Raw genomic sequence first — 72,089 nt, forward strand, 5'->3', positions numbered from 1 at the left:
AGAAGAGAAACATATATATATATATGTAAGTGCTAAAATCGACAAATTAAACAAGATCAAAGCTGAATGTAATTACCTGAGCAAGACGGATCAAGCACTTAGAAAATGCTCTAATCAAACCCATTGCTAATGATCTCTACTAGTATACTTTAGTCATTAATTAATTATATCTTCAGAAGAAAGAAGAAGAATTAGAAGGGAAATGATAGTTAGGAAAGAAGAAATTGAGGCTGCAAGTATGGTACGACCACACGTCTCTCTAAATTCTTAGCACTTAGGCTGAGATAGTGAGACTGGAGCCTTTTCTTGTAATAAGTATATAATGACTGCTACATGGCTCATTTCTATTGAAGGTTAGTCATTGTACTTGAATAAAGATCAACCAAAACAAAATATATTAAAGTAAAAGAATCGATCCATCTGCTGCCTCCTACTGTTACAAGCTCACATTTTAGAAACTTCATTAAGACATTATTTAACAAATAAATAATGCTTACATGAAATTCATAGTGGTGACACCAAATAAGTATCACAAATTCTACATGTACAAATTGTATTATCTACTACAATCAAGAAAAATAAACAAGTGACTTGGAATTTCTGATGTAGAAGTGTTGAATTTAATAAGTGTTGATAATAAGTGTTGGATTGGAGAAGTCTAAAAAATTATAGGTGACATTTGATTGTGTTTAAATAAGTGTTATTATTAGTTTTAAATATAATTTAAATTAGAATTATTAAGATTTTTAGTTAACAGTTTCAATAATAATTATTTTTAATTAATATTTAAATATTTTCTACTAAATAAAATAATATAAGATTTTTCTTTTTAATTAAAAATAATCTTGTTATTAGTTTATATTTATAACGAATGACTGTTATATTAATTTATGATAAAAATAATATTTTTAATCAAATTAAAAAATTTAATTTATTCTATGTAAAAATTTAAATTAATAAATAATTCTTCGATCCAAAATTTTAATTTATTATTATTATAATAAAAAAATAAAAAAGGAAAACACAAAAAATTGTAACAGTTCATGTTACAAATTGTCGTTAAAAAGATTTTTAAAAACGAAATATTTAAAATTAATAATAATAATAATAATAATAATAAATACACAGTAAATCTCGCTAGACCTAATACCTAACAGTGAAATTTAAATGATAATCTAATTAAGTGTTGACACGTGACAAGTAAATTTTGTTACTTGATCTAACAAAATTTGTTTAGAAAAAAAGTTAATCTTGGCATGTGACAAATCTCATTGAGTAATCCGTGAGTTTTATTTTGAGAATAATTGTCTCAGGGATATTATTTAGTATATTATTTTAAAATAATAACAAACTGGGAAAAAAGCACTGGGACGAGGGGCGAGACTGACCAGGCAGGGCCCAGCTCTAGCGCACCAATCGGGCCGGGTACCCAAAGACAGCAGCCCGAACCACTAGGTGACACTAGCTTTTCCCAGTATGACGACCCCCGCTCTTCCGAATTCCAGCCTCTCCACCACCACCGCGTCACGCTGCAGCGACGCCACCACGGAACCCAGCAGCGCGTTGACCCTGCCGTCATGTTCAGCCTCCCCTCGGTGGCTGTCGATGCTGTCCTTCAGGAGCACCAGAACGCCGTAGAGTCCCCCGGACGGTCCACATGTGCCGCCGTTACTCCGCTTCTCCCGGTCGGCCTCGTCCGCCTGGTCCCGCGCGTTGGGGTTCACCTCCAGCACCCCTCGGAGTGTAGGGAATTAATTTAGGGTTTCGATCCGCTGGGTGTCGCTGGCGATAGCTTCTTTGATGGCGAACTGCAGGCCGATGATTGTGTTGAGGAACGGAGAGAATAGAAGCAGTATCAGGGAGAGAATCGACGATGTTAATGATAGGAGTGTTTGGACAGGGAGAGAATCAACTTGATTCAAAAGTTCAACTATTAAATTTTGAGTCCGATCATGTGGATAATCACCAATTTCATTTTGTTTTTCAATACGTAACAAATTCACAACGGAATAAAAAAATAAAGAAAGATTCCTTCTATTTTCTCAATGCGGGACAAATTGACAAGTGAAATAAGAAAATGAAGTAAGTCGCCGTTGCAGATAATCTCCATTCAATCAATCTCGAGGTCATTCAGATATTTCCTAATTGAGTCTGCCAGTAGAAAATAAGGAATGCAAGAGAAAAAATCAACACGGAGCATTGCAGTTCATAATCATTTGCTTTGAATAAAAACATTTTCAATATCACACACCCTGACGTTGGAATGCAAGTAGCTAATCTTTCCCAAGTCTTAAGTAAGAAGGCCATCTACAAAATACATCCTCCACCTAAAAGAACCGTATCAAAATGCATCTGCAGCTCTTTCTATTGATCCACCAACAACATCAGTGATCATTCATCAATTTGAACGACTCCAGGAAAGGAGGCCTCCTAGTCATGGTAGCTTGTTCGAAGGCGTAAGCAATTTCGATCAGCCTCGGCTCGGTGCCCTTTAAGCCCCCGAAACAGATTCCGAATGGCATTCCGGTGCTGTCATACCCAGCTGGGACAGTAATTGCAGGGTAGCCTCCAAGGGCAAGCACAGGGGAGGCGCCCACACCCAAAGTCACCATTGCATCTAACTCATTCTGCACCATCATCTTCTCGAACCCATCTCGCGAGAGATTTTTCATCCTCTCCACTGCCTCCCTCACTTCTTCCTCGGATACACTAGTCGTCTCCATTTCAATGAAAGTTCCCTGGCCAAATTCTCTAATCTTCTCCTGCAGTGAACAAGAATAAATTTGTTTAGTTCACGAGTTTCCCAGCCTTTTTGAGAGGACAAGTTATTAAACGTTTTTAAGTTAATGTGGAGCTCAGCAATAGTTCACTAAAACTTAGATTATTTTCATCAAAGAAGATAGCTGCAAATGTTATTATAGAATTTATCAACAATCAAACCTTCTCACAAGCCAACAAAATCCAATCTTTGAATGGTTTGTTCATGATATATGCTTAGACACACTGAAACTGTTCGAAAATCAGATGCTTACCAGATCAGTATTTTTCAAGTTGAAAGCTATAATGTCTGCCAACGATCTCACTGGGGAGTTTATCAGCCCCTTCAGGTACTCAGCTATACCCAATTTGAAGTCAGCCAGGAGAGCAATTGCCTCACCACTTTGATAGGGATCAAGAATGACCTCAATATTTGTAATTTCCAGATTATTCACCAAGGTTGCACCTTCCTTGCTTGAATTTTCAGGAGAATCATCATGGTGTGAGTATCAAGTCGATCAAAGATAACTGACAATCAGTTTAAGGTGGTTGATCATTATGTCTGTTCAGCGATTTTTCTTTTTGGAAATTTTTGAAGTTGTCCTTCTCCATTATCACATTCACAATGGGCTATAATTGGTATTATTCAATATAAAATTAGCAAGTATCATTAATTATGGAGGTAGTTCCTTTTAATCTTCATTTTTAGATTGGACAAAAGACTCTGACCTCTCCTGAGATTTGAAGAAAAGATGCGGACCTCCGCAAAATTTTAAAAATTTCATGAATCTTTCATGTTTGGCAGAAAGACGAGAACTTCCTACACACCTCTCTAAAGATTTGATTTCTAAGACACTTGCACTCTCTTTGTTATTTACCATCAAATCTTAGGAGGAAGCATAATAAATGGCCCGGAATCAAAAGTCTCAAGGAGATCCACAAGATTTTGAATACCTTAACTTTGCGACTTTTCAACAAACTTCAAGGGAGGTCTGCATAATTTTTGGAACCTTGGAAATGCCCTGCATCTTTTTTGTGGAACCTCAGTCAAGGTCTTTGTCCTTCTAGGCTTTACTTTTTATTTTTTTTTCCTGCTTTTATACCATGCAACAACAAAAGGAAGATCCTGAAAGAAAGCATATTAAGGTCTTACCTTAATGTCTTGAGATGGTGCTCGAAGGTGGAAACAGCACTGGATCCATTGAAGGAGTCAAAAAATGGATCCCTCACAACACCCAGTCTTTTTCCTTTGAGCCCATCTTCATTGAGAAACTGCTTATAACCACCTGCAGGTATGAACTTAGCTGCTTCTCCGGTTGCATCAGAGTCTCTTGGATCAAAACCCACAATTGCATCAAGCACATAGACTGCATCAGAAACTGTCCTGCATATTGGCCTTCAGTTTGATCACACAAGAAAATTCATCAGTTTTAACAGATGATATTGGTATAATTGCATCTACAAATGTTTGTGCTTTGTAACAAAGAACAAATGAGAAATGAAACACAAACTAAATGGTTCAGATTATGAACTAACCCAATGGTGTCTTGGCTGGGTGAGACTTGAAGGACACCAGCTCTACTGGTGAGTCCTACAGTGGGTTTGAGCCCTACAACTGAGTTGTGATCTGCTGGACAGATGATGGAGCCATCAGTCTCGGTCCCAAGGGACACTGCTGCCATATTTGCTGCCACTGATATGGCGGATCCACTGCTCGACCCGCAAGGATCTGCAGATTGGACATAAGGATTCTGCAGGTTTCCACACAATTAGTAATGTGATATGAGTTACGAGGTTACTCGTGGCCATGGCAGTCTCACATGCATATAAAGAAAGTGGGTAGAGTTTTTTAGAGCCCTTCTTGTTCACAAACAGCGTGTAGAATTCATCATCTCAAAATGGGCAATGAACCACAATCAAGTTTGAAACTATATACCAGGCTTCACTGCACATTTCAAAAGTGCTAATTCTTCTTCTTTGAGCAGATTTCAAGTACGATTTTACCATACTCAAACAACAACAAATCACATCCTCGAGCCAAGACCTAAAAAAAAAATTTGCATATAAAGAAACAGAAAAAACTAATGGAAGAATTCTCATTCTACCCCAAGTTGCATCTCTAGCTCTTCCATTAGCCTTGTGATCCATTTCTTTCTTCTCAGTTCCCAAATAACTTACCTTAATTCATATTTTTAATATTTTTAATTTTCATTAAAAATATAAATGTTTGCATTTTATTTTAAAAAGTGACTGCATAAGAATGATTTCATTTGATCCATTAATGCTAGTTGAAATTAATAGACAACGTTTGTAAGCATAATAAATGTGAGAACTGCTAATCGAAATTATTCAGAATTTAATTAGCTAAGAACAAATAAATAAAATAAAATTTCAATTGACTTCATAAAAAATTACAGGCGCTCACCAAACCCTGCCCAACTCTTGCAGACCAACCGCTGGGCATGGAACCCCAACACCGAAGTCCGTACCACTCGGTGAGACTAGCTTTCCCCAGTATGACAGCCCCCGCTCTCCTCAGCCTCTCCACCACCCCAGCGTCACGCGCCACCTCCGCGCCCAGCAGCGCGTACGACCCCGCCGTGTTGTTCAGCCTGTCCTTGGTGGCTATGCTGTCCTTCAGGAGCACCGGAACGCCGTGGAGCCCGCCCAGCGGTCCACGGCAGTCGTCGTTGCTCCCCCTTTCTCGGTCGGCCTCGTCCGCCTGGTCCAGTGCGTCAGGGTTCACCTCCACGACTCCGCGGAGCAGGGGATTTAGTGTTTCTATTCGCTGGAGGTAGAACTCCACCAGCTGCCTGGAGGTGAGTTCATTCTCGGCGAAGGCGCGCTGGATGTCGCTGACGGTGGCCTCTTCGATCGCGAACTGCTGGGCGACGATTGGGTTGAGGAGCGGAGAGAATAATAGCAGAAGCAGCGAAAGAATCGACGCCACTGCTGAGCATCTCCTTTCAATCAATCTCATTCGATTGCAGATCGACAAAGTCGAAAACCATAAATAAAACATAGCGGAAGTGGACGATTGATTTCTTCCTTCCACAGTTCAATATTTTCCCAGTCAAAACCACGATATAATGGTTGGAAAAGAGTGTTTGGTGTATTGATTTTTTATTTATCAAGTGCACTAGTTATTTAATTGGTATAGGGGAGATGGTTCTTTCAATACAAATATTAACTTCACTTCGATCATACTTCCTTTTGCCTTTATATATTAATTTAGGAGTGCTTGATCAAAGTGTTCTCTATTTTCTTTTTCCTTTTTCCTTTTTCCTTTTTTTGTTATTTTGCACTGCTATGTTTGGAAGATATTTGATCAAATTTTAATTGCTGCCTGTGATATTAGATTTTCAACCTTATATCTATTCCTCATCATCTAAGTTTTGACGTGAAAGTATAAAATTACTTTTTTTAATTTTATGCAATATCATGTCATTTAAGGAAATGATTAGCATGTAACCTTAATTAAGGCAAGCATGGTACGCTCCATTTATGACTTCGTTCCATACTTTGTGATAATTATATGGGCATTGTTAGCGTATCTTTGCTTAGCTAGTGACTATGACCGAATTCAACATTGTAGTTTATGTCCATTCAATTGGTGTTGCCCATATAAGGTAATTAAAAGCACTTTTTAGGAATTTTTCTTTTATTTGTAAATGTAAATTTTATATTGATCAAAAGTGGTATGTATATAATACACTGGACATATCCAGGAAAGACATCCATATCAACTCATAACGTTACCTTCAAAAACTCAAAAAAAAAAAACATCAAACATGAAGTGTATTATACAATGAAACCTGGGCATACCCAAGGGCCACAAGCCAATCAAACAAACCAAGGAGCTCACATAAAGAAACTTCCCTCTCAAAATCCAAACTCCAAGTGGCGTGGGAACTTCTCATACAAGGTTTTGACTATGTGTGATTGAATAAACCTCACCATAACTTAAGTCGGTGTGCTTTTGTTTTCAAACCTTTTCTTGTTTCTAAAGTGCCACAAGCAGTGGTGGCCAGACAAGCCCTCTTAGCAGCTGTTTGCATTCCAGTCCCTTTCACCTCTTTTTTCAGCCATTTCAGTGCAACTTTTATAGTAGTCATTGCTCTGGTCCATCCAAGCCAACTTCTTAAATAATTTCAAACTTCAACACTCACTCTGCATTTGAAAAACAAGTGCTCCATTGTCTCCAACCCTAAATTACAGAAAACACATTGTAACTCCCCCCCCCCCTTTCACCCTTGAATTTGTCATTTGTCAGTAGTTTGTCTTTAACACAAAGCCACAAAATGAAGGAGTGTTTTGGTATACAACTATTCTTCCATACCAGAGCATGTCATGGCTTCTTAGTTCCTTTTTCTCTCCAAAATTGGTAGACTTTAGCACATATCATTTGGTCTCCATTAGTCCATTTTCTAAGTTGTTGGTCTGCATCATCACTAGTTGTGCATTGCTGCAACATCAAATTCTTTATTTCGACAATTTTCTTAAACATGGGGGAGTCTTCATGCTTAGATGTAGCTTCCCACACACTCTTTCCTTTGAGGTATATCTGGTTTACCCACTTAGACCACAATGAATCTTTCTTCATATGAATATTCCACAAAGTTTTAGTGAGAAGTGCCATGTTCCAAATTTTTAAATCAAACATCCCCATTCCACCTTCCTTCTTTGGGAGACATAGCTCTCTCCAAGCAACAAAAGGCTTCTTCCTACCCCCCCCCCCCAACAAAAATACTCTACATAATTTTACCACATGTTTCAGAACCGACACTAGGATGGGGAAAATTGATAGCCAAAAGCATTCAATTCCCTGCACAACTGAGTTTATCAGCTCCAGTCTACCTGTATAAGTTAGTGTCTTCCTAGGCCATGAACCAATTAGGTTTTCAGTTCTGGCAATCAAGGGCGAGTAATGAGCAGCATTTAGTCTTGTCGAGGCCAAAGGTATTGTAACGCCCCAACCCGCCACGTGGGCTCGGGGTGCTATTTTAGTGACGTCTGTATACCTGATACCATCTCATACATACAAGATATGCAGCGGAAAAAAAATGAAACAATCTCAACATACTATTACCAGAGTCTAAATCAATATATACATCAAGGTTCTTTCCATACTCATATTACATCCCGAAAATGATGTCCACCTACTCGGTCCATATGACTAGTGATACAAGCTCGAAGGCATACTACATAAACTACTCATATCTGAGTTCTTGAAGACACTAAAAAAAAGTAGCTAAACTAGTCTCCACCCCTCTAGATCCCGCTAAACTCGATCTTTAGGATTCCCTGAAAAGATATGTTGTATAATGGGGTGAGACACCTCTCAATTAGGAAGATTAAGTTAATAACAATGTGTGGCAGCATGTTTTTCAATGTATACTAGAATCATATGTTGACTTTATGAGTCCAATCCTATTTTGATAATGACAAATCACTTGGTATTTGATATGTGCATTGAGATTGTGAACAAGAACTATATTAAGCATGCATGGAATAACAAGTCATGGAAGCCATAAAGAATAAAGTATACACAACTTGACATATCCATGGAACTCAAAGAATACAAGAATGAAGATGCAAGCACCAAGTTCAAGAACGTCATGGGAATGGGTACTTAAAACTCATGTATTTATATTTTCATATGATTTAATTTGAGGCTCAACATATACCCTAGAATGACTTTAGGACTCATGCATTTCATGAACATCATTAGGGGACATTTATGGACTTAGAAATATTTTCAAAATCCTGAAAAATATTTTTATAAAGGAGCTAAGAAAGAGAGCAAAGCAAATTTTTAAACTAGAAAGAGAAAATTCAAAAAATGGGAACTTCAATAGTCTGACGTTAACCTCAGTCGCCTGAAGAATTTCTTCAGGAGACCGAAGATTAAGTTTAGTTGCCTGAAGAATTAATGGTGAAACACAGAATCTGGATGAGGCACTTTAGTTGCCTAAACCTGAGACTTCGGTCGCTTGAAGTTGTCACTTCAAAAGCCTGAACTCAACTTCAGTCGCCTGACCTTGTATCTAGGTTGATTTTTCGAAGCACTAAGGAACTTCAGTCGCCTGGGCACTCGACCTTAGATCGCTTGAACTTAAGGGAAAACTTAAAAATTAAATTTTTATTAAGAGAACTCGTAAGATATTTTTTAATCCAATGGTCAAAATTGATTCTAAGGGTAAGACACCTATATATTGAACTTCTAAACCCTAGTGTGGAAGCTAAGACAAACGAGAAGAGAAAAGAACATCTTGTTGAAAAGAGAATTGAGAAACTTGAACGTCTTGATATACGAGATGATAAGTCACTTGGGCCTGATGGGTTCACTTCATGTTTCTTTAAATCGATTTGGAGCACTATTGGAGTGGATTTCCTAGATGTTGTTAAGGAGTTCTTTTCAAAAGGTAAATTACTTAGACAATTGAATCACACGACAATTGTGGTTATAGCCAAAACTCAACATGCCAACTCTGTTCATGACTTCAGGCCCATTTCTTATTGTAATGTGATCTAAAAAGTTATTGCTAAGATAATTGCTAACTGGATAAGGCCAGTGTTGGAGGAGATTGTGAACCCAACTCAGACAGCCTTTGTGAGATAGAGTTGTTGATGTTTTTAATTTCTATACAAGTTTTGTCATACTTTCACTCTTATTTTTATGCTAGCATGTGTTTAATTTTATTATTTATTAGAGTTTTGATTTATTTTGTTTATTTTTTGTTTAGAAATAAATAAATTAAAGGAGTCATGGGAATTAAGTAGGAAACATTCCTTTTCAAATTCAAATTCCTTTCATCAAGAGTCTTTTTCAAACTCAAATTCCTCACTCGAATTTCATGAAATACTCTTTAGTATTTGGAACATAACTTTTGCGAGAGAGCTCCAAAAAAGAAGATCTGAGTATCTACGGAAAGTTAAGAAAAAATCCCACAACTTTCAAGTTGAATATTTTCGAAGATGGGAAGATCTAGATAGACAAAATTGCACATCAATGCAATGGCAGAAAAGGAGGGGATTTGGAGAATCTTGTTTTGGGGAGATAAGAAAGGAGGATGACCAGAGCTTTATAAAAGAAGAGGATTCGAAATTGGAAAAAAAAATAGGAGGAGAATTTTCTTCACCATTAGAGAGGAATTCGAAGCTTGGAAAAAGTAGAAGAAGAGAAAGGTTGAATTGAAGTTGTTGACAATTGAGATTCTTGATCTACATACAGTTTCCTTTTTAATTCTTTCATCTTCTCTTTGTACAATTTTCATTTTGAATTCTAGAATTATTATGGTTTGTTTTGATTCTATTATGATCTAATTGCTATTGCTAAAGCTACAATGTAACCTCTCCATGAAAATTCCGAATCTTATTTCTATGTGATCATAATTTTATCATTCCTTTTGAGTATACATCATTGACTTTAATACTTTTAATTATCTGACCAATAGTTGAATGATTTGTTGTGCATGTTAAGTCGAGAGACGATGCATGTAGTTTAGTTTCATATGATGTATGCCATGAATTGAACGAAAGACAACAATGCGCCAATATGATTTGTTCGACTTTTATGTGAAATATTATTAATCTTAATGTACTCAAATGCTTTTAAATTCGCATAGACATATCGCGGGTTATCGTCTTTTGGGTAATTCTAATTATACTCAAGAGAGGGTCTTTGATAAGTTAGAATATTTTGTCATTAAATAGGATGATAATTGATTGATTGCATGATTAGGATTTGGGATTGGATTGGTTAGATGAGTCGAATGTCTTAATGTTTTCTTTTTGAGTGAAATCTTCTTCTTTTAAGTATTTAGTTGATTTAATTTTTTTTTTTTCAGATTCAAAATCTACCACTTTTCTTGATTTTCAAATAATTTAGAATTAGAACAATTTCAATAGTTAATAGGTAAATAGTCCTCGTGGGTTCGACATCCTTCTTTATCACTATATTACTTGTTACGATTTAGGGCACTTGCGAATTTTCGTAACAATTGTCTTGTTAGTTAAGTTAGTTTCAAGCTCATCATTTCAGTTGATCTTCCATTTCAAATTAGTATGTTAGTTTTTCTCTCTCTTTAGCTTTTGTATTCCTACATTCTCATTTTAGTCTCTCTTGATCTGTTCTTAGAATCTTCTTCCTCTTCTACTAAGTCTAGAGTAGTTTTCAATGCGATGCCTCCACTATACTTCTTTTGCAATGCATAAAGAGGTTTTATTCAAGATATACCCATTCTCTTGATTTCATAAACATAAGCAAATTAGTCTCTTATGATGTTATCTTGTCACTAGTTAATTTGGAGGGTAGGAAAACTAAGCTCGCCAACATTGTCTAAATTGATCCTTCTAATGTTGAGATTGATCTCTTGGCCATAGAGGTAGGAGATTTTTCTTATGCTAGAAGTCTTGACAATATGCTTCATGCCCTTTATAATTGGTAGTTGTACCTTATCCCTGAGTACTTCACCCTCTACCTCCTTTGAAAAAAAAAAAAAAAATGCTTGTACCACTTTTCCTCACAAGGCTTGTTTTACCATTGAAACCTTTAAGGTCAAGCTAAAACTCCTTATGTTTAAGGTCAAGCTAAAACTCCTTATATATTGCTTCACCAAGAAGGTCTTCATCATTACGTCCTTGTGCCAACCCAGTAGCTTCTAATTGCATAGTAACTTGCTACACTTTGCTTACTTTTATATTGAGATTAATTTTTAAAAAGCGATGTTAACTTTCAAGGTCTTATCCCTCTCAACGTTCTCAAGTAGTATTACTTTTGTGCAAGGGGTGGCAAAGGCATTTTCCTCGAACTCCAATTCCATTGAAAATCAAAAGGACACGTTTCTATTTTTCAGTTGTAAGAAGGACTAGGGCGTAGATGTACAAACGGGGGATCCTATTCAACACTTTGTCACCCTATTCTTTTCTAGATGAGAAAGGGGTCAAGAAGATTTGAATTTGACTTGATTTCCTCTAGTATTTTGACCCCCCTTCGTGGATGATTTGTTTCTCGCCTTTGCATTTTCTTGGTTGCTCAGCTTTTATATATGCTAAATGAGCTCTGCTTTGAAATTTCTTTGTTATTTGAATATTAGTTTCAATGGTTAGAGCTTAAGTTTCATGTTCAAACCATGGGAGGGATATGTGATAGGTGATGGACTACTTGTAGTGTAGCCCAGGCTCTGTATGAGGCTTACGAACAAGAAAAGATAATAGTTTCAATAAGAAACTCTCTATGAAGGCATAAAATGACTAAAATTTGTTTACTTTTTGGCTACTTCCGCTCAAAAATAGAATGACCAAGTTTAATTTTGAATCAAGTGATTACAATTTGGGAATTTTTGGCTACTCTAACTTCAAAAATAAATTAACCAAAACTAATTTAGAATGTGCAAGGACCTATTGAACCTTCATAGGTGAGACTGGTACAAGTTTAATGAAATTCAGTAATTAGTTTGAGGTGACATGTCAAACCTAGAGGGTGAGAGTCATTAGAATGGAGGAACATTCTATTGATAAATGTGTAGGGTTTTGCTAGCCCAAGAGGAGTGAGAATGGTTTGGATGGAAAGATTTTTCCTAATGAATGAACGAAAACTTACCAGATAAGATTGGTTTGGTTAGATTTATGACCATTTGAGTAGAGTAGATAATGTGATAATATCAAATGTTGAATAACAAGACTAATATTAATGTGATTCTTTCTTTGCTTTTGTAGATTGATAAATGTGTAGGGATTTGCTAGCCCAAGACGAGTGAGAATGGTTTGGTTGGAAATATTTTTCCTTAATGAATCAGCGAAAACTTACCAGGTAAGATTGGTTTGGTTAGATTTATGACCATTTGAGTAGAGTAGATAATGTGCTAATATTAAATTTGAATAACAAGACTAATATTAATATGGTTCTTTCTTTGCTTTTGTAGATTGATTTGTTCTTTTTGGCATTGAAATTCCTGACATGCATGCAACATTTTCAAACAATCAAGCAAGTATGGAGTTTCTTCAGAAAAAAAAATTGGACTTGTGCAGTCTACTCTCCTATAGTTTTACAAGAATACCAATATGTAGGCAGGGAGGAGACTTCAGCTAATGGTTATGTGTTGTGAAGATAATTTCGATGTTTTATGTTTATTTTAGCTGTGTAAACTGAATATTTAAAACAATTATGAGTTTATGGTAACACTTCCATAAAGTGAACATGTAACGACCCAAAAATGACACCTTTTTTTTCCATTTAAAATATAATTTACTTTGATACCCCTGTAATACTTACTATAACATCTCAGGGCCCAGATGACACTAAGGTATTGTAACGCCCCAGACCCGCCACGTGGAGCCCGGAGTGTTAAGGGAACGACACACGTCCCTGATACCAATAACGTAGCAAAAAATAATAATAAAATAACCCCGAACAAAATATACCAGAGTTCTAAATTTAAACATCAACAGACTTACAACATATGGTTATGTACTTTAGGTTACAAACATGGTTAAAATATAAAGAAACATAAAACTAAATAGGTCTGTTCCAATTCCACTCACAAAACTACCCCGCCCTAGAGCCACCTAAGCTCGATTACCTGGATAACCTGAAATGATTTAACATATGTCAGGGTGAGATATCTCTCAGTAAGGAAGAAAATAATTTATAATAGTGTGTGGCTGAAATGTTTATAATACAATTAAAATATCCATCTAAAGTGTATACACAGTTCACAAGAAACCATATAGCATGCCCATAATCGCACAGGATCAACATCCTTATCATCCAATAACATACTCATAACCCATCAGTATTTTAATGTTAGTTTCTGAGAATAGGGAAATCTACCCGCCTATACAAGTAGGTTCCCTCTGCTCTAGTGCTAACACCAGGGCACTCACCTTTCTCAGTAAGCCCTTGGGTTATGTATTCAGGTAAAGACACCAAGAATGGGGAAGTTCACCCGCCCATACAAGTGGCTTCCATCTACCTTGGTATTCATAAATAATTACCATAGTACTCCCCTTCCTCAGCAAGCTCTTGGGTGGAATAATCTACTTTACCCAAAATACTTAATTTATTAACATTCGTACAAAACCAACACAATCGCTTTACAGAATTTCATGCATACGCCCATATCATAATCAATCCACATAAGATCAAATCACACAGCATCAACGTCCACACAGGACTGGTCCACACAGGACTAATCAAATCACACAACATCAACTTCCACATAGGATTGGTCCACACAGGACTAATCAAATCACACGGGCCACAAAACAGTACTCCGTTCATTGTAAATAAGTAAACAACTTCCTCATACCACTGCCAATGTTTACCTCCCAATATAAACATCCATATAACGATCTCCTCATACCACTACCAACGTTATATAACGGTTATACCAGGTACGATATAACGACCTCCTCATACCAATGCCAACGTTATATCGCCATTTACATGAACCACACCATAGATCAATCACAAACCTGACCAATCAACCATGTCCACACAATTACCATAGTATACTCAACCATCCAGTATTCTCAACCATGCAATGTTCACAATCCAATTAGTGTATTCAACCAGACAAAAATTTTAGTCAAATAACATTCACAATCTCAACAATTTCCTCATTCCACATAAATCACAATCGTTTAATTAGAAAAATGGTCTCAACCACACAATTTTTTTTCCTAATTTAATACTTATATAATTAAAACAGTATTTTCAATATTAGTTTGGTTTGGAAAAATTATGCTTGTATATGTAGAATTTTTACACAAAATTAGTCATTTTAATAATTACTAAAAAGCTATTATAAAATATTTTCCCTTACCTAATTCTTGAAAAGCCTCCTAAAATAACCAGTCCTGCACCGGTAGGGTTCCCCATTCAATGCCCTCAAAACCACATCTCCTCGAACTAAACTTTAGTATTTCTTCATATATAATATTTTTTACAACTAGGGTAAAGCCAAATTTTACATAAAAAGTCTTACCTTAAATCTGGAATGTATTCCTAACTAGTCCCACTAACGATCCACTCCAACAGATTTGTAGAGAACTCTTCCAAGAGCGGTGTGGTAGTTTCAAATTGTTGAACCGGCAGACATCTGGCCTGAAATCGAAGAGAGAAGGGAGGATGACCGAATTTTAGTGAGAGAGAGAGAGAAAACATGCAGAGAATTCTCGAAGAAATGAAAGAATCCACTATTTATACGTAGGGACTCGTCGACGAAACACGTCGATTCGTCGACGAGTCCTAGCATATAGTTCATCGACGAGATAGCCAACTCGTTGATGAATTTCAGTCATGCGCAAAACACCTCTCGATAATTCCTCATCGATGAGACACGTAACCTCGTTGACGAGCTAAGTAGAACATTCATCGATGAGACCAATCCATTCGTCGACGAATGCTTGCTGCCACACCCTTTTCCAACTTATTCCTCCTCCCCTTTTATCTTCTTATAATTTTAAATTATTTAAAATGTTTCGGGTTGTTGCATTCTCCCCCTCTTATAAGAATTTCGTCCCCAAAATTCGTTAGTTGCCCATTTACACATCATTGAGCTAATTAATCACATTCACAAATCCCAAGCAAATCTAACATGTGTAACATCAAATCATGCAAAGTAAAAAAAAAATTAACACGTATACTAATGTAAACATATTACACATAAGTGTATTACCTGGGCCTTTAGTCTTTCTCTCCTCGGGTGTACCCAACATGTAGACGCACACTGGACCTCCGCCGCCGCAAGGCACCGGGTTGTTCCTTTGGTTCTGATTTTGATTCGGTGCTGAAGCATTACTCTGCGGTTCCTGACATTCCCAAGCAATGTGACCCTGTTTGCCGCACCTGTAGCATATAACACTCCTGCCTTGATATTCCCCCCAATGCCGCTGATTACACCTAAGGAAGTGGGGATGTGACGAATCACTCTGCCATCCTTGATCCTTTCTCTATGACCCTTGGCCCAAAACATCTCTATCTCCCCTGCACGACCCTTGTCTGACATTTTTTTGGGATCGTGGAGACACATGCCTCTTCCTTCGTTCTGATGCCTCTGTACCCCTCTGCAAACTTGACTCTGCTACCGTAGCTTTCTCCACCAACTCTGTGAAATTCTGAATCTACAAACACGCCATATGCTCGTGAATCCTCTGATTCAGGCTCCTCTCAAACCACCTCGCCTTATGATATTCATCAGGAACAACAGAAGGTGCAAAACAAGATAACTCCAGAAATCTAGCAGCGTACTGCTGAACTATGAGGCTACCCTGAGTCAAGCTGAAAAATTCTTTTGTATTTGCATTTCTGGTGGTGGCAGAAAAATATCGGTCATAGAAGACCTGCTTGAAGTGAACCCATGTCATTGCTATTGGTATCGCTCGCTGTTCCTCCAATAGTTTCATCGCATGCCACCACCATTCAGCTTCTCTGGCTAGTTTAAAACTGGCGAAAAGGATCTTCTGATCCTCAGTACAATTCAACACAACTAGGATTTTCTCCATTTCTTGCATCCACATCTCAGCCTTAATTGGATCGGTGCCACCCTCAAAAGATGAGGGTTTCAGACGTGTGAACTGATCAATGGTACAACCCTGGTGCGCTGGTGGATAGCTTGTTCCACCAAAATCCCGTCTCATTTTTTCCCTAACCTAACGAGCTATTTCTCGTAACAGCCAAGAGGTGTCAATCTCGTCCCTGCTGGAAGCTCCCATTTCACTTCCTCCTTCATCCACGCCCTTGCCTCTAGGATCCATCCCTGAATATAAATGTACAACAAAAGGCAATTTTGAATTTCCACATCTTTATATATTTGACATGCACATCATAATGGAAAACCAAATTAATATCCATATCCTCAATTAAACATCCAACATCCATTTATCCACAATCATCTGAACTTCCAATATTTAAATTCCAAATCTCGGTTTCACAACTCAGAAACGTCACCGTCAATGGATTTATTGTGGTTTTCTGAAACCGTTGACTGATTTAGAAAATCACAGAAGTCCATCAAGGGATTTCTGCCTCCGAATTACAAAACAACCCCAAACTCCTGTCAATACTCTATTCTACCCATTCCTACCGTTATTCAGTTCAAACCTATACTCTGGTATTAATCCTCCTAAAGTCCGCAAGACCGTTATGCTTTGATACCAACTGTAACGCCCCAGACCCGCCATGTGGAGCCCGGAGTGTTAAGGGATCAACACACATCCTCGATACCAATAACACAGAGAAAAATAAAAATAAAATAACCTCGAATGAAATATACTAGAGTTCTAAATTTAAACATCAACAGACTCATAACATATGGTCATGTACTTTAGGCTACAAACATGGTTAAAATATAAAGAAACATAAAACTAAATAGGTCTGTTCCAATTCCATTAACAAAACTACCCTGCCTTGGAGCTACCTAAGCTCGATCACCTGGATAACCTGAAATGATTTAACATATGTCAGGGTGAGACACCTCTCAGTAAGGAAGAAAATAGTTTATAATAGTGTGTGGCTGAAGTGCTTATAATACAATTAAAATATCCATCTAAAGTGTACACAGAGTTCACAAGAAACCAGATAACATGCCCATAATCGCACAGGATCAACATCCTTATCATCCAATCATATACTCATAACCCATCAGTATTTTAATGTTAGTTTCTGAGAATAGGGAAATCTACCCGCCCATACAAGTAGGTTCCCTCTGCTTTAGTGCTAACACCAGGGCACTCACCTTTCTCAGTAAGCCCTTAGGTTATGTATTCAGGTAAAGACACCAAGAATGGGGAAGTTCACCCGCCCATACAAGTGGCTTCCTTCTACCATGGTATTCATCAATAATTACCATAATACTCGCCTTCCTCAGCAAGCTCTCGGGTGGAATAATCTACTTTACCCAAAATACTTAATTTATTAACATTTGTACAAAACCAACACAATCGCTTCATAGAATTTCACGCATACGCCCATATCATAATCAATCCACACAAGATTAAATCACACAACATCAACGTCCACACAGGACTAGTTCACAAAGGACTAATCAAATCACATAGCATCAACGTCCACACAGGACTGGTCCACACAGGACTAATCAAATCACACAGCATCAACATCCACACAGAACTAATCAAATCACACAGGCCACAAAACACTACTCCATTCATTGTAAATAGGTAAACAACCTCCTCATACCACTACCAATGTTTACCTCCCAATATAAACGTCCATATAACGACCTCCTCATACTACTACCAACGTTATATAACGGTTATACCAGGTACGATATAACGATCTCCTCATACCACTGCCAACGTAATATCGCCATTTACATGAACCACACCACAGATCAATCACAAACCTGACCAATCAACCATGTCCACGCAATTACCACAGTATACTCAACCCATCCATATTCTTAACCATACAATGTTCACAATCCTATCAGTGTATTCAACCAGACAAAAATTTCAGTTAAATAACATTCACAATCTCAACAATTTCCTCATTCCACATAAATCACAATCGTTTAATTAGAAAAATGGTCTCAACCACACAATTTTTTTTCCCTATTTAATACTTATATAATTAAAACAGTATTTTCAATATCAGTTTGGTTCAGAAAAATTATACTTGTATATGTAGGATTTTTACCCAAAATTAGTCATTTTAATAATTACTAAAAAGCTATTATAAAATATTTTCCCTTGCCTAATTCTTGAAAAGCCTCCTAAAATAACCAGTCCTGCACCCGCAAGGTTCCCCATTCAACACCCTAAAAACCACATCTGCCCAAACTAAACTTTAGTATTTCTTCGTATACAATATTTCCTACAACTAGGGTAAAGCCAAGTTTCACATAAAAAGCCTTTCCTTAAATCTAGAATGTATTCCTAACTAGTCCCACTAACGATCCACTCTAGCAGATTTGTAAAGAACTCTTCCAGCAGTGGTGTAATAGCTTCAGATTGTTGAACCGGATGAAATCTAGCCCGAAATCGAAGAGAGAAGGGAGGATGGCCGAATTTTAGTGAGAAAGAGAGAAAACATGCAGAGAATTCCCGCGAAAATGAAAGAATCCACTATTTATACACAGGGACTCGTCGACAAGTCCTAATATATAGTTCGTCGATGAGAAAGCCAACTCGTCAACGAATTTCAGTCATGCAAAAAACACCTCTCGGTAATTCCCCGTCGACGAGACACGTAACCTCGTCAACGAGCTAAGTAGAACAATCATCGACGAGACCAATCCATTCGTCGATGAATGATTGTTTCCACACCCTTTTCCAACTTATTCCTCCTCCCCTTTTATCTTCTTATAATTTTAAATTATTTAAAATGTTTTGAGTTGTTGCAAGTATCCCTGTACATAAATCGACACACCTATGCAGCAAAAAACATAAAGTCATACATCCATATTTACAACACTAGAATTCAGTGTTTCTAAACCATATATACATAATACAATTCACCCCAGTATCATCTGCCCAAAAATATAATCCTCTAAATACACTTACCCTATAAAAAAGAGCAGTACACAAGATCTCTCTATCTGCAAGCCTGATCTGCTCGTCTAACTGGATCACGTGAAAAATGTTAAACCACTGGGATGAGACAACGCTCAGTAAGAGGAAATGTGCTATTAGTAGTGTGTGGCAACTGAGTTTCATAAATATTATAATGATAATATCTGAACTATATAAAATGGTAAATCAAAATACAGCATAACCTGCATTTATCATAGTTTAAAGTATACTTGTAATATTTGAGTTTTCTACTTTTTATACTTCTAGTATCATACTATATTTGTTTAAATTCTGCAAATCTGTATACATATACATAACTGAGATTTTACCCTGGAAAATTGTACGTCATGATTTAACCCCTCATGATAGGGTTGTGCAGCCCGTAGGCGAGGCTTAATCCTGGTTGGCCTACCAGGTAAGTCAATTGTACTCTACCAATCCTCAGTGTGGCCAAACTGCAACCTCCCCTAAGCTTAGAACTAGTAACTACCTCGTCAAACCGGCCTCCTCAACCCAGATTACTGGGGAGTTTGCAATCACTCCATAGGCACGGTTGATAAAATCCACATACTATCTGAGATATATGGTTGCACTCTAATATGAAAATAGCAAAGATATCGTGCTCTGCTATCTGAACATAACTTGATTCATCAGGGTCTGATACTGTATACACTATTTCTATAAATATCCTACTATTTTCATCATGATTCCAAAATAACCATAACACTATAAATCTGATTTGAAAATACTATAATATCTGGCTAATTAATTGTAGTATCTGACTGTTATAACTGACTGTCATATCTAACTGAATAATTTGTAATGTCTGAGTGTTATGATTTTGGAAAACATGACATTCTGTAATTATTGTAAAATACTGGTCTGTATAATATCTATAAAATATATGTCTGGTAAACATATTTGTCTATACATGCACTATAAATCATGATATTCTGAAAAACTATATAAATTCTGTACTAATCAAATATCTACTCAGGCCACACAACTAATACAACTCATGTTCTGAAATCTGTAAAAATTTATAATTTATACCTTGTACCTTAATAAACAATACTATAATTTCACTGATAATATTTCTGAATTTCCTAGCATAGCATATTTCCCTTACCTAACTGGCTGGGAGGCTTGCCTCCAACTTAATCCTTACGCGCATGACATATTATCCCCAAAATCCTGAAATAATACATATATACATATTTCCAATAAATCAACCATATTTTCCCAAATCTATATACTCATAAAATTCTAAATTATAATTTACTAGGGCTCCTGAAAATATTCGCTTGGTCCTCAACCCATGCCTGCAGGGTCCCAAAAACACCCTAATCCTAAAATCATAACATCCTAATTTTACACAAAACTTCAATATATTCCTATATAACTTAAAATCTAAACTCAATAAGCCTGATACAACTAAAAATACCCAATATTCAACTTACCTAAATTTTGAGATAGTACCCAAGTTGGCCAAACCAATAATCTGTTCCGATAAACTTGTAGAGAATCTCCCCAGGATCAACGTGGTGGCTTCTAATCGTCAAAACGAGGAGAATCGGGGTGAGAATCATAGAGAGAAGGAGAGAGAACCGAGTTAAAGAGAGAAAGAAAAGATAGAAATGATTTTCTCTCGCTAAAACCAGATTTTCTACTATTTATAGACCTTTTGCCACGTGGCCTTGTCAACGAGCCATGACACCTCATCGATGAGTTCAAGAGGAAGTTCATCGACGAGCACCTAACCCTCATCGATGAGTTTCAGGCCCTGAAACAGTCCTCAGTAAATTTTCATCGACTAAACATGCGTCCACGTCGACGAAGCCCTGCTGCATTTTTCCCTCTCTTTTCTTTATTATTTAATTCCCATAATTATCCAGGTTACTACATTCTCCCCTTCTTATAAAATTTCGTCCTTGAAATTTACTATCTGTATTGAACACCATCCTTTGAGGAAAATAGACTACTTATTTTATTACTTATCCTCACTTATGGCGGAGGAATACCGTGTTACATTCAGGGTCCTAGGAGATTACAAATACACTCATAAAAAGAAAATTCTCCCAAAACCAAAACTCTACCTATCCTATATTCTAAATTACAATTACACATTCATTACTCTGTACAAAATAAAATAAAACCATTATTATTTAGCTTACAAATCACTACTGTACCCCACTAAACAAGTGTGGGTATTTCTGTATGATTTCTTCCTCAAGCTCCCATGAAGCTTCTTCCACCGTGTGATTCCTCAGTAGGACTTTTACTAGTGGTATTTTCTTACTGCGCAATTCCTATTCTTTTCTGTCTAAGATCTGTACTCGAGCTTCCTCATAAGTTAGAGCATCATTGAATTCTAATTCTGCATAATTGGTGACTTGAGAAGGATTTAGGACGTATTTTCTTAACATAAAAACATGACATACGTCATGTATTCTGAACAAAGTTGGTGGTAAAGCTAACCAATAGGCAATTAACCCAATCTTCTCAAGTATCTCAAACGGGTCAATAAACCTAAGGCTTAACTTACCTTTCTTCCCAAACCTCATAACTCCCTTCAGTGGTGCTATTTTTAAAAACACATGGTCACCCACTTTGAATTCCAATTCCTGGAGGCGAGTATCCACGTAACATTTCAGCCAACTCTATGTTGCATTGATTCTATCACGAATAAGTCAGACTTTATCGTACGCTTGCCACACTACTTTTGGCCCCAAAACTCGTCTCTCACCTAGCTCATCCCAGTATAAAGAAGAATGACACCTCCACCATAAAGCGCCTCGTAAGGTGTGATGTCGATGCTGGTCTAATAGCTGTTATTGTAAAAAAATTCAACCAGCGGTAAATACTTGGTCCAGTTACCCCGAAAGTCCAATACACACGCTCGCAACATATCCTCAAGTACCTGAATCGTTCTCTTTGTCAGACCATCTGTCTGAGGATGAAAAGTAGTGTTGAATGCTAACTGAGACCCCAAAGCCTCCTGCAAGCTCTTCCAAAACTGTGAGGTAAAGCATGGATCACGGTCTGAGACTATAGACACTAGTACTCCATGGGGTCGAACAATCTCCTGAATGTAAATCTTTACCAATCTATTCATAGGGTAGCTAACTTTAATAGGTAGAAAATGAGTTGTTTTAGTCAACCGATCAACAACTACCTAGATGGCATTCTGACCATGCGGTGTTGGTGGTAGCCCAGTGACGAAATCCATAGATATGTGGTCCCACTTCCACTCAGGGATAAAGTGGTTGTAACTGCCCTGTCGGCCTCTAGTGCTCAGCCTTAACCTGCTGGCACATCAAGCACTACTGCACAAATTCGACAATCTCCCTCTTCATGCCACTCCACCAAAAATACTCTCGCAAATCCTTATACAGTTTAGTACTGTCAGGATGAACCGTGTATAGAGATATGTGAGTCTCCACTAGAATCATTCTTCTAATATCATCATTTGCAGGCACACACAATCTAGTGCGAAACCTCAGAGCTCCGTCATTAGAGATATTGAACTCCTCTCCCTGACCATCCTGTACTCTGACTATTACCTCAGCTAATTCTGCGTCATCTCCTTGAGCGGCTTTAATCTTTTCATATAGCGTAGGCTGCACAACCAGGATGGTAATAAATTCTTGAGGATTACTCTCTATCAACTCTACACCAAGTTTGTCACGCCCCGAGTCCGTGAGTGAGTCCCGGGTGTGAATAAAGTAACCTAACCTGTCTTTGTATCAATTAAAACATACATGATACAATACCAAAAAGAGGTCTGACCTCGTGGGGTGAATGGATGCCCTATACACACATACAACTATCCATACTCATCCAAAATACGGAACAGAATACGATCTTTCATACATAACCAGTATCATACCAGAGTCTATACAAGCTAAGATATACATTCCCATAATACAAAACGTGCCCCAGGTGTCTACAAAAAAACCATTCCGACAACCTGGGTACCAAAACTCATACCTAATAGGTACTAGCAGTAGTTACGACACCTTTGCTTCCAGATGCTAGGATGCTACTTACGGCTACCTGAAGGACCTGGAAAAAACATTGTACGTACGTTCGGGGTGGGACACCTCTCAGTAGGGAAGAAAGCAGGTTATATCAGTGTGTGGCATACCAGTGTTATTTTACATACTTCATAACACTATACAATACGATACAGTTCGAAACACTTACATACAGTTTCATACAGATACATACAGTTCCAGTATTTTCACAAAAACCATTCCAGTACATACGATACCCAAAACATATGGTTAGTATCGTTATACTAGTACACAACTACACAAGGTCACCTCGTCTCACAACGATTACATTGCTACATACGCAACTACGCTGCGACGATCGAGGCCCAATAGTGATTACATTGCTTTATACGCAACTACACAAGGTCACCTAGCCTCACAGCGATTACAATGCTACACATGCAACTCCGCTGCGATGACTCAGGCCCATAGTGATTACTTTGCTACATATGCAACTACACAAGGTCACCTAGTCTTACAACGATTACATTGCTATATACGCAACTACGATGCGACGACTCAAGCCCACAGTGATTACATTGCTACATACAGTGTAGAACACACCCTTCGGTGACCAGCTGGAACATACTGGTGATATTTCACACCCCGAATATAGAGCCGGCCACTCTTGCCCACGGTAGTTAACCGATATATGGCTGTTTTACAAATCCATGGAAGCATTTTGGAACTCACGTTCCTATACATTTTAGCCTACGGTAATAAGCCGCCACATAGTTGTTTTACAAATACCTGGAACAAATACATACAACCATACATACCACACTTATTTGATTTATAGCAAATCATAGCATTTACAATTTCAAGTATACAGTTTATGCAAATATAGATTATGGTCACCTCAATAATATAGTTTCAACGTAACTAATAGTTTTCCAAACCAAGTAGAGATGATATCCGAAATCCTTAATTTTCTCAAAAACTGTAACCCGAAAATCCTGCATTTTTACCCAATAGATTTCCCCAAATGAGTTACCAAAACATACATACGATCGTAGCCTATAAGCTTACCAATCCTGATTTTGAAAATAAACTGATATAAACAGAATCCCCTTACCTTAGCCTGAATTCCAACTACTAACTTTACGGTCCCCAAAACTATGAACCGAGATTCCAAAACCTACAAACCACAGTACAATACATCCTTACAATTCATACTACTACGCATATACTGAATCAGAAATGAAAATCGAGCCTTACCTCGATTTTAGCCCGAAACCTGAAAACGCTCGAAATGGAATTTCAATCCACTAGAAACGTAGAGAATCCTTCCCTGATCCTCGCAGTAACTTAAGATTTCCAATTCCATCAATGATCGGTGAAGAAATCTAGAGAGAGAGAGAGAGATAGAGAGAGAGAGAGAGAGATAGGGAGAGTTCTAGAGAGAGAGAGATATGATTGAAGTTTCTTAGTGAGGAAGTAAATGAAAATCCCTATTTATAGCCCTTTGACCCAGCCTAACTCGTCGACGAAATGGGGTTCCTGTCGACGAATCCTTCACTACCTTCGTCGACGAATCGGTGGCCTCGTCAACAAATCTGGGATCTCGAATTTTTCCAAGACTCCTCGGCTTCTCCTCGTCGACGAGCCCCTGAATTTTGTTGACGAGAAATACATGGCCTTCGTTGATGAACTCTGGCTTCGTCAACGAAGTCTGTTCAAATACCAATTTTACCCCTCTTATTTATTTAACCCATTTATCACAGTTTGGGTTCTTACAATCTCCCCTCCTTAAAAAAATTTTGTCCTCGAAATTTGCCATCTCTCATTCACATACTCATACATACCACTCTAGAGCAAAACTGGCGGCCACTACAGTGTAGCCCCATCACAATCCATACATACATATTCTAGAGAACACGACGGCCATTTTTTTGCAGCCCTGTTACAATACATACATACATACACCCTCTAGAGAATACGGCGGCCATTTATACGCAGTCCCGTTACAATAAAAACATACACCCTCTAGAGAATACGACAGCCATTTATACGCAGCCCTGTTATAATACATACATACATACATTTCCTCACTTATGGTAGAGGAATACCGTGGTTACATGCATACACGATCTCAGAAGCTCACAATACTACAAGACTCTCCTAGAAACTAACCACATAGTACTAATATGAAAACAGAGTATTACATACATACATACATACTCGTATTCCCCTACTATCCAAATACTACTCAAAACAATTGCGGATACTTCCGGCGTATCTCCGTCTCTAGTTCCGGCCTCTGATGTTCAGCTTTCACTTGTTGACACGTCAGACATTGCTCCACAAATCGGGCAATATCCCTCTTCACACCACTTCACCAGAAGGACTCGCGCAAATCTCGATACATCTTCATACTACCCGGATGTACCGTATACAGAGAACAATGCACTTCCTCCAGAATCGTCCTTCTGATCCCATCGTCATTTGGAACACACAGCTTGGTCCCAAACCTCAACACACCTTTGTTAGAGATGATAAAATCCGTAGCCAAACCCTGCTGTACTTTCTCCACAATCTTAGCTAACTTCGCATCACTAGACTACGTGGCTTTAATACGCTCAAACAAGGTCGGTTAAATTACCAAGCTAGCAACATAAGCCTGATGATCACCAGACAACATTTCCACGCCAAGGCTTTCTAGATCCCGCCTGACATGATATTGAGCTACGACTGCAGTTACTGCTGCATGCTCTGACTTCCGACTCAACGCATCGGCTACCACGTTAGCCTTTCCCGAATGGTAACTAATCGTGCAATCATAGTCGTTGATCAACTCTAGCCACCGCCTCTGCCTCATATTCAACTCTTTCTACGTGAAAAAGTACTTGAGGCTTTTGTGGTCTGTGAAAATCTCACACTACACACCATACAGATAGTGTCTCCAAATCATCAGTGCATATACAACAGCAGCTAATTCTAGGTCATACGTAGGGTAGTTCTTCTCATATTCCTTCAATTGTCGAGAAGCATAGGCTACTACCTTACCCTGTTGCATAAGCACACATCCCAAACCCTTCAGGGATGCGTCATTATAAATCACAAAACCCCCATCCCCTAAAGGAATGGTCAATACTGGAGCAGTAACCAGCCGGTGCTTCAACTCGAGAAAGCACTGCTCGCAATCACTAGTCCATTCAAACTTCACTCTCTTCTTAGTCAATCGTGTTAGAGGTCCAGACAATTTAGAGAATCCCTTCACGAACCGACGATAGTAACCCACTAGTCTCAGAAAACTTTGAACATCTTGCACACTCTTCGGTCTAACCCAGTCGACCACAACATCGATCTTGCTATGAACAACAGAGATACCGCCCTCAGACACCACATGACCTAAGAATGCAATCTGACTCAACCAGAATTCACACTTCTTCAGCTTAGCATACAAATTTTTCTCCCGCAGAATCTGTAACACTAACCTCAAATGTTCCACGTGTTCTTCCGTACTCCTTGAGTATACCATAATGTCATCAATGAATACCACTACGAATCGATCTAGGTACTCATGAAAAACCTTGTTCATCAAATCCATGAACACCACCGGAGCATTCGTCAACCCAAAAGGCATGAACAAAAACTCGTAGTGGCCGTATTTGGTTCGGAAAGCTGTCTTCGTTACATCCTCTGATTTAACCCTTACCTGATGATACCCTGACCATAGGTCAATCTTCGAAAAGACCTGTGTTCCCTGCAACTAGTCAAAAAGATCATTTATACGAGGCACAGGGTAACGGTTCTTCACCATTTGTTGATCTCACGGTAGTCAATGCACATCCGCATCAACCCGTCCTTCTTTTTCACAAACAATACTAGAGCTCCCCAGGGTGAAACACTAGGTCGAATGAAACCCTTGCCCAGTAATTACTGCAGCTGCTCCTTCAACTCCCGAAATTCTACTAGTGCCATCCGGTATGGAGCTTTAGAGATTGGTGCCCTACCAGGCAGCAACTCTATAGCAAACTCCACCTCACAATTCGGAGGTAAATCAGGTAAATCTTCTGGAAACACATCCGGAAACTCGTTGACCACCCGAATATCCTCGAGTCTCAACTCATCCCGCGGCGGTTCCTTCACACAAGCTAGGTACCCCTGACAACCATCCAAGAGTAACCTCTTCGCTTGTAATGCCGATAAAAATCTGTGGCGTCGAACGCACACATGATCCTACAAACTCATACTCCTACTTCCCAGGAGGTCTGAACATTACAGCCTTTTTTCGACAATCAATCACTGCATAGCTGGAGAATAACCAATCCATTCCCAGTATGACGTCGAAACCCGACATATCGCATACTACAAGATTTTCCGGTAGCAGTCTCTCTTGAATCACAACTGGGCAGCTTCCTAACATCTTACTACAAATTGTTACACTCCCAGTCGGCGTAGTCACAGACAATATCTCATTCATCACATAGGTTTCCGCCTCACACAACTTCACAAAACTAGCAGATATGAACGAATGGGTTGCCCCCAAATCAAATAAAACAACAACTTTATTCAAAAGCAATAACATGGTACCTGTCACCACATTCCCAGTGTGTTCTACATCTGCTGGAGTAAGTGAATACACTCTCGTTGGAGCCGTGGTCGCCTGGTGGTTCCCCCGAGGCATCTAATTACTCCCACGGTTCTGACTCTGTGCAGGGATAATCCTCCTCTGTTCCTAACAGCTCTTCGCCATGTGGCCCGACTTGCCACAGTTGTAGCAGAAGATACTGGCCTCTTCCCCTGAACTTGCACTACCTCCTCTCCTTGAAGGTCAGTCTCAACTATGGTGGCTTTATCCACCAGGACGGAGAACTCATGGATCTATAGCATCCCCACAAGACGGCGGATGTCTTTCCTCATACCCCTCTCAAACCTCTGAGCCTTCTCGTGCTCATTCGAAACCAAGTACGGCACAAATCGAGATAACTCGATATATCTGGCAATATACCTCTGCACCATCAAAGTTCCCTACATTAGGCTCGAAAACTCATCAGCCTTCGCATCCCGAGTGGAGACCGAAAAGTATCTCTCGAAAAAAACCTCCTTGAAGCGGTCCCACATCATACCAGATAGACCAGCTCTCAGCCTCTCAAGAAGACTCACCACCATCCACCATCGCCCTGCTTCCCTAGTCAGCTAGAAGGTAGCGTACAAGACCTTCTGCTTCTCAGTGCAGTGGAGGACTTCCAAAATCCTCTCGGTCTTCTTGACCCAGTCCTCCGCCTTTATTGGATCAAGTCCTCCCATAAATTTCGGAGGGTGCATGCATGTGAACCTCTCGATGGTACACCCTACATCAATAGGAGAGCTCTCGCGTCTCCTAACACTCCGCCCAATCTCTCGAATCACCTATCTTGCCAAACCACGAGACACAGAAAGAGACTCATCGCTTGCCATCTCCTCGGAGCCACTCTCCAAGTTAGTATCCTAGGGCTCCATTCTTAAAAACAGAAAAGGAATCGGTTAGAATTCCTATATTGTACGCAGTTAACACAATCATAGACCTAATCATGTCAACTATTACTCTCACAGGTCTAAGCCTGCCTCCTCACACCGACACAAATCCATTAATGGTCTACCCTGCCTTTACTAGAATCGTCATTCCAGGAAAAACAGGGAATACTGCCAACACATCCCGATCTAGCAGTAGAATAACCCTCGACCAACACTACCCATTTCCTACATCCTATACTCTGGTATGTACACATCAATACTCCTAACCAAGTCTACAAGACCTAACAACCTGGTTAGCTCTGATACCAAGCTGTCACGCCTCGAACCCGCAAGTGAATCCCAAGGGTGAATAAAGTAACCTAACCTGTCTCTGCATCAATTTAAAACATACATGATACAATACAAAAGAGGATCCGATCCCGTGGGGTGAACGGATGCCCACATACATACACATAACCTTCCATACTCATCCAAAATACGCAACGGAATACGATCTTTTATACATAAACAGTATCATACTAGAGTTTATACAAGCTAGGATATACATTCCCATAATACCAAACATACCCCAGGTGTCTGTAAAACCATACCGACAACCTAGATACCAAAACTCGTACCTAACAGGTACTAGTAGTAGCTAACGACACCCTCGCTTCCATATGCTAGGATGCTAATTACGACTACCTGAAGGATCTAAAAAACATTGTACGTACATTCGGGGTGAGACACCTCTCAATAAGGAAGAAAACAGGTTATATCAGTGTGTGGCATACCAGTGTTATTTTACATACTTCACAACACCATAAAATACGATACAGTTCGAAACATTTACATATAGTTTCATAAGTGTACATACAATTCCATACAGTTCTAGTATTTTCACAAAACCCATTCCAGTACATACGTGCCCAAAACATACGGTCAGTGTCATCATACTAGTTCGCAACTACACAAGGTCACCTCGATTACATTGCTACATTACGCAACTACACAAGGTCACCTAGCCTCACAGCGATTACATTGCTACATACGGTGTAGAACACACCCTTTGGTGACCAGCCGAAACATACTAGTGATATTTCACACCCCGGATATAGAGCCGGCCACTCTCGCCCATGGTAGTTAACCGATATATGGCTATTTTACAAATCCCTGGAAGCATTTTGGAACTCACGTTCCTATACATTTCAGCGTACGGTAATAAGCCGCCACATAACTGTTTTACAAATACCTGGAACAAATATATACAACCATACATACCACACTTATTTGGTTTACAGCAAATCATATCATTTACAATTTCAAGTATACAATTTATGCAAATATGGATTACGGTCGCCTCAATAATACAGTTTTAGCATAACCAACAGTTTTCCAAACAAAGTAGAGATGATACCCGAAATCCCCAATTTTTTCAAAAACTGTAACCCAAAAATCCCACATTTTTACCTGATAGATTTCCACAAACAAGTAGCCAAAACATACATACGACCGTAGCCTACAAGCTTACCGATCCTGATTTCAAAAATGAACTAATATAAACAGAATCCCCTTACCTTAACCCGAATTCCAACTACGAACTCTATGGTCCCAAAAATTACGAATCGAGACTCCAAAACCTCTAAACCATAGTACAATACTTACTTACAATCCATAGTGCTATACATACACTAAATCAGAAACGAAAACCAAGCCTTACCTCGATTTTAGCCCGAAACCCGAAATCGCTCGAACCGAGATTTTGATCTGCTAGAAACATAAAGAATCCTTCACTGATCCTCGCAGTAACTTTGGATTTATGAATTAGGTGACAAACGGCAAAGAAATCGAAGAGAGAGAGGGGGAGCTTCGAATTCTAGAGGGAGAGGAAGAGGATTTCCAAAACTTAGCAATCAAGCAACCACAAAAGATCTTTTAAAGGCCTTTGACTGGGGCGATTTCGTCGACGAAATGGCCTCCTCAACGACAAATTTACCATTAATTTCGTTGACGAGACAGTGGCCTCATCGATGAGTATGATATTTCCAAATTTCCTAAACCTCTCGGCATTCCCTTATCGACGAGCCTCTGAATTTTGTCGACAAGAAGCCTTCTACCTTCGTCAACGAATTATGGCCTCGTCAACGAAGCCTGTACAATTCCATTTTTACCCCTCTTTCACATAATAAACTCATATTTCACGGTTCAGGTTCTTACAGAATTAGGGCGAGAATAGTAGAGAGAAGGAGAGAGAACCGAGTTAGAGAGAGAGAAAGAAAAGAGAGAAATGATTTTCTCTCGCTGAACCCCGATTTTCTACAATTTATAGACCTTTTGCCACGTGGCCTCGTCGACGAGCCACGACACCTCATCGACGAGTTCAAGAGGAAGTTCGTCGATGAGCACCTAACTCTCATCGATGAGTTTTAGGCCCCGAAACAGTACTCAGTAAATTCTCGTCGACTAGACATGTGTCCACGTCGACGAGCCCAAGAAGACTGTTCGTCGACGAAGCCCTACTGTGTCCCCCTTTAAAATTCTTTTTCCCTCTCTTTTCTTTATTATTTAATTCCTATAATTATCTGGGTTACTACAGAACATGTGTGTTGGTTAGAAACTAGTTTGGTATATGATGTGACGCGGAAAATAATAAAAATAAATATAAATAAGAAAAGAGGGGAATTTGGTTTGGTGTAGACCAAACCGTCAACGGTTTGGTGGGAGGCCAGAAAACTGTTGATGATTTCGTGTTATCGTGGCCTAGTAACGGTAAAACGGTAGAAAATAGAGGGGTTAAAAATCAAAACCATTGACAATTTGGGAAATTGTCAACGATTTCGTCTAGCAGTAGGTTGAATATAAAGATCCCATAACTCTTTTTTTTGGATTAATTCATTTTCTTTCCTCCTTCTCTCTCTCTAGGTTGCGGGATTCTTCTCTCTCTCTCTCTCTCTCTCTCTCTCTCTCTTCATTTTCACCCTCAAAACTCATCCAAATTGACGATTAGACACCACTGCGGGGTTTTAGGGTCGATCCTTATCGATTTAATCAGAGCGGAATTGTGTTTTGAGAATCCTGGGCACCACTCCAAGATTGAGGTAAGGGAGTTAAATATGTTGTTGCTATAAGATTTAACTGTGTAATGGATTGTGTGGGCCTAGGAACATTTAATAATGATAATTTTGGGGTCTAGTCGATTAAACTAGGCATGTGAATACAAGGGTTTGTGCGAACGCTGCGAGCATTGGTCTAGGAAACAATGCAGTCACGTCCTTAGGAAATAGGTATGGGGAATAAATTATATCAGGACTTTTAGGAAAATTTAATTGATTAAATTGAAGTATGATATGAAAATATTATATGTGAATTTTCTGATTTATCAGATATTTATAATGGTAGTTTTGGAAATATCCAATGTTTTACTAGATAATTATTATATGGTTAAATATTATTGAAAATATGTGAGGCATGAGAAATAATTATGATTACTGAAAAATGAATTTGTGAATATTTTATATGATGAACGGGGTTTATGTTGAGATATAAATAGATATGATGCAAACAACTACGTTGATATAAGATATGTATAGATTAGTTTTACACAGATATGATGAAATGAGATTTTATATAGACATATTTTTATTAGTTATGATGAACATCCATGAGTTACAGACGAGATGTGATACATACACATGAATACCCATGAGTTTGCGCATGTTTATGAGAAATGGGCCATGAGTTATAGGCGAGATGTGATACATACACATGGATACTCATGAGCTTGAGCATATTAATGAGAAATGGAAACTTTTGGAAAATAAACTTATATGTATAACGAGTGATGGAAATGAGAGCCTGGTTGGTTAATGATATGAGAGCATGATATCATTGCTAGTGATTGAGTTAGTGCAACCACATAGCTCGGGGAACGTATTGATAATGGAAATCGATTAAGCCTTCGGAGAGATGTTGACTGTCCCTGGGTTCGGACCAGGCTGGGTGGGCCAATCGTATTACAAACGAGGTATTTTGATTTAGCCTGGTAGGCCAACCATGGCTAAGTTTTGCCTTCGGGCCGCACAACTTGGTCATGTGGGGTTATTACATGGCGATGATATGAATGAGTTTCCTCATTACAGACTAAAACAGCATGAAAGATATGGTACTTGTACCGCCAGAAATATTGTTGAGATGGTATAATTTTTTTATTAACCACAAATACTAAGGTACAGATGTTATATCATTGTATAGGGATTTGAGAAACAACGTTCATGTCTCAGTTAAATTAATATTTTTATGAAAATGATGTGATATATTAAAACTCACTGCCACGAACTGATAATAATTTATTCCAACTTACTGAGAGGTGTCTCACCCCATAAATTTTAACATTTCAAGAAATCTGGGACGTCAGGCGAATCGAGCTCCGAGATAGAGGAGGAGTAGGTTTTTATTAGTCAAGGTATGTTTTTATTTTGGGTGTGGGTATTGTTAGGAATTAACAACAAATTCCCGAAACCTATAAGAAACAAAATAGAGAAAGAATACACACCAAAGAAAAATCAATCACACGCACAAGACATATCTTACGTGTGGTTGCAATTTTGCCTAGTCTCTACAGAGTTGCAGGGATTTCACTATTATCAAGAAGGAAAATACAGAGAGTGTGGTGATACAATACTCTCTCTCTCTCTCTCTCTCTCTCTCTCTCTCTCTCTTGCAAAGTGTGACCACTTGACCTAATTACCCAAAAAGAATCATTTTATATGTTGCGCACAAGGTTCCAAATGGGCTACAAAATGGGCCCAGAAGCCCAATCCTTAGCTCCATGGACTAAACCTTAGGATAGAAATCTCTCATTAAAGAAAAGTCGAGTCATCATCCAGATCGAATGCAACTAAGCTCCACAAAAGCCTAACAAATCTCCCACTTGGAGACTAGTTCAATTACCAATATCAACCACAATCCTCCAAATGAATAATCCCTCATCCCTGCAACTCATACTCCGTCCTCAAGCTAGAAGACCAATTGAAGCTGCACACAACTTCAGCTTCTCAATAGTGACACCCTTAGTCAACATGTCTGCCAGGTTCTTAGATCCATGGATCTTCTCAAGTATTACTAGCTTATCTTCAATAAGGTAACGGATAAAGTAGTATTTTGTCTGTATATGCTTCGACTTTGAATGAAAATCCAAATTTTTAGCAAGAAAAATTGCACTCTGACTATCACTATATAGAATGCCCATCTTCTGCTTCTTACCCAATTCATCTAAGAAACTATGTAGCCAAATTATCTCCTTTCTAGCTTCAGTTGTTGCAACATACTCAACTTCTATAGTAAACAAAGTAACAATTTTTTGCAGATTTAAAGCCCAAGATATAGTTGTACCACCCAGAGTAAATACAAACCCAATAGTACTCTTTCTACTATCATTATCACCAGCAAAATCAGTATCTACATAACCCTGTAGTTTCAAACTTGCACCTATGAAGCAAAGACATGTATCTGATGAACCCCCTCAGATATCTTATAATCCACTTGACTGCCTCCCAATGTTTCTTTCCTGGCCTACTCATGAATCTACTCACAACTCTCATTGCATGTGCAATGTCTGGCCTTGTACACACCATAGCATACATCAAGTTGCCAATAGCTGAGGCATAGGGCACCTTGCTCATATGGTCCCTTTCTTCTTCTATCTTCGATGACTTAGTTTGAAATGACTACCCAAGGGTGTGCACACTGGTTTAGCTTCATTCATGTTGAACCTGCTGAGAATTTTCTTCACATACTCTGACTGTGAAAGCTTCAATATACCATTAGCCTTATCTTTAATGATAGTCTTTCCAAGGATTTGCTTTGCAACTCCCAAATCCTTCATTGCAAACTGTTTTGACAATTGCTTCTTCATATTATTAATCTCCTTAATGCTAGACCCTGCAATGAGCATATCATCCACATATAACAGTAAAATGATGTAAGAATTGTCAAAGAACTTAACATAACAACAGTGATCAGCTTCACATCTCTTGAACCCAATTTTATGCATCTTATACCACTGTCTTGGAACTTGTTTTAGACCATACAAGCTCTTTCTCAGTTTGCAGACTAAATTCTCTTGTCCCTGGTGTCGCGACGTCCCGAGAGCGCGTGTGCCCCGGGTGGCGAAATTAAAAATCAGTTTTAATTTTCAATTAAAAAAATATTGGAAGTCGGAGTCGCCACTAACCTTTAGTGCGGTTAGAACACATGATTACTACCCCGTTAGGGGTAGAATCGGTCTACATTACCAGAGTTGGGGTCGGTAGTTCGGTTACGCGAGGGGAAGGTACGAGCACCCCCTACGCGCCCGTTCTTACGAATGGTACCTAATTAATTTTAAATTATCCCTAAGCTAATCTAATAAGTCTTTAAACTACTCCTTTTTATGAATTAATAAGCACACATGAAAAATGAATAAATAAATAAATATATACATATATTCCCTCAGAGCTTAAGGTGCGTGAAGCCCGAAGGCTCATACCCCCGCAATAAAATCATAGGGATGTAAAAACCAAAAATATTTACTAACAAAAATGTAATAATACTAAAATAGTTACAAGTTGATACAAGTACTAAAAATAAATCAGTTGAATATACGTATGCTTCAAGTGAGAATAATGATAGTAATAATAATAGAGATAATTAATACAATAATAATATTAATAGTAAGAATAGATAATACATTAAAGATGATAATAATAATGGTAATAAATAAAAGAAGTAACAAAGATAATATACGTATTTTGATAATATGATACTTACCTTAATATTAACACGCAGTTAAGAACATGCACATATATATAAACAATTACTTAAGGAAACAAATCAGTCTTATGATTAAAATATGGAAACCAATAATGATACGATGGAAATAAATCAAACTTTATGCATAAAACCACAAATATGGGAACCGATTAACCCTACTATTGACATGCGTTAAGTCAAACCTTAAATACAGCATATAACAATCAAAACCCTAAGTACGCAAGTTCTAACATGTCATGCAAAGATAAAACCTCCAATTAAAACAAACAATGATCAGGAACTTTCCTATAAGCAATATACAATCAAGAACCCCATATAAGCAATATATACTATACTGGCATGAAAATAAATAAAAACCCTAAAATAATGTAAAACAATAACATAGAACTCAATCAACAATCCTAAAATTAATAAGTAATATGAAGTATTCAAGATTATAACAACATGAAATAAACAAAATCCTAAAAATATGTGACCAATGTTAATATGAAATAAGAAAAACCCTAACACCTAAATATAGACATAAACTAATCATAATCCTCAATAATAAACAATAATAATGAATGATATCACAATATTGGTTAGGTTCAATAGACAATATTGAGAACTTTATACATACCAAATACAATAATAGGAAACTCTAGTTAGGAACCACCTTATAATAAATAGTCTGAAAACCTGCCCATAAAAAATTAAACAACCCTGCCCCAACATCAATTATTATTCACATGATATTCAAAAAAAAAAAAAAAATGAACTGAAGCTTTTAAATATTAACTTATGACATACTCAAAAAATATGTATATATATATATAACATGTATATACACATGGGGGTAATTGAATGCACAGGCTGAGTTATGGGTGCAACAGAATGGTGCAGGGAGCTTCACCACTGACTTACTGTGGGCTGACGGAGAGGAGGCTAGTGGCCGGAGGATGGGCGACGAGTCGGTGCCGGCGGGAACAGCGAGTGGTGGGACTGACGGTGACGACGGCGGCTGCTGGGTTGCCGTACGCGGCCGGAGGTTGGTGTGACGGGCTCAGTGGAGTGGTAGCTGGATCGTGGGGCTGCTGTGAATGAGGCAGATGGTGAGGTCCCTTGTCGTGGAGTCGCCTGAGATGGTGACTGGGTCGTGGGAGATTGGGTGATTGCTGCGTGTGGGTGTCGTGGCCGTGAGATGGAACGCCAGAGCTGGTCTGCAGTTGCCGCCGCGAATGAGGGTGGAAGGCATCTACAGAAGGGTGGTTGGAGGATTGCAGCTGGTCCTGGAATGGCTGGAGTTGTGGGGTTGCGTGACTGTGTAACGGCGAGGATTAGACTGGCAGGAAGTAGAGGGGTTCAAGAAGAAGAAGAAGAAGCAAAGGAAGGACTGGCCGTGCTCTGGCTTGGCTGTGCGCAGCGCTCCCGGCTGTGTGTGCAGCGCCTCCTGGCCGTCCTTGAAGAGAGAAAGAGGTCCCTTATATAAAAATTTTAGAAACCCTAAAAAAAAAACTTCCTTTTTTGATTTTCTTTTTCTTTTTCTCTTTCTACTTTAACTATTATGGTAATAATGAAAATAGTAATACTAATACTAATAATTATAATAATAATATAAAGATCAATAAGGAAATAATAATAATAATAATAATAATAATAATAGTAAATAGATAATTAAAATAAAAATAATAAAGATATTATCAGTAAAATAACAATACTAATAAGGTAATAATACAAAGATTAAAATTAACAATTAATAATAATAATAATAATGATAACATTACTAATAAAGATAAAGATAATAAAAATAATAATAGTCAAAATAAGATACTAATGCTAATAATAATAAAATAATAATGATAATAAAAATATTAAAAATAATAATGATAACAAAATAATAATAATAGTAATAACAAAAATAAATAAATAATGATGAGAATAAGAATAATAATAATAATAAATAAAAATACTAATAATAATAATAGATAAATAAATAAGAATAAAAAATGATAATGGTAAAGTAATAATAATAATAATAATAATAATAATAATAATAATAATAATAATAATAATAAAGTAATAAATATAATGAAAACTAATAATAATAATAATAATAATAATAATAATAGCAAAATAATAATAATAATAATAATAATAATAATAATAATAATAATAATAATAATAATAATAATATTGGGCCTGGGTAAAAATGGGGTGTCTACAGCTGCCCCTCTTTGTAGGCTTCGTCGCTTCAAAGTAAAAGTAGGAACTCTCCTACGTTATTTGTAGCAACAAGCCTGCAAAGATAAAAGACGCTGATTTTGAACCAGGCCCAATGTAAAAAGAGACCAAAATGATTTGTGAAAACCGATTTGCATGTATGCTTGAGAGCACATGAGAATGACTTGCACCGAGTGTAGGAACCCGAGCTATAGTTCACAGAATGGTGACTTGCACTGGGTGTAGGAACCCGAGCTATAGTTCATGGGGGGTGACTTGCATCGGGTGTAGGATCCCGAGCAATAGTTCATAGATGGTGACTCGCACCGGGTGTAGGAAATCGTGCTATAGTGCACGGAAGGGTGACTTGCACCGGGTGTAGGAACCCAAGCTAGAGTTCACGGAGGATGACTCGCACCGGGTGTAGGAACCCGAGCTATAGTTCATGGAAGGGTGACTTGCACCGAGTGTAGGAACCCGAGCTATAGTTCACGATGGGTGACTTGCACCGGGTGTAGGAACCCGAGCTATAGTTCACGGAAGGGTGACTTGCACCGGGTGTAGGAACCGGAGCTATAGTGCACGGAAGGTGACTTGCACCGGGTGTAGGAACCCGAGCTATAGTTCACGGAGGATGACTCGCACCGGGTGTAGGAACCCGAGCTACAGTTCATGGAAGGGTGACTTGCACCGAGTGTAGGAACCCAAGCTATAGTTCACGGAAGGGTGACTTGCACTGGGTGTAGGAACCCGAGCTATAGTTCACGATGGGTGACTTGCACCGGGTGTAGGAACCCGAGCTATAGTTCACGGAAGGGTGACTTGCACCGGGTGTAGGAACCCGAGCTATAGTGCACAGAAGGTGACTTGCACCAGGTGTAGGAACCCGAGCTATAGTTCACGAAAGGGTGACTTGCACCGGGTGTAGGAACCCGAGCTATAGTGCACAGAGGATGACTTGCACCAGGTGTAAGAACCCGAGCTATAGTTCATGGAAGGGTGACTTGCACCGGGTGTAGGAACCCGAGCCATAATTCACGAAAGGTGACTTGCACCGGGTGTAGGAACCCGAGCTATAGTTCACAGAAGGGTGACTTGCACCGGGTGTAGGAACCCGAGCTATAGTGCACGGAAGGTGACTTGCACTAGGTGTAGGAACTCGAGCTATAGTTTACGGAAGGGTGACTTGCACCGGGTGTAGGAACCCGAGCTATAGTGCACGGAAGGTGACTTGCACCGGGTGTAGGAACCCGAGCTATAGTTCACGGAGGATGACTTGCACCGGGTGTAGGAACCCGAGCTATAGTTCATGGAAGGGTGACTTGCACCGGGTGTAGGAACCCGAGCTATAGTTCACGAAAGGGTGACTTGCACCGGGTGTAGGAAATCGTGCTATAGTGCACGGAAGGTGACTTGCACCGAGTGTAGGAACCCAAGCTATAGTTCACGGAGGATGACTTGCACCAGGTGTAGGAACCCGAGCTATAGTTCATGGAAGGGTGACTTGCACCGGGTGTAGATTATGATTTGTTGAGTTTTGTGATATTGATTTTATTATATTATGGAAAAAAATGTGGAAATTAAGCAAGTCGTCACACCTGAGTCCAAAACCCAATCATCAAATGGACTGTCTACTGCAAGAAGTAATGCATCATGTGCCTCTTCTGTTGCAGCATTAGCAGAATCATTCTCATTCTTCTTTTTAAGACTTTTGCATTGTCTCTTAAAGTGACCCGTTTTCCCACAGTTCCAACATTGTCCTTTTTGGCCAGATCTAGATTTACTTCTATTTCGATTATAATTTCTGGATTTTGATTTGCCCCGATCTGAATTTCGGTCATTACCTCTGCTTTTTATCTCAAGGTTTAGGGCAGAACCAGATCCTGAGGTTTCACCCGTATCTCTTCTACGAATCTCCTCAGCCAAAATTAAATTTCTTATATCATTATGCTTCAGTTTTTCTTTTCTAGTAGAGTTTCTTACAACCATCCTCATTGCCTCCAAACTGTTTGGTAACGACGCCAAAATGATCCGTGCATGAATCTCATCATCAAAATCAATTTCTACAAACGATAATTGATTTGTGATAGTATTAAACTCATTCAGATGTTGTGCTACTGATGCATTCTCTGTCATCTTCAAATTAAACAATTAATTCATCAGATGTACCTTGTTATTTGCTGACGGTTCATACATACCAGACAAAGCCTTCATCAGATCTGCTGTAGTCTTCTCCTTCACAACATTGTGTGCAACAGACTTAAACAGAGTTAATCTTATAACTCCCAGTACCTATCTGTTAAGGAGAGTCTATTCCTCGTCCTTCATAGTAGCAGTTTTTTCTCTTAGAAGCGGCAGATGTAACTTCTTCCCATAGAGATAATCCTCTATCTACATCCTCCAGAATCCAAAGTCTGTGCCATCAAACTTTTCCATTCTAGACGTCTTTCCTGCTTCCTCCGCCATTGCTCCCACTCGAACCTAACCCTGGGCTCTGATATCAGTTGTTAGGAATTAACAACAAATTCCCGAAACTTGTGAGAAACAAAATAGAAAAAGAATGCACGCCAAAGAAAAATCAATCACACGCACAAGATAGTATTTACGTGGTTCGACAATTTTGTCTACGTCCACGGAGTTGCAGAGATTTCACTATTATCAGGAAGAAAAATACAGAGAGTGCGACGATACAATACTCTCTCTCTCGCTCTCTCTCGAAGTGTGATCACTTGGTCTAATCATCCAAAAACAATCATTTTATATGTTGCGCACAGGGTTTCGAATGGGCTACAAAACGGGCCCAAAAGCCCAATCCTTTGCTCCATGGACTAAGCCTTAGGATAGAAATCTCTCAATAAAAAAAAATCGAGTCATCATCCAAATTAAACGCAACTAGGCTCCACAAAAGCTCAACAGGTATATATTTGTATAGACTCTAAGGATTTGATGATTTTCGGGGGTCAGTATGTATATTTTTGGGTGACAGTAGTACCTGGTATTGTGCTTAAAGTTTAATTGGGTTATATTTTCCGCTGCCTATATAAAATATGAATATGGACAGGTGTATCCTTGATACCCCACCTTGGGTCTAGGTGAACTTTGTCAATTATATTACAGTATCAAAGATAATAATAATAATAATAATAATAATAATAATAATAATAATTAAAAAAACAAAAACAATAACAAAAAACAAAACAGGGCATCACAGTATATGTGTGTTAATTTTATTGACTTTACATGCAAATTGAGATTCAGAGCCTTGGTTGCATATGGTCAGTCGCCCCTCTGGTTACCGGGCTGCGGCTGGCACATAAAACAATTGCAATTTAAATCATTCAATCATTTAAAATGACAGCTTATCAAAGTTCAAAACTTGCAAAACCATTACCCTTCCAATTTACATAAATAGAAAAATCCTTGAAGACCCAATTACCATTCACCAATAATAATATGGAAAAGCAGATACTAATGATGGCATATAGCAATAGAAACCAAGTACATTCTATGTTAGATTGAAGTATAGAATTATATAATTGCACCCTATATGGATTTTAATGGAGCAAGATCACTTGCAAGGGGTGAATTTGCAGGTAACGTTGCTGGATCCAGAATTAGCCCTCTTAAACCTCAGAGCTGTAAGGAGTACATCCTTAGGAGATCCCATCAAGGCCCAGTTCATGTGTTGGACCACTCCAAGTGTGTGGTATGGGAATTGAAGACTGTTGTAGGAGTTGAGAAGTGCTGTTGTCCCTTCCCTGAGGAGAGTCCTATAAGGGTCTCCCTTCCCTTGCAGGCCCTTCCAGAGGGTAATGTCCGTCCCGTATCTCCTTGCCACGACAGGTCCGAAAACTAGAGCTACTTTGCTGCCAGGGCTCAACACCTTCCAGTAACATTTGTACTGGGTCATTGTCCATTTACTGCAAAAAGCACAACAAAAAGAACCATTTGGGTTTAGCTTACAGAAGATGTAGAAGATGAATTGGCCATGGATGTCTAGATTCTGATGAATTTCTGAAACATTTACAAAAACAAAACCAAAAAGGAAGAAGCTCAACAAGAGGTAAATTCAAGTCTGCTTGTCTCATCCTTAAGATCTGAAGGGCCAAAACTCAGCTTTTGACTTGATTTGTTCTGTTTTTCATCAAACATAGATGTAAAGAACTGTTAAGAAGGCACATTCTGTGATGCAACTACCAAAAGTTCATGTGATGCCTGCTTAAAATGCAGCTTTCACACCTTTGGTGCATGCAATACTCCAAATTGAATTCTCCTCAAAAAGAGGGATGACTTATGGAAATGATTTATATGACTTGAAACTCAAGTTACTCGCATTTTATTAATAAATCAAACAAGAAAAAGGTAATTTACTTGAGCCAAGACACATGAGTAAACTCACTTCTGCAAGTCATATCCTAAACACACCCCTCAATGATGAACTTACTCGAATGGACAAGCTGAAGCTTCCAAGAAGGGTACGGGTGGCATTGGAGGCAATCGAGGCAACGGTGGCAGATGAGGCATTGGTGGTAACCTAAAGACTGGAGGATTCGTGGACGGCGGAGTCGTCACTGGTGCAGGTACATAAGGGGTTGGAGGCCTCGTAGGGGTCACTGGTCCTGGCGCAGGGCTACTTGACCCTGGACAGAAGGACATGGGCTGAGCAGGCTGAGAAAGCAAAGAATCCACCGTGTAAATCTCCATATCAAACATACTAAATGTTAGTCTGAGATTTTGGGCAGGACCAGGAGCTGCACCGCAGCCTTTCGATCCTTGGCCGCTGCCTGAAACCTGGGCATAGCAGCTGCTCAAGTCTGGGGTACCATCAAACTTCATGGAGTAGCATCCAAACCAATTTGTGGTCTCTTCTCTCCACATTGTGACTTGCCCATTGCTGTCTGCACAAGCCACCATGACTTTTGCTCCTGCAGAAAGCTGGCTGTTATAATGACATGTAAGGAAATTCAAGCACCGGGAAAAATGAAGTTCTAAAAGTAGTGTTTGAAAGCATGCATTTCAGACTTTAAATTTAAATTTATATGAATTTGGATAAAATTTAATACAATTTTGTATTGCGTTTTATCCAAATTCGCACAAATCTTTCTAAATTCCCAAATGCAAGGAAAGCGTTCAAATACTAAAGGGTACATTAAAAACATATACCAAGGAGACAGTTAGTATGTCATTTTTGAGATTGCTTAAGACCACATCCTAAAGGTTGCATTGATTAGATTGCATAATGAGATGAGAATAGAAATGGGAATGAAATGTGAAGAGGGAATGATAGGGCATACGATTTGTGCATCTTTCACTCACAATTTAATTCTCATTCCATGATGCAACAACAACAAATAAAAATAAAAAAATGTAGGTGTACTAAGCGTTAAGTTGGGTGTTTATGTGTCTCCTTTAACTTATGATCTAGGGAGCTCCAATACCAACACTGCAAACAATACAATAATTATGAAAAAATGAAGATACGACACGCAAGGAATAGTTTAGTTGATTAATAATATATGTGTATATATATATATATATATATATATATATAGACATGTTTTTCTTTTTTAAATGATAAATATTGAGGTAATTTTAATTTAAAATGAAAGTAAGAAGTTTTCTAATAAAGATAGGAGGTGCCGCCCTTTTTTTCAAAAGAAAATAAAATAAAATAAAATATAAGCATCATTCATGTATCACCATCAATTGTACTTTTTACAAACTACAATTGTGGAGTAATCAATTACATTCATATTAGAGAATATTGGTTCAACCAAACAAAAATAGAAGAGGATATAGAGCCCACAATGGCTTTAGAGAAAGAAGGGAGGAGATCAAGGACTAAAAGGTTCAATGGTGCTCTACAGGGCTGGCGCAATGGCACTAGGGCTCTAAATTCCAATCACATCAAAAACTCATACTATATTTGGGAGCATGAATTTTAAGTCTTAGATTTGAATTTGATTAGATAAAGACAAAATTTTATACAATTTTCTATTACACCTTCTTGAGATTCACACAAATTTAAATTCAAGACCTCTCCCGAATATAGGATTAGTCTTTGGGTTTCTCCTTAATTTTTTTGGGAGTTCTATTAACAAATTTAAAAGGGCGACAAAATGTAGCATTTTTCTGCAAGAAATAATTCATTAATTTCCTAACGTGTTAGATACGCCTCGGGGAGACTTCAAGCTTCCAGTAGTGTCGGTGTTTCCTTGCTTATGACCTTAAGCTGGGGATACCACTTGTTCATCCTCTTGTAAAATGTGCAAAAATGCCTAAATTGTACATTGGAAGGCTCAATATATAATTTGTAAATTAAGAAGATTGGAAACTTGCAGAAATTTGGAGATCACCCACAACCAAACTAATTGAAATTGTTTAGTATAAGATTGTCAATGATCAGAAACTAATACCCAAAAACAAAATAAATAAATAAAGGATGTGACTATTAGTGGGTATGGATCTTACCATTGAGGGGATAATCAAAGAGGGATATCTGACCATCCTTGCACTGGTCGCAGAACACAGTGCCACTAACCATGGCATATGCTTGAGCTCCACCAATGGCTGAAGCAAGAATGAGAAAAGCTGCAAGGAGGAACTTGTGCTGGGAATCCATGAAGCTGCAGGGGAGAAAAGCCAATGAGAAAAATGAAAGCTAAGGAGAGGGTTGGTGTGATCAGAATGTGAATCAGTGAATGAGCATTGGCAAACAGGCAGTTGTGGAGATCATTATAAAGCGGCAATGCATTTCAAATTTTCAACTCTCAACTGCCTTCATTATGAGGAGTGGAGCTTAAAATAAAACAGGGGGAGTGAATGAGCTGAAAAAGTACGTACTTCATTTACAGACTACAGTGAAGGCTAGGGATGTTGAACAAGCCAGAAAATGCGTATGCCGTCAGTAATTTCTGGCAGAAAGGTTATTCTAGGATGAGTTGTGACTTAAATTCCATGAGAGAGAAAATGAAGGTTTGCCCATTATGAGGTGTAGACAAGAATGCTAAACTAAGCTTCAGCGCCTTTGGAACTAGAAAATAATAGTGAAAGGAAAAGAAAATATTAAGGAATCCATATTTTAATGTTTGATTGTGATTATGTGAAGAAAAGAAAAAACTAAATTTTTAATTATATTAAAACAAACTTTCATTTTTTATCGTATTTCATAAAGAAGGAAAATATAAGAAAAAATGAGTTTCCTTCTTATTTTCCTTTCCTTTACTCTTCCCAAGTAAAATCTTTAATCCAAATGGATCCTAAATGTAGAAGTTCTTGGTTTTTTTCTTTTTTGTTTATTGGAGGATCTAGTATACAATGATAGATAACTAAGAATTTAAAAATTCGGAAATTTTAAAGGTCTAACCAATAGAATGCCTCCTAGTGAAATTTGGGAAGAGTCGCTTGAGGCTCTTTCCATGATTAATTTCACCAATACTCACCAATTCAGAGAAGGAAACAAAACAGAGGACTTCTTGGCACGTCGGGGAGAGGAAGGCACCACTATGAGATATTTGGAATTTGATTCTTTACCTCGTCTAGTTATAGGCATGATACAACTTGACAAGATTGGTATTCCTAATTTAAGAGTCTAATGTGTTGTTTTGTCTTCGATTCGTTTTGTTTCGTTTCGTTTCTTTCTGTTTGTAGCTTGTTTTGCTGTAACCATGGTTTTTCTCTATCATAAGTAAGGGGTTTTCTAATAAAGAAAGAAGGTACCGCCCTTTTTTAGTAATTTAAAAAAAAAAAATTAATGTTTGGTGTTAGGGCCTTGAGTTCTACGGTCCTAACACATGGTTTTAGTGTATGATTTTAACTTGGAGATAAGATCAGTTAACCTAGATGTGACTGTGTGATTGTCATGGGGATGGTTTCAGTATGTCACAGTGACGTTGTAGTTGGTTCAAATAATTCTGATGGTGGTGTTTTCAAATTTAAGGTGTATGATCATTAGATCCTTGGTAGTTACTTGAATATAACCGAGAATACTTCAGAGACATGATTTTGGGGGGAACACCAGATGAACTTCCTACCTCCCCCCGATATCTTAATGGGCACTAATTGCGCTGCTTGAAGAGTGCTCAGGGACGGGCTCTTGACATCCTTCAGGGGTGTCCTAAGCTTTCGTGCAAGATTAGGAGCTTTGCAAATGATCTACTTGGGAATGAGATTACGCAGGTACTCTCGGCCCAAAAGTTTGGGTGCATGTCTTTATTAGCCATCAACTATACAATTGGGTATAGTCAAATAAGACTCCGAGAGTGTCGAGGGATGAGAGTTATCCTCAATACTGGTGGAAGGTGAGTTATTTCCCTTACCCTTCAAGTCCAAGTTTATTAGTGATGACCTTACTTGGTTTAAAGGATGTTGAGTCATTGGACTTTACCACTGGGTTGGACACTTCAGTATCTCCTTAGATAAGGACGAGTACGGTTACATTTGTCTTGTTACTGCATGAACGTTACTCCTTGACATTTTAGGAGGATTTTGATTAGGATGATTTTTTTTTTTTTTACTATTGAGAACTCCATATCTTTTCTACTAAAGCTAACTAATGCCTTAGCACTTGTTAAACTGCCTACCCATTTGTGGCCTTGTGCCTGTTCATTGATTGTACATAATTGTTAAAAGCCTTTAGCCCCATTGCAGCAATGCAAAGAAGGTGATAAGTTTAAAAAAAGAATGAAAAATGTAAAAAGTTGCAGTCTATGTATGACAGTTTGATTAAAGAAGCTAATGTATCAAAAACTTTCTTATACTCTATGAAAGTGATTAATCAAATGGTCAATACTTTGAAAGAAATGCTAAACACAATCGCAAGAGTTGCAATTGCTTAATTAAACATATTTTAAGATGACAACAAAATAATTTTTTAAGTTGACTCCAACTAATCAGATTTGAAGCTTGATATGTTGTTAATTAAATGGTCAATACTTCAAGAAAAATGCTAAACACAGAGTTGTAATTGCTTAATTAGACATATTCTAAGATAACAAAATAACTTTTTAAGCCAACTCTACTAAGTGAGACTCGAGGCTTGATATGTTTTTATTTTATTGAGACCTTATAAGAAAAATTAAATTAATTAGAAAAAAAGACTAAACCCTAAAAATTTAAAATTTTAATCCCCACGACTATATTCTGTGGGGTTTGCTCATAAGTTCCAATCGTAAAATCATCAAATTCCCAATTTGTTTTTTGCCACGGAACAACAGCTGCCCATACCTAAACTTGAGAATAGTTTAAGATCATGAGGATCTCATGCCACGAAGTGTAAATATTTCCTTCTCTCTCTCTCTCTACCGTGTAAATATTTCCACCTAGAAAATAAAAGGATAACATGTGAACGGAGATTCATACATAAGACATACCCATTTAATGAGAATTCATGATAGAAGAAAAAAGACGAGATTTTCAGCTCTGAAATTATGACTCTCTCTCTCTCTCTCTCTAGAAACAAACATGCAGAGAGAATGTGAAGAGGGGTGTGAGTTAGCCTCACCCTCACCTACCCTCTTCAAAGCACAGCTCCACTTATTTTCTGAAAGCATCAAGCTGAGGGCGGTGCATGGAGTGAATTGGCTGTCAAACCTGATAAGAAGCATTCATGAAGGAAGAGATATTGGGGATCTGAAGAATGGGCCTCTGCTTTCTTTACACCAACCACGACATCACCGCATAATACATGTTCATGAAGGTTTTAGAGGCAGTGCCATACTCGCATACTGTCCTTTGGTTCTTTTTGATGTACCATTTATTGTTGCAATCAAATCAAGCATTTATGGAGTTATGAATGCTGCATACATCCCCACTGCCTGCTGGTTGGAAGCATCCCAGCTGGGGTTGGGCAAATTTCAACAATGTGTGGTGGTAGTAATGGGGAACCTTGAGTGATAAAATCCATGTTTTCTGTGATTATCTATTGGCAATGATGGATCACAACTGGGCTTAGTTTCAAATTGAACGCCACCGTACCTCTGTGCAGAGAATTACCGAACCATTATGTGTGGACAAACCCTAATCCCCAGCTGGATGGTTAAAACAAAAGCCAACGCATCAAAAACTGCCTTCAGAAAGCTCATAACAAATGGAACAAAATGGTAAAATCTCTTATTTGGTCATAAATTTATAACATCCCAAATCCACACAGTTCTCACACGCTCAATAGTAGAGGATAAAGTTACCAAATCACATGTAGACAGAACAATGTAAATAACAAAGCTCTGGAATCTGCTACAAAGAAAGCCATTAAGGCCTGAATAGTGAAAACTACTTTAACTACCAAAATTGTTTGCAAGCTGTTCAATGGTGATAAAACAGTACGAGGAAAACACAGCACAAAAACAGAGAAACCAAATAGTCTCATCAATCCAAAACTGATTTCCAATAATTTGACTCCCTTCTCCTGTTGACCTTCAGCATTGCATATGCAGATCTCCGTATTCAGTTCTCTTCAACAGTTTGATTTTCAATTTCCTCAGCACTACAGTCAAAGACAAAATAATAATAGCAATCAGCTTGGTATCCAAATTCAAGAAACAGTGTGTAACAAGAAAGAGATAGTTCTTGTAGTGCTACAGATTATGCAGTGAATCCATGCTGTACATTATGGGAACGAACAAAGACAGGAATTCAAAATTATGCTCATCCAGAACTATCCCTGTGCACTGATTTATTACAACCGGTAAACTCGGAGTCCAGAGTAGTATGAAACCACTAGCAACAATAAATTACAGCATATCCCATTAATCCATGTTAAAGAGATCTCTCTGCAAAGCTTCACGCGCACAGCTTCCTGCAAACTGCAATTATTCTAGCACTGGGTGAAAAACAAATCATACAAGTCACCAGAAGGGCTGATTGCAGTTCATACAGCTCACAATTACAAGTCTCAGATGGCTCTATACTAGTAACTCCAGTTCCTATCTTGCTATTGAGCTTTAAACGTCACTTACGGCTAATAAATGGACACTGACAATGAACAATGTCCAGAGAACATATCAGCACCAACTTGAAAGATATAAATAGCCTTATAACCTATACTTTCCATTTGACGGAAAATGGAGCCAGGTGTGGACAAGTCACTGATTAGACACCAACTCTGGAAGACCAAAACAGCCTATTCATTATTGTCCATAAGCATATCCAAAAGCCAAAATACAGATCATTAAACATTCTGCACCAATTGAATTTATCAGAGTCGCTCCAGCCTAAAAATTCAAAATTGTTGAATTATGCAACTTGCTAAGAAAAAAAGTATTAACTTGGTTGCACTCAATGTGCAATCGGTGCTTATTTTTTTTGCTTTAGTTGAAAACTGTTGACATAATTGCAGAAATAAAATTTCACCTTTACTAAACTCTTTACTTCAATAACAATAACAACAATAAAAAACGTAATAATAATAATCAGTGCAAAAGACCTTGACCTCCATTGAGGCTTGGTAAAAAGATGTAAAAAGATGCAAACCTCCTTTGAAGTTTCAAAAATCCCACAGAACTTTCTTAAGGTACCGAAAACAGACATGGACTTCCCTTCAGGTTTCAAGATCCCTCTCCCTCCCTCCCCCACAATATTTGCACAAAAAAAAAAAAAAGCTCAAGGAAGGGGTAAGAAGTCTGTCGAATTTTAAAAATCTCAAGAGAGGTCAATTAGATTTTTGAATCAAGAGGTCTGTGCCTTATGCCAAATTTCATGAAGGTCAGTATCTTTTGCCATAATAATAATATAATAAAAGACTAAGAATAATATTGGAGATGCATTCCAATAATTAGACCACTATCATTGTGAGTGTAATGCGGCAAACTATTCTATACCATTAAGGGATGCCTTTTTAATGGTATAATCAGGGAGTTACAAAACATGAGCTAAATGAAGACATCACTCTTTAGAAAATAAAATCCCAAAACTAACATATAAGCCATTTTCATCATCTATACTATTAATTAATGGAAGAGGATGCAGTTTTCAACCTGCATCTTTTTCCCTCGATGTTCCAAATGCCCTTTTTATAAGTTTATTTTTTAAAAAATAAAATTATCTACAAATGACTAAATAATAAACTTACAATTCTTTAAAAAACAACTCACAACTCCCATTATTTCTAACTCCTCCATTTCCCTTCTATTAGGGTTGTGGAGCGCACACATAGTGTGTGCCCAAGGCTAGTTTCAAGAATAGTAAGATCATCCAATCAACATAGTATCCATTTTTTGAAGAACAATAGCACCAGGGATTCTCGAATAACATATTCGAGATCTACACCTACATAGTCAAACACCAACTCAAGACATCTACATAGATAAAAATTCCTTTTTGTTTTTTAGGATAGAAATGCCTTTCATTAATTCCTTAACAGCCATAAATGATAAAACTACGATACATGGATGAACCTAGTCTTTTAACTATCCCATGACTCCCCCAACCCCCCTCCTCTTCTAGCCTCTCTCTTTCAATTTCAGTTGTTTTTCTTTGCTCACTTGTAATGATGTACATCAACACTCCAAAATGTTGACATTCAGTGGAAATATGAAGACAAAGAGAGGAGAAGGAGAAACAGGGTTTGAAGCTACTACATATATGGGTCTGTAGTCTTTATGAAGGGTGGGAGATGTGGTCTCCCTCTCTATCTCCCTTACTGACTTGACAATGCTGTGTGACTAAGGATCATGCATTTGCAATGAATTAGCTGTGGTGAAGAGGTTTTATTGATGGCAGGGTCAGTTTGTCTTTGTGTGACTGTGGTGTGGTTAAAGATGAGGTGAGAGACGAGTCATAGATTGTACACCCTTAAATGTCTAATGGTTGTGCAGTGAAGCTTAAATCTTTCAGGCTTGTATTGTGTGGAGAGAGAAAAAAGAAGCAATAGTGCTCAACTGCAGTGGGTGAATGATGAATGGGTCAGCTAGGGGGATTTTGTTTGATCTTAATAACCTTCATCAAGAGGTTGAGCTTTAAAGATTCCAAAAGTAAGTGAACGTGAGGTGCTTTTTTGCTAACGCCTCACAGCAGCCTCTTAGTCCTTTTTATGACTATTGGACATTCTCAATATATTCATTCAGTGATTCAGTCAGAGCAACACTTAACAACTTTTTTTGATAGAAGTAGCCCCCAGATGATTCATCTCTCACCCTCTCTGCATTTAATGAGATTCATATCCTCTTGCTTTCCTTCTTCACTGATGATGCTCAGCATAAACAAGAGCAAGAAGCCATATTGGCGATTGAAGGAGGAGAAGTCAGCAGTTGCGGGCACAAGGCATTTCACATCTGGTAATTGAAATTCTTCCTATGACATTGTCAGAATTTGTTAGTAGTTCAGATCCAACAGTTGGGTTGGTCAGACCTTGTCTTGATTTTCAGGCCTGCAACATGGGATTCGGAATTCCAATTTGGGCTGTTTAGGTGGTTACACTGGTTTGCAACAACAAATCAATTTAGCATAGGAGATTTGAGGTACTCAAAATATGGAGCATCACCATTGGTTGTAAATATGGATATGGGTCATTTTGAGAATTAGCAGCAGAGGATTGGAAAGGAAATTTTTTTCTTATAATTTTCTCACAATATTTTTGCCATAAAAATGTTTTTTTGTCTAATCTGTCTTAGCTCTTTCTTGTCATTGATAAATTGAACAAGTTCCCATAATTTTTTCGTTCTCCTATTTTTTTTCCTCATTTTTTTCTTTTTTGCCAGAAATTTTTTTTTACAATTTTTTGTTTGTCCTTGGACTTTTCCTGCTTTTAGTTTTTTCTTCTTTTCTCTTCTCTGTAAATTGGACTTTTTTTAATTATAAATTGTTTGTCCATATTAAGGTTCACAGATAAATGTGTGTGAACAGATAAAAAGAAATTAATAAATATGAGGACAACCAAAAAAAATTATGTAACCAGGATTTTCCAACTCCCCATTATTTTAGTGCCCATTAGAAAAACAGATTTTCCTTCGACAAATTTCTTTTAGAAGAACTACACTTAAAATGCAATAGAAGGGGGCAACTAGAGAGAAACAAGAAGATAAAGGCAAAATACATAAATGGCAAACACCAATATTATATTTGGTTCGAGGAATGAATAGAATATGTAATAGCCATTTTATAAAGAAATAATAATTTATCAAAAAGAAAAAAATGCTATTCTAAGACTAACGCAACACTGATGTTATTTGAACCAACATAAAATACGCATAAGAAAAGACATTTTCATGATGAAAATTGGTACAATTCATCCATGATTGTGAGAACATCACCAAATTTTGCATGGTCAATTTTCTTTTCAACACATTTTGTCGTAAGCTATTATATTCTTGAAGCTATTCTATCCATGTGCACCCTATTCATTTTGCAAACCATCCTTTCTTTTTGTTTTCAATCTTCTATTCTTATGAAAACAAAAACTGCCTTGTGCAAGACCATTGGATTTTAATCCTGAAAGTTCAAAATTTATCTTGAATAAAACTAAAATTTGATTTCATATTACATAATAATGTTCCTAAAATCTGCTTGTGATTTATTTTCCACACACAAGAAGTACACCTTTAAAGATAGTTCCGTGTGGTAAGGATATTGACCCATGTTTCCTAACTACTACTTAACTCATAAAATATAACAGCTTGCTGACACATAAATTTCTAATTCAAATCCTAAAATCGATGTCACGTACACTTGTGCTATGATCTGAAGTTGATTACATTCAGGCATTAAATCCATCATACTCATTCATCCACATACACTTGCAACTAAATGCATTGGCTTACTTAGTTCTCCACATTTTGACTTCTGGACTTTCATCATGATGTTTGCACATCATTGTCAATATTTCCTTAAAGAAATGTCAGTTATGATGCATGTGCAGACATAAAGGTAACAAAGGTAACAAACAGTAAAACAAGGATAATGAAGGTGCTAGATATGCAATATATGGATCTATCAACAAAAACAATCATTGAACCTGTCCACTTTCAGGAATGGTGCAAATATTTCTAGCATAGAAAAAATTGGTCTCGTAAGCATGTCTGAAATGAGATTTATTTTTTCCCCCTCGCTTGAGTGAGCGTAGTTGAGAACAGGGGTTCCAATGGGCCAACCTGCTGTGGGTTGCACTGGAAATTATGGCAAATGGGCCAAATGAAAATTTACATTCCCCCGGCCCCCCCCAAAAATAAATGCAAAGAGGGGGGGAAAAAAAAACATCATCACTGACATATACCAAATCATACTGTTGAGTTGGATTCAATTATGTGGAGGCTCATGCTTCTGCACATATCAAACAATCAAAATCTTAAAAATAGAAACTCCTAACTACAATTACTCATTTTCTTTCCCTGCCTTCTCTCAACCGCCAGCCACAGCTTTTGTGTGTCATGCACAAGAGAAAGGAAGAGAGAGTTGGAAGGGAAACTAAAGAAAATGAGGCACTGAACCAAAACTGCCTTGAAACAGGCCTGGCATGTGATATACACCAATCTAGGTAATGAAAAGGAGGCATTGAGCAAAAACTGTCTTGAAACAGGCCTGACATGTATTCTTTTGCTATCTAAAAAGAAACATGCCTGACAAGTGACCCACACCAACCCAATTAATGATAGAGAGGCGTTGAACCAAACGAACCAGCAGAGCTCTTTCTAGTACCACATAAAGCAACCCTCCAAGATTGAAACTTCTTTCATCAGCTCAAAGTATTTATGGCCCTCCACAATGCAAACAATCTATGCCAAACAAGCCTCAGCCCTGCTTCCTCATAAACTGGTTTCAAATAATCAACTGAGGTCCATTTTATTTAAAATAGAATGTGCAAGTTCATTCTATCCCTTGAGTAAATATACATACCAATTCACAAATCAGCAACAAAAATATTGTAAAAGGAGTAACAAATCAACGGCACACAATTAAACCAAAGCAGCAATCAAGTTAAACCAATATCCAATAAATAAATGCTTCCTCAAGCATATCATTAACTATATTCACAATGAGAGGCAAACATTAACTTCAAAAACTTAAAATGCTGCTAATTAACTACCTGGAAGGAGGACCATCCACCCCATCTGTTTTCCTCCAGCTCCTCACGGTCCGGTCCTCTGGCAAGCTGGTCCTTCCATTCACACCCCCAAAACTATTCTTCCCAAGCCCTGGTCCATCCGATCCCAAGCCCGTCTCCTTGATCTTTACCGACTCCAGCTGCTCATCAATCTTCTTCCAATCCTGACCTTTCTCCGCCAAAACATCTTCCCGAGGCCTTGCCTCTCCGAACGGGTTGGAACCTGAACTCTTTGAATTTGCAACCGGTCCTGAACCTGGCTGTTGGACACTGCTCACCGGCAGCGTCCGTGGCTGCAAATTCAACCTCGGTCTCCCACCCCCACCCGCATTTCCAATTCCCTCTTCCTTCTTCTTCCCCCAAAACTCAGAATCCGCACTTCCAATTCCCTCTTCCTTCTTCTTCCCCCAAAAATCAGAATCAGATTCCTTCGAAAGCGACTCAAACCCTCCTCCTCTCCTGTCTCTATCAAAAGATGCACCAAATCTCCGTCCCTCGGAGGCCACAAAATTCTTGTTCGATGCCCAATTATCGGAATCATCAGCCCTAGAGTGTGAATCGAAGAATCCCCCTCTCTCCCTCCTCTCAAACCCGTTACCCACCGACGATTTCTTCGCCGCGCCCCAATCATCAATCTCGTCCGCGCGTGACGGCATCAAATCTTTGTTCGCATCCCTGCCGAACCCCCCTTGTCTCCTCGTCTCGTCAGAAACCCTAGGCCCCCACCTTGAATTAGGCGAATCGTCCCCGTTGGAGTACCTGCTCCGACCGCTATCGTAACCGTTCGAACCATACGACCGAAACCCCCCGCCGAGCCGGGACCGGTCCAGCTCCTCCGCGGTTCTCTGGCGCGGTCCAGTCGGCAGGGATAGCATCTCATCGGGGGTGAGCCCCACACCGGGACTAGGCTGGGCCGATCGGGCCGAGCCGGGGGCGACGGAGACCCCAGTGCTGAACTCCGCGAGCGAGAGCGTCTGGCCCTTCTTCTTCTTCGACGTTTTGGTGGCGGCCGCCGCCGCAAGAGACGGGAAGTCAGTGGCAGGAGTGCCAGAGCTTCCTGTCCCTCTCTCCTCCTTCTGAAGCTCGGCCTCGTGCTCCTCGGAGTCCAGAGCCCACGCGCCTGGCTTCGCCCACGGAGACAAAGTTGCCGCCATGTTTCTCTCTCCAAACCTTTCTCTCTCTGAAGCCTTCTCTCTCTCTCTGTATCGCAATTGCGTCCGTTGGCAGCGAATGGGGGGTGGTATATATAGGCCAGAGAGTGGGGGGGAATCGGACGGTCAAGATTGAAGGAAGCGGGAGATTTTCTGAGCAGATGGAATGGACGGTGGAGATGGGGCTTTGTGGATTAGAAGCAACTATGTTTGTTGAAGATGAAGGATTGTTTTACTTTTACCGTATGAGACTTTTTACGGGAAGAAACAACTGAGCCCATTAACCATAATTAACGGCTATAATTAGGAAAGTCTCATAAAAATAAAATAAAAAAACAAATTTGTAACACCAAGTTATTTTCATTGTTGAGCTACAATATTGTAATACCCGTTTTCATTACAATTCTGATAGATAAGAAATTATTTGAATCGTGCAACTATATCACATTTTAGGCAAATGAATTACCATTTCAAACGTGTTATCAAAAACGTGATATGTTTAGATAAGTTAGTACAATAATTTTTTCAAATGAAACATAAAAATGATTGCACTTGAATGTGTGTCATATGGACCAAAAAGAAACTCAATGAACACACAAATACCTCACTATAGATGATCGATGGATAAGTTTTTTTCTTGAAGATAAACTTACTCATTTTAGAGAAAGGTTTAGCCTATTTTGATGTGTTTATTTTAGTAATTAGAATTTTAACGTTATTGGATTGAACTGGGTTGGTTACTAAATATCACATCCCATGTTTGGTTTGGCATTTATAAATACCATATTTAAATCAATCATAGACAAAGATAGTGTGTTCAATAATCTAGACTCGGGACAAAAAGGAAAATCTTTAAGCTTTAAAATACTCCCCTCCCCCTCAAAAGTACTAAACTAATAAGTATTGACGATAAATGATGAACTAAAAAAAATTATTGAAAATCACAATCAATGGCAAAAATAATCAAATCTCAAAGCAAAGTTTGTTCCACACACTTTTTATAAATAAATAAAAATTAATTTAAAGTGATAAGTGGTATAAGAGTTTTTTTTTTAATAAAGGTGCCAAATAGACATTAACATATTTTGCCCTAGTCTAATCAAGATTGTAAAACAAGAATAACTTTTGAGTTGTCTTTTATGAGATAGACTTAATCTTATTAAATTTTTTGAGGGGTTTACAATTGATGGACTGTGGAATTTTAAACAACTCCAAACTCTCTAGAGAGGATATTAATAAAAGAGAAGACTAGGAAAAGAACGAGGGTATCAGTTTTGTTGCTGCCTAGTACTTGTGTAATTTTGTGTGAAATGATAAAGTATTAATTGAAATTTATTTTAGTATAAGTATTAATTGTAATCCTAATTAGGTCAATATCATTCTTCAATTTTGTTTTGTTGATTTTAAACTTTTCACTTTGTGAGCCGTCGAGTAAAATGATAAGTTACTAGATATACAATTAACTGAAATCTATTTTAACCCTTATATTTTTAACTAGCACAATTAAAACTTATAATTATTACACATTTGTTTGGGTAATTACTAACTAAGATCATGAATAAAAGAAATTATAATTATTACTATAACGACCTGACCCTTATACGGCCTAGAGTGCTACTATACATACATAACCTGTACAAATCCTGATAATATACATAACTACCCGCCCTAAACAGGGACATTCGGGTATTTAATAATGATTAGTATTCTCATACAGTGCGAAAAACATAAACATTCATATGAATTTTAATAGACATACCAGAGTATCTAACTATCCCTTACATACATTCACAGGTACGTAAAACATAAACTATATTACATTCCCAAAAGTCACTACGAACTAAAATCCATTCCATAAACAAAACACTTACGTAATTGACAACAATACTTCACTCCAAAGGTCCACTATTAACTAAAATTAATGTCCTGCAGGACCTGAAACAAAGGTTATATATTCGAGGGGAAACACTTCTCAGTAAGGAAGAAGATATTACATCAGTGTGTGACTGTACAGTTATATTCTTATTTGAAAACAGTTGCATATTCTCAATACTATAATATATATATAAATATATATATATATATATATATATATAAATACATATATAAATTCCTGATATTAGATAACTCAGCATCATTACAAGTGAGAGTTCCCGAGATTAGGGTAGGATACAGGCCCATACACTATACAATCCCTCCGCCCGGTACTCAAACCTGTGACTTTACTCATTAAAGCTTTTAAGTCATGTATATGCATATTTAGAACACCCTAACTTGAAAATATCATAACTATGCCAGTAACTCCCCGTGGCAAGGGTTGTGCTATAAGAAAGCACTGATCGAATCTTGTTCATGCAGGCATTGTCAAGCATCATAACATACTGCAGCCCAACTTGGCCATCACCACCCTGATCCCTTTTGACCATGACCCTTCTTGTCAAGCCAACTACTAGGTACCCACACTAAAAAATAACTGCGTGTGGTTGCACTGTACCTCTGTTTTGGCAACTGTACTAAGCATACATAATATAAGCTTTTTAAGGCTTCATATACTATTGAGCTTCTTATGCTCTGTGTAACAAGCTGCAGTCACAATATCATATATATAATTTACATTAAAACATAATAACTTGTGCAATTCCAGTATTTTTACAATCTCATTCATTCATACTGCGGTAAAAATCGGCTCGACACCTCTCGGTTTTACCCTTTTCTCATACTTGGCACGGTATCTAATCGGCACCTGTTTTCTGAATTTTCTGATAACCACCTGGAACTTAGTCCCCATAGTTCATATACATACATTTCAAATCAGTATAGATTCAATTCATATCATACGTCACACTTATTTGATCAAATATACATTTCATATAAACGAGTTCGTAAAATATCATTTCTGCTGCAATTTAAGAGTTTCAAGCATCTCCTACTTTAGTTTTAATGCAAATAGAGTAATTTTAAGAAATTTGGAGATCATATGCCAAAAATCTCATTTTTTCCAAAATCGTAAAATCGTGAAAACTGTAAGAATCTGCATTTATACCCAGTAAAACTTTGCAAATAAGCAGTCAACGAGTACATATAAACATAAGCTATACATCTTGTGGTTTTGTTTTCTAAAAATACTAATGTAAGCAAATCCCCTTACCTTAATCTCAAAAATCGAAACACGAACGAATCGATCCAAAACAACGACACAGGATCCTCGAAACCTAAAAATCAAAAAATAATGCTTCACTATAATCCCAACTACTACATATCTACTGAACCAAAAATAAAATCAGATCTTTACCTCGATTTTAGGGAAAATCCTCAGATCGAAAATCTAATCAGCTGTAACTGTAGAAATTCTTCTCCTAATCCACGTAGTGACGTCAGATTGTTGATTCCAACAACAAACGGCACGAAATCTTAGAGAGAGAGAGAGAGAGAGGGGGGGTTGGTTGGTGTTCTATAGAGAGAGAGAGAGAGAGAATTGAGATAACTTAGCAAGGAAGCAATGAATATTATATTTATAACTAGGTTGACTCAGCCAGCCTCGTCAACGAGTTGAAGTTCTCGTCGACGAGCCGAAGAAGGGCGTTCATCGCCAAGAGATTGACCTCGTCGACGAGTCTGAGATTTCAGAATTCCCGAAAATCCCTTGGTATCTTCTCGTCGACGGGTCCCTGCGTCTCATCACCGAGCCACAAAAGAAACTTCATTGACGAGAAAAGGAGCCTCATCGACAAGCTCTACTGTTTTATCCTTTTTAATTTCCCTTCTCTTTTCTTTATTCATTTTTCGAATTAGGGTCCCTACAATTACAATTAAAGACTTATAGTTATTACACAGTTTGTTTGGGTAATTGCTAACTCAGAGAAAGAATAAAATAAATTATAATTGTTTCTTTCAATAAGGAAAAAAGTAAATAAAAAGGAAAAAAAAGTGATTTCTTGTAAAGACCCTAAAAATTTTAACTATTTAAAATAAATAATAAGAAAGATAATAAAAAGGAAAAGGGGAAAAGAAGAAAGGGGAAAGAAATTTTAAAAGGGTGACAAGCAGGCACTCGTTAATGAACTGGATTTTCTTATTGACGAGCAATCTTCTGAGCCTCGTCACCGAGTTTGCATGTCTCGTCGATGAGGGTTTATCGAGAGAGGTTTTTCATGTTTCTGAATTTCGTCGACGAGCTCCCGGTTTCGTCCACAAGCAGTGTTCTTAGGCTCATCGACGAGTCCAAATGTCTCGTCGATGAGGCCACATGGCATGTTGCCTATAAATAGGCAAAAATCAGAATTTCAACAGAGAATTTCATTTTTCTTCAATTTCTCTCTCTAAAAACGGCCCCTCTGCCTTCTCTCTTCGAATTCGGCTCGAATTTAGCCCGATTCGACAATCAGAAGCTACCATGAGACTCTTGGAAAGATTCTCTACAACATAAGCAGAGCAGAATTTTGATTTGAGAGGTTTGGGAAACATCCCAAAATCAGGGTAAGTGAGTTATTTTGAAATTTTCTTAACGAATATTGTTATTTGGAGTCTGGTAAGTATTAAATGGGTATTTTTCTAAGATTTGAGTAAGTTGAAAATTTGGAATACAGGGTCTCGTTTTGTTGATTTTAAGTCAAATCCCGAGGAGTAGGTAAGGGGAAATACTTTATAACATATTTTTACTAATTTTTAACTGGATAATTTTTGGGTATAAAATTTTATATATTTAGGTAAATTATACTGAATGGTGCAGGAAATGAAAATATGGTTTTGATTATATATTATATTGAAAAAAATCGTGTGGCATGAAACCAACTTTGCTAATTAAATGGTTGTGAGTACTGTGGAATGATAAATCATTGTGATTGCGAATATTGTTGAGTTGCGAATTCTGGTTGGTTGAAAATACTATTGGATTGTGTATACTGTAGTAATTATGTGGATGTGTTTGAATGGTCAGATTTGTTATTGATTTGTGTTGTGATTCATGTAAATTGCGATATAACGTTAGCAGTGGTATGAAGAGGTCATTATATCGTACCCGGTATAATCGTCATATAACGTTGGCAGTGGTATGAGTAGGTCGTTATATGGGCATTTATATTGGGGGTAAACATTGGCAGTGGTATGAGGAGTTTATTTACCTATTTACCATGAACAGGGTGGTTTGTGATGTAATCTGTGTGTTGGTTTGTCTTATGTGGACCGTGAAACCTATTTGGTTGTATGTATGATAGTCTTGTGTGGACCAGTCCTGTGTGGACATGTATTTTCTATATGGATGAGAGTCCTGTGTGGACGTTGTATTCTGCATGGTATAGACCCTGTATGAGTATGATTGAAGACTGTGTAGATTGATTGTGGTATGCATATATGTGTGGAGTTCTGTGAAATGATCATTATTGGTTGTGTGTGACTTTAATTAATTAAGTATTTATGGTAAAGTAGATTACTCCACCTAAGGGCTTGCTAAGGAAGGCGAGTACTCTAATAATTGTTTGTGGATACCAGGGTAGAGGGAAGCCACTTGTATGGACGGGTGACCTTCTTTATTCTTGGAGACTTTACCTAGATACATAACCTGAGGGCTTACTGAGAAAGGTGAGTGCCATGGTGTTAGCACTAGAGCAGAGAGAATCTACTTGTATGGGCGAGTAGACTTCCTTATTCTCAAGAATTATCAGTATAAGAAATAATTATGTATGTGGTCATGTGATTGGATGACAGAGAAGTTGACCATGGCGTGATACGAATGCGTTATCTTGGCTGCTATTGGTGGTGAAATGCGATTGTATGGATATTTTAATTATATATTAAACACTTCAGCCACACACTGTTGTAAATTATTTCTTCCTTACTGAGAGGTGTCTCACCCCGATGATGATTTAATCTTTTCAGGTCTTCCAGGTGATCGAATTTAGATAGCTCCAGGGCGGGGTTAGTTTTGTGAGTTGGATATTAGAATGAATATGTATTTAGATTTATGATTAATGTATTTTATTCTGGTTTTGTAATATGAAGAAATTGTATTTTATGGGTTTGCATATATAAATATAGAACTCTGGTATTATGTTTGAGGTTGTTTAAACTATTTCCACTGCGTGAATGGTATTAGAGACGCGTGTTGGTCGCATAACACTCCAGGCCCCATGTGGCGAGTCCGGGGCATTACATTTCTCTCGTATTATTTGATTAACTAGACATAAATAAAAAGAAAAGAAATTAATTTTCTCTAATATTGCTTGGATAATTAAAGAGAAAAGAATGATATGATATTATTCTACAAAATTAACTTTTTATTCTTAACTAAGATGATTGTTAGAAATGGTGTATTCACAAAAGGGGGGGTGAATTGGAATTTTAAACTTTTCTCTTAGGTTGAATTAGATGTTGGCAAGATATTAAAACCTAGGGACTTTCTATGTAGTCCCAAATACGCTGATAAATACAATATTCGGAAGTTTAAATCAAGCGCATCATCCACATAATAACATACACGTGCTGTAAATATAAAGTGCGGAAATATAAACAAACACACGAAATGTTATCAGGGTTCGGCCAACTGTGCCTACGTCTCCGCCTCTAGCTCGCAAGCTCGAGGATTCCACTAATAGCTCACCTAAATGGGTGGAGCGACACCTATTACAACCAGGTCAATTAGCACAGGGCTAACCTCAACCTTAACCAGGTCAATTAGTGGGGCTGACCTTAACCTACAAGCCTTAACAGGACGACGCACCTAGATTTCTTAACCGGGTCTAAGCTAATCCAGGACTAGTCCAAGGCTAGTCTCCCTCTTCAGGCTCGGGCCTGAAAATATAACAAATGTGTATATAATCAAATGGTATAGTGATTGTGCTTTCATGTAAAGCAGATATGTACCCAAATGCGTGCAATAACAGACACCACAATATGATTTAATATGTAAGTTTAATGTGGTCTAGATGGTTCAACTCTCAAAAGTATTTTCTATCGGTATAATGCATATGTGAGAGTGTCAAACAAGCAATCTTTGTATCACAAGATATTCAGCCAATAAGTTCACATAAAGATGACAAGTCTCAAGTATTTGACTTAGCAGGGTATTTCAAGCATGTAAGTATCAAATAAAGTATATGCTTGGATTGCAAAAAGAGTTCAACCTTTGTATTCAACTAGAGATATAAATCAATACATATTGCAACAAAGATTTTTCTCACACAAACAAATATCTCTTTAAAATATTTATCAAGATAAAGCAGACTAGATATTTGAAGGTATTTTGAAAATATTTTGCAACCAAAACAAATACAATCTTCTCAAGATCTTGCAATGAAGGTGCAAGCTTAGAAGATCTATTAAAGTCTTCTTAGGATAGACTTATCAATAAAGTCTCCTAAGAATCCTTAGGTTTTGCTCTCAAATAAAATCGTATCTATCAAATAGAATAAGGAGAGCAAACCTTTGCAAACTGACACTCAATTCACTTACAAATGATTTAGACACCAATAGAGGGTAAGCTTGAGTGAATGAGGCCCAAAAATGAGTAGTATAGGATTTTAGGTTTTTAGAGGATTCTCCCCTAATCAAAGTAGTTAATCATCCTTCTTTTTCACAAATGATTTCATATATATAGGCATGGGAGAAAATATGACCGTTGGGGACCTATTGGGTATTATTAAGAAAGTTTAATGATGTTTTTAGCATTTTAACCCCGTTTAAAAAATATTTAACTGCGGTAAAAATTAGGGCAATCCGAGAGGTCCGGTCGAGCAGGTCTCATATGGTTCGGTCGATCAGAGGAATTTTGAACTAAGGACTCGGTCAACCAGGAGAGGGTGATTTTTCAATTTTTCGAGATTCGATCGACCAGGCCATTTTGAACTAGCTGGTTCGGTCAACCAGACCATTGGGATTTCTCCCGAGGACCCTCGGTCGACCAGGTAGTTGGAGTACAAAAAAGGGTCGATTGACCATATAGTCAAAATGTTGACCCAAGGAGGTTTTGGTCGATCGAGGCTTTTTGAACTACCTAGTTCGGTCGACCAGATGGTCAAAATGTTGACCAGAGAGGGTTTCGATCGACCGAGGCTTTTTGAACTATTTTAGTTCGGTCGACCAGAGCCTTGGTCAACTGTTGACCAAGGCCTGGTTCGGTCAACCAGGGCAGAATGAACTGCCTGGTTCGATCGACCGAAAGTGCACCAAGTGTGCATTTCGGTCCCGTTTTAACACACACAAATCCTAATGAAGTGCCTAACATACATATGTGCAAGTGTGAGTGTCTTAGGGTCACTTGGGGTCCAATTTGAAGACATCGAAAAAATCTGGTGTTGGTCGAACTTCGATCGATCGAAGGGAAAACCCTAAGGTCTTTCTAAGGTCATTTTTCATTCACGGTTTGTTTGAGCTTACGTATTATCATACATGTGATGTGTGTGAGCTTATTACAAACTAGAGCCCTAGTTACTATTACAGACCTTTCCTACTTAAATATTACAGACCCGAATATAAATTACAACAAATAAATTATATCTAGGGTCTTCGTTTTCCTCCGGGTCTCCGAGTGCCATCATAGGATACTACCAAGATAAACCTGCACATCAACTCGGCAGTCATTAAATACCTGAGTATTTGTTATAATCAAAATAGGGTATGACCCATAGGGTCAACAATAAATTCTCTTCCATTCTCTCATATCTCTCTACTTTTAAAAGATTAAAAAACGAGGGTTGTAAGAGAATTTGCTCTCCCTCAGTTTCTCTCATTTTCTATCCATCCAGTAAATTTGAACGCTAGTGATTACAAACAGAAAGATACATAATTGTTTAAAATTATTTGATACTAACTACACAACATTTTAAAATTTGAAATTATAATAGAAATTTGTAGTCGCTTCATCGCTAATGTTCTTGTGTGTGTTTATTTAACATTCTATGTATATCGTAGCGAAATTTACCCACATTCTTATAGTTAGTAATTACGATAGCAAATATAATTGCATAAATTTTAGTAAGTAAAAGTTCTTAGATATACCAATTAAGATTATAAAAATTAAAATAGATTTCATTTGATATTAATAGAGACTATAATTTCACTCAAAGCAATTAATATTCCACTCATTTTAAGCTTCAAACCAAAATTAGAAATTGTAATTTTTCTACAGAAATGTAGTTTAAATTTGAACCCCAAAATTATACTATTTATATAGTCTCTTATTATGAACCAAAGATTTTTTTTAAAGTAATTTTTCTACAGAAATGTAGTTTAAATTTGTATTTTTTCCATTCTTACACTCTATCACTCTTTCTTACCAGTAACCTGGTAATTTGATACTATTAAAATTACGAAAAAATAATTATTGATAATTCAAAATTTATAAACTTTAAGTAAATTGATGCTAGAAGATTTATTTACCTATCGTCTTAGTTTCGATTAGTAACGTTATTACAAAATTTGAATGCATTAGGTACGTAAGCATGCTCTATATTGAATCATCTCTAAGATGCATACAACAAGCAGAGTTTGCCAATAAATTGTCACTTTATATTGTTAGCATGCTCAAGCTGCAAAATATAATGCATTGCGCCTCTTTAGCCACCCTTCTTTTTGTTTTTGGAGAGTTTAAACATAGTACTTAAGAGATGATGAAATTGTAAAAGTTTTCCAAAACTTGAAGAGTAGTAAATCATAGGGGTCCAATATAAGCAAATTGAAAGTATAAGAAGACTGAGGTAGCTTTTTGTTTCATCTGTCCTTGGATTATGCCTAATATTGTGGTGTATTGCGTGCGTGCACGTGATAGAATGCATGTGCCGTAGCACCGTACCATTTGGAGTTCATGAAATGGCTCACTATGATAGGTCAATGTCAATGAGTTACAAGCATGGAAAACACACGCATAAATATTTGTTAAAGACAATTTTTCTATCTATATCTCTCTGAAGGTGAGAGGCGTTTATTTATTTATTTATTTTTTATAATATGGAAACTCCAACTTCCAACGAGCCTTTTTAGACCCCTTGGTGCGGCACTAAATCCCTAGGGTGGCTATCTTCCCCCCCCTGATGCGTCACTCAATGTTAATCCAGATGTGTTCACAGCTTATACACACTCAGGGCGGACGTTTGGGATGCGGCTCTCCTTCTGTGGACCCCCCTTTACGACGTGTGAACAGGACCCCCGAAGGGGCAAACAAAGTGCACCATGACTTTGCCTCCGTCAAGATTCAAACCTCCAATGCTCCGTGTGAACCATCATGCTTTACCACCGTGCCATGGCCGTGGGGGCAGGTGAGAGGTGTTTATTGCTTGTGTGTTGTGTGGTTTTGAAAATCCCAATAAAAAACAATTATTTTGGAGTCCTAGTAGTAGATCACTATGAATAGGTCCACAATTTACAAAGTATGAAAAACACATGTATGATATTTCTTAAGACATTTGTCCATAAATATCTCCCCTATCGAGAGGTGTTATTGTTTCTGTGTTGTATGATTTTGAAAATCCCAATAAAAGAATTAAATTATTTTGAAATTTTTTTTTGAAAAACCCCAGTGGGAAATCAAAATCTCAAACACCATAAGAACATTGTACTTGATTTATAACACATCAGTCTCCTTAGGCCACATTTATCATACTTTTTACTTGATTGAGACCCACTTATTTGAAAATATGTGTTCCACTTATTTACTCAAAATGTGTTTGCAAGTGAATTTCGTTTAGATAAAAAATGCTAAAATGACCAAATAGAATTAACATGTTAAAAGATCTACATAGTGTTTTTATCTTTAAGCAAATGTTTTAATTTTAATTTAGTTATTACTACTATTTTTAACATAAATTAATGTGATAATCATATGTTACAAATATATATTAATAACAATATTTTTTAATTAATAAATAGTATTATAGTTAATAAAAATTATTTATATTTTAATCAAAAAATTCGTATAGTTATCATTTAAAATTTAAAATATGAAATATTAATATTTTTGTTTAAAATATATTTAAAAATATATATTAATTATTATAATTCAATTATGGATTAAACAAGAACAATTTATTAATTTATATTAACATTAAATAAATTAAAATTTTAATTTATAATATTTTTTATCATAATTTAATATGATAGTAATATGTGATAAATATAAATTAATAACAAGATTATTATTAATTAAAATAATAATGTTATATCATTTTAATAGAAACTATTAAAATTTTAATTTCAAATAATTGAAATAATTATTAAAAATTACTAATTTAAAAATATTAATATTTATAATTTAAAATATATTTAAAAACAATCATATATTGTCCTATAATAAAAGTATTTAAATACCACGTATTTTAAACGCAATCAAACACCACATATAACTTTAAGTATTTTTTTAGTTCAACCTTTATTATTAATATTTATTAAATTTATTTTTTTTTTTTTTTAAAAAAGACCTTTTGCATAAGTGGTTCCAATTGATCGCTCGATCACCTAACTACTCCTTTTTGATACATATATATATTCAATCCATTTGGGCATATATATGGGCAAGTGTTGGAATAGAAAATGTGTGCAATTTTACTTACTACTTTGTCTCCATTTTCATCTATCTCAAAACACAATTTAACTTAAGAAAAAAATATTGAACCGCAACTACTGTTGTAAAGATTATGGAAGAAACATAGCAAAGAGATGTTTAAATTTTTATTTTTTACTAATAATAATAATAATTTTTTAAGTAATTGACTAAATTAATGTAAAAAAAATAAACAATTATTTTTGCTTACAAAACATATAATTAAAGTATTTTTCATTCAATTTTTTATTTTTTCACTCTTATTAATATTAAAATCTAAGCATTTCTACTTACAAAACACATAATTTAAAGAAGGGGGGGGGGGGGGGAATAGAAAGGCTAAGTCCAAGCCTTGCCAATTTCCAAAACAGACTTCTCCTCAAGATAGAAGTGCTTTCGGCATGAATTCCAAATCCAATTGGTATGGAAATGAAACTAAACAAGGCAAGCTCATGGTTTATGCCTTTATGGAATGATGGAGATGATCTGCAAAAATATCCAAAATGAATCCATCAGGCCTCAGAAACAAAAGAACTCCTCTATTACACATCCGGTATTTGCCGCATAGTTAATGTTAACTCAACTCATATACAAAGGAATTGTTACAAAATAAATTTTGGGAAAAGAAAAGAAAAGAAAGAAAGAATATATCAAAATCAAACAGAATTGAAACCTCTTGAAATATATAGTTATTTGATACAAAACACAAAGTTATGTACAAATTTCACCAGCAAAAATTGAATTCTGCCGCAGAATATCCAATACTGTAAACTCCTCTCCGGCTTGAGAATAACTAATTAGCAATTCCGATCTCCAGTCTCAGTCTTGTTCAGCAGTCTTTCGAAAACAGGGTGCAACAGAAGTCTTGTTCGAATCCATTCTGGAACCTCCATGCATGCCAAAAAATAAGAAAGATTTTCACCCTGCAAGCACAGGAGCCTCAAGCAAATCGCGGTGCAGCTACATTGTTCAGAGGTCAGGTTGGCACATCGACCTCAACAAAGATTTTTATCGTTCAAAGTTATCTGAATCAGATAAAATGATAAAATGGTCATCCTCGATACTTTTGATCGATTCCCCACTAATGTACCATGTTAGAGATCCTGCATTTTCATACAACAGGTACTGTAAACAACCTTAGACTCACGTCTATAGATTTAAACACAAGCAAATGCAAAGACCAGCAAACAGCAAAGAAACAAATAAAAAAAATAAACAATAGACAAAGGGTTGCAACAGGTTGGGGGAGGGAGGAAGAGGCATCCAAACTTTACGATCTCATCATGTAACTTGGCAAACAGCTTGATTAAAGCAAGAAACAAACAAATAGACTTCATTCTTTAGCTGTTCAGGAAAGAGCCCTGACTAGGAGATTGGTTTGTTTGCCTTTCTTTTATCTGGGTTTTACTCGCTAGGACAGGACCAACAACAAAATACTTGTATGAAAAATTGACCTATAATGCATTAAGCCCTTCTACATACTGGCATAATGTTGGCTGCACTGCTGATGACATCCATGAATAAAGTGAAAGATTCTGTTGCTCAATCATATAATATGATGCTGCAACAGGTTTCCAGAAGAATGCCTTTCCCTTATTTTTAGAAAGGGATCTACCAAAAGCTTGTTCACAGAATGAAACCCCAGATCAATATAACAAATCATTCTTATATTTCCACAAAAAAGACATATTGCACAGGATTATGTAAGCCCTATCCAGCCTTAGAATGCAAGGCAGGTTTTCTGAAACTTCAATAGAAATATGCAGAGGGCATACTTCCCAGAGGTAAATTTGGGTTCATAAGCACTATAATAGTCCTAGTTGGTAGGTCCCCTTCAAAGGCAAATAATTTTAATCCTGTCAGATAATCTTCAGCACCGTCACACATTAATAGAAATGCATATATCAAGTGCCCATTCTCAACATGCTCAAACCAAATACCGGTACTTTGCCAGCGTTCTATGCTCAAGCATGCTTCCAAAATGGAATGCACGCTTACCAGACAAATGCCTGAAAGAAAAGATGAAACTATTGATTTTTCACAAAGATAAGAGCACTGCAAGAGGACAATCCTCCCATAATAATAGTTTAAAGTCAATGTCCATGAAAATATATTAGTTTAAACATAAGGTCTGTTTAAACCTGCTGGAGGCGCAGCAGCTGGTTCCTGTTCTCTTGTTCCGTGCAGGATGATTGTTCCTGAAAGCACAGTGATGAATCCACATACCTCAGATGCAATACTGCTCACATCCTGACCTGCCCAATCCTGCATGGAATATAAGATCATGTGATTTAAACCCTTCTGTTAAACCCCACAACATCCTCAAAGAAAAGTTTCTTAAAAAAGCCCATTTCTTCCTAGTTATTGCAACTGACAGCAGAAACAATTTGCAGTAGATAAATCAAACACAATCTACCTTGAACATTATTGCACTTGCAATAATAGTCAGAGTCGTGAACATCACATAATATATTGGAGAAACAATTGCCGTATTGAATGTATCCAAAGCCTGGAAATACCAGAAAACAAGAGTAATTGTGAGAAAGGCAAGCAGCTATTGACTTCGAACAATATTTCACCAAGTGGTCCAGGTGCACGCAACTCAAGGATTTTCATGCCTACTAAGATTGACAATTTCTAAGTCAGCATTTTGACACAGATGCATATTGGCATGGTGGCACCACTCTACTTTCAAATTTGGATAAATATGGTCACTGAACAATAACAATAGTTTCAAATTAATCACTGAACTTCAATAGGCAACAATGCAACGTATTATTCACTTGACTTTAAACATTGTTTTTAATGCCATCCAATGTACAACAACCGTCAACTTTGACTAAGGAATGCTCTCCTAGCATCCTAGTCCGCCATCCCAATCAGCCTTGTCCTAAAGGGTGGGAAAATTCATTGAAAAGTGGCCCCTGATTTTTCTTAACAAAACCCTAATCTCTATCCCTTGTAGGTTTGGTAGGAATAAAATGAAGTGGTAAATGGATATAGGTGGGACACAATGATTAACTGGGAATCCAGGATAGCATTTTGTCAGTAACAGACGATGGCCGTCGACTGTTGCAGATTGAATGACATGAAATAGTGTGAAAATTTCAATGCATAATATGTGTTGCACATTAAAGTACAGTGATCAATTTGAAACTATTGCTAAAGTTTAGCGACTATTCATGAAATTTATCATTCAAATTTCTGATAAGAATGATTGTATCTGACTATAGAGAAAGATCGATTATTTATACAACAGAGAAAGCTATAGATGCTAGAATACATGATCACAATTGAACCTAACTTCCACTTTTACGCAGTCAGTTCAGTTTCTGAAATTTTCTGCTGCCAAAGTACTCCAAGGTTAAGATACATGCATACTAGGACACCAAATGGCATCACAGAATTTTTAGGACTCGGAATAATGAAATTTACATGCATTGCTTAATTTACATGGTCAAATTGGAAGTTGGAAAACGAACTGCATCAAATCTGCGGTAAAGATCTCAGGCACACCAACAGATGGCATAGAAATGAGTGGAATCCGATATATAAATACAAAGCAGATTCATAACCAGCATTTTACTTGCAAGATTTGGCAGTACTAGAGCTTGCAATTCAATGTGTTCAAACATAACACTGTTAAAATAGGGGAAGACCAAACAGGTTCATTTTTATCCCTTTCTTCAGGTAGATCCACAGGTAGAGAGACGAGGAAACATGTCTCATTTGCAACAAAAGCCAAAATCATGTCCTCGGATTTTCAGCAAATATCTAAAGATAATCACCTGCTTCATAACGCAAAGTGAACTAAACAGTAGACAATGTCTCCTCATAAAAACAAAGACTCCAAAAATCAATGTTGTAGGCATACATGAGCTGAATTAATTTCCCCCAGCTAATAGGAAACTCTCATATCGATCTTCAATAAGCAATGGAAGAAGCAAACAAAAAACAAATATTACACAAAATTAAACATGCACAGAAACCATATCATAGTTTTAAGAACTGCAAAAGTGAATAGTGTACCATATTCTCTCCTTTTTTACTATTGCATGATCAAAATCCTAGTATTCTCCATTCAAACCGTATGCAACCTAATTTTTAAAATCTACCAGGAAAATATAAGTGACCAAATAATCATTTGTGACACATTCAATTCTCACCTGGTCAAGTTAATCATGAATCATCTAATTCCTAATTTGAATTGTAAGATTCACAATTCAGTAAATAGTTGCGTTTGACCAAGATACAGTTGGACACAGTCAAACCCAACTACTTATAACCCAAACGATCGCCATTTTTTCATACAAAGACCTTAAACCTTTTCCAGAGGCCTTCAAAGCTAAAATGAACAAAACCTTTTAAATTTTCCTCTCCTTGAATTATTCTAAAAATTTATTTTTCCCTAAAACCTTTGACTCCAATCAGAAGCTCTTTATTTATTTGATTCTTCACAAGAAAAGTTTATTTGGAAGATTGAAGCATTTAGGCATGATGATTTTTAAAATTTTTGATGTTTCAGAGATGAGTTTTTCTTTTTTTTTTTTCACTCTTTTTCTTGCTTCTTAACAAATACATACTTTTAATTTGCTGACAGTATGTATATGCATATGTATGCATATATTGGCCACATGATCATACAATATATCAGCAAATATTTCATTTCTTTTAACATATTTTGTTCTATGCACGCACATGCAAAAAAATAATTTTAAGAATTTGCACTGAAATTGATTCTCAATTCTTGATTCACACAAGATTTTGATTCTTGATTTGACAACAATATCTCCCCCACCAAACAACCAGCGTGATCATTCAACCACAATACCATTAGTGCATTTTCCTCGTATTTGATGCATGATCAAGAAAAATCAGAGGGTTACCAGACTGACAAAACTTGCATATGCATGAGAGAAGAATTGATGACAAAACCAGTAAACAGAACCCCCAACATTTGGGGATTATCATACAAATAGTGCAATTGTGGTGCAGGCTTTTTTTTCTAGATGAGCTGGTGGCACAGTTTCTGTAATACAGGCCTTATGGACATGAATTTGCTCTAAATATATTCAGCTTTTTTGTATCTTGCATTACCAACAAGGTTCCTCAAGGTATGTTCACTTAATCTGATCATATTATCACCACAAGAAAAAGATCAGATATCAAAGCTCTCACACATATCATGCAATGAAATGAGCTGCGTATTAGGAGATCATGATTTAGTTCTTAATTGTACTAAAAAATCTACGCAGGGACATATGACATGACTAAAGCCTTTGATAAGCTGGTCAGATGGGAGTTTGCCACTCAGGCTGGTTTGAACTTGAAATTCAAGGCTGCTCTAGGTGCAATCCAGGGGTAACTAGCAGCAAAGGATCTTTTGGGTTGAAATGGAAAATGGTTTGGAACTACTCCAGCAGCATTGGTTACAACACCATGTTAAAAGAAAAATCATGGATCATCCAGGAAGCAAACAACCTAGCTTAGAGCTGGAAAATTAGGAATCCCACTTTAAAAGTAAAATGTATTCCAACAGAAAAGATTGACATTGCCTTCCATCCCTGTTGGGCAGTAATACA

At 37.4% G+C, this 72,089-nt stretch overlaps 4 protein-coding genes across 6 annotated transcripts in view; all 4 read right to left on the reverse strand.

Annotated features, from left to right (window-relative positions):
• Positions 1–2,199: 2,199 nt before the first annotated feature.
• On the reverse strand, positions 2,200–5,975 carry LOC131156730 (probable amidase At4g34880). The gene is made up of 5 exons (XM_058110623.1): positions 5,183–5,975; positions 4,294–4,508; positions 3,911–4,153; positions 3,033–3,231; positions 2,200–2,762 (listed from the first exon to the last, which is right to left on the reverse strand). The coding sequence occupies exons 1-5, from the start codon at positions 5,777–5,779 to the stop codon at positions 2,385–2,387; spliced, it is 1,632 nt and encodes a 543-aa protein (XP_057966606.1). The 5' UTR covers positions 5,780–5,975; the 3' UTR covers positions 2,200–2,384.
• Positions 5,976–41,161: 35,186 nt separating this feature from the next.
• Positions 41,162–44,507, reverse strand: LOC131156731 (protodermal factor 1). Its single transcript, XM_058110624.1, has 3 exons — positions 44,268–44,507; positions 42,241–42,721; positions 41,162–41,716 (listed from the first exon to the last, which is right to left on the reverse strand). The coding sequence occupies exons 1-3, from the start codon at positions 44,416–44,418 to the stop codon at positions 41,365–41,367; spliced, it is 984 nt and encodes a 327-aa protein (XP_057966607.1). The 5' UTR covers positions 44,419–44,507; the 3' UTR covers positions 41,162–41,364.
• A 3,377-nt stretch (positions 44,508–47,884) lies between these two features.
• LOC131156732 (eukaryotic translation initiation factor 4B3) lies at positions 47,885–55,049 on the reverse strand. Its single transcript, XM_058110625.1, has 2 exons — positions 53,812–55,049; positions 47,885–48,279 (listed from the first exon to the last, which is right to left on the reverse strand). Exons 1-2 carry the CDS (start codon positions 54,981–54,983, stop codon positions 48,240–48,242), a joined length of 1,212 nt encoding a protein of 403 aa, XP_057966608.1. The 5' UTR covers positions 54,984–55,049; the 3' UTR covers positions 47,885–48,239.
• An 11,973-nt stretch (positions 55,050–67,022) lies between these two features.
• Positions 67,023–72,089, reverse strand: part of LOC131156733 (probable magnesium transporter NIPA6) — a 9,034-nt gene continuing 3,967 nt past the window's right edge. For 2 of the 3 annotated variants that reach the window (XM_058110626.1, XM_058110628.1), the window contains 3 exons: positions 68,924–69,016; positions 68,649–68,772; positions 67,023–67,610 (listed from right to left, as the gene is read on the reverse strand). In XM_058110626.1, coding sequence (XP_057966609.1) covers positions 67,516–67,610; positions 68,649–68,772; positions 68,924–69,016 — 312 coding nt within the window. In that variant the 3' untranslated portion in view covers positions 67,023–67,515. The remainder of the gene's footprint in view (positions 67,611–68,648; positions 68,773–68,923; positions 69,017–72,089) is intronic. The other variant, XM_058110627.1, reaches the window with a different exon arrangement.

Source organism: Malania oleifera, chromosome 5 (assembly GCF_029873635.1).
Source record: "Malania oleifera isolate guangnan ecotype guangnan chromosome 5, ASM2987363v1, whole genome shotgun sequence".
Taxonomy (NCBI): Eukaryota; Viridiplantae; Streptophyta; class Magnoliopsida; order Santalales; family Ximeniaceae; genus Malania; species Malania oleifera.

What these genes read in the sequence shown, in the direction of transcription:
- LOC131156730 (XM_058110623.1), bottom strand. Translation starts at nt 5,779, where the DNA reads ATGTTTTATTTATGGTTTTCGACTTTGTCGATCTGCAATCGAATGAGA. An exon ending in CAAGAGTTGGGCAGGGTTTG is followed by an intron (nt 4,509 to 5,182) that starts GTGAGCGCCTGT and finishes GGAAACCTGCAG; the next exon opens with AATCCTTATGTCCAATCTGC. An exon ending in CACCATCTCAAGACATTAAG is followed by an intron (nt 3,232 to 3,910) that starts GTAAGACCTTAA and finishes TGAAAATTCAAG; the next exon opens with CAAGGAAGGTGCAACCTTGG.
- LOC131156732 (XM_058110625.1), bottom strand. Translation starts at nt 54,983, where the DNA reads ATGGCGGCAACTTTGTCTCCGTGGGCGAAGCCAGGCGCGTGGGCTCTG. An exon ending in GTGGATGGTCCTCCTTCCAG is followed by an intron (nt 48,280 to 53,811) that starts GTAGTTAATTAG and finishes CTTTGACTGTAG; the next exon opens with TGCTGAGGAAATTGAAAATC.
- LOC131156731 (XM_058110624.1), bottom strand. Translation starts at nt 44,418, where the DNA reads ATGGATTCCCAGCACAAGTTCCTCCTTGCAGCTTTTCTCATTCTTGCT. An exon ending in CTTTGATTATCCCCTCAATG is followed by an intron (nt 42,722 to 44,267) that starts GTAAGATCCATA and finishes AGCTTTCTGCAG; the next exon opens with GAGCAAAAGTCATGGTGGCT. An exon ending in GCTTCAGCTTGTCCATTCGA is followed by an intron (nt 41,717 to 42,240) that starts GTAAGTTCATCA and finishes TGCTTTTTGCAG; the next exon opens with TAAATGGACAATGACCCAGT.